Source organism: Juglans microcarpa x Juglans regia, chromosome 2S (assembly GCF_004785595.1).
Source record: "Juglans microcarpa x Juglans regia isolate MS1-56 chromosome 2S, Jm3101_v1.0, whole genome shotgun sequence".
In the NCBI taxonomy this organism is placed as follows: Eukaryota; Viridiplantae; Streptophyta; class Magnoliopsida; order Fagales; family Juglandaceae; genus Juglans; species Juglans microcarpa x Juglans regia.
This window is the reverse complement of record NC_054597.1, coordinates 11,185,128-11,251,048: the sequence shown is the minus strand read 5'-3', so window position 1 is coordinate 11,251,048 and position 65,921 is coordinate 11,185,128. Positions and strand designations below refer to the sequence as shown.

At 35.3% G+C, this 65,921-nt stretch overlaps 5 protein-coding genes across 8 annotated transcripts in view; 4 read left to right on the top strand and 1 right to left on the bottom strand.

Moving 5' to 3' along the window:
• The first annotated feature begins 10,331 nt into the window (after positions 1 to 10,331).
• LOC121252483 (1-aminocyclopropane-1-carboxylate oxidase 3-like) lies at positions 10,332 to 27,932 on the top strand. Of its 2 annotated transcripts, XM_041152156.1 has the most exons (5): positions 10,332 to 10,408; positions 26,414 to 26,537; positions 26,687 to 26,913; positions 27,054 to 27,387; positions 27,620 to 27,932. In XM_041152156.1, the coding sequence occupies exons 2-5, from the start codon at positions 26,433 to 26,435 to the stop codon at positions 27,908 to 27,910; spliced, it is 957 nt and encodes a 318-aa protein (XP_041008090.1). In that variant the 5' UTR covers positions 10,332 to 10,408; positions 26,414 to 26,432; the 3' UTR covers positions 27,911 to 27,932. The 2 variants fall into 2 exon arrangements, with proteins under 2 accessions (XP_041008090.1, XP_041008089.1); XM_041152155.1 differs by lacking the exon at positions 10,332 to 10,408 and having other exon boundaries at positions 26,378 to 26,537.
• On the top strand, positions 10,406 to 28,153 carry LOC121252486 (1-aminocyclopropane-1-carboxylate oxidase 3-like). 2 transcript variants are annotated; one of them, XM_041152161.1, is made up of 5 exons: positions 10,406 to 10,522; positions 10,678 to 10,904; positions 11,082 to 11,415; positions 11,620 to 11,952; positions 28,036 to 28,153. In XM_041152161.1, exons 1-4 carry the CDS (start codon positions 10,418 to 10,420, stop codon positions 11,908 to 11,910), a joined length of 957 nt encoding a protein of 318 aa, XP_041008095.1. In that variant the 5' UTR covers positions 10,406 to 10,417; the 3' UTR covers positions 11,911 to 11,952; positions 28,036 to 28,153. The 2 variants fall into 2 exon arrangements, with proteins under 2 accessions (XP_041008095.1, XP_041008094.1); XM_041152160.1 differs by lacking the exon at positions 28,036 to 28,153 and having other exon boundaries at positions 11,620 to 12,145.
• Positions 28,154 to 29,022: 869 nt separating this feature from the next.
• Positions 29,023 to 31,211, top strand: LOC121253352. Its single transcript, XM_041153377.1, has 4 exons — positions 29,023 to 29,974; positions 30,366 to 30,463; positions 30,612 to 30,717; positions 30,820 to 31,211. The coding sequence occupies exons 1-4, from the start codon at positions 29,023 to 29,025 to the stop codon at positions 31,209 to 31,211; spliced, it is 1,548 nt and encodes a 515-aa protein (XP_041009311.1).
• A 22,189-nt stretch (positions 31,212 to 53,400) lies between these two features.
• Positions 53,401 to 55,269, top strand: LOC121252482 (1-aminocyclopropane-1-carboxylate oxidase 3-like). Its single transcript, XM_041152154.1, has 4 exons — positions 53,401 to 53,595; positions 53,745 to 53,971; positions 54,112 to 54,445; positions 54,821 to 55,269. The coding sequence occupies exons 1-4, from the start codon at positions 53,491 to 53,493 to the stop codon at positions 55,109 to 55,111; spliced, it is 957 nt and encodes a 318-aa protein (XP_041008088.1). The 5' UTR covers positions 53,401 to 53,490; the 3' UTR covers positions 55,112 to 55,269.
• Positions 55,270 to 61,172: 5,903 nt separating this feature from the next.
• The window catches only part of LOC121252789 (tyrosine-protein phosphatase DSP1-like), a 4,870-nt gene continuing 121 nt past the window's right edge, over positions 61,173 to 65,921 (bottom strand). Inside the window, exons 1-7 of one of the 2 annotated variants that reach the window (XM_041152603.1) lie at positions 65,592 to 65,921; positions 65,330 to 65,423; positions 64,537 to 64,584; positions 62,190 to 62,247; positions 62,043 to 62,086; positions 61,647 to 61,956; positions 61,173 to 61,608 (exon numbers count right to left, since the gene is read on the bottom strand). The exon at positions 65,592 to 65,921 is cut by the window's right edge and continues 121 nt beyond it. In XM_041152603.1, coding sequence (XP_041008537.1) covers positions 61,753 to 61,956; positions 62,043 to 62,086; positions 62,190 to 62,247; positions 64,537 to 64,584; positions 65,330 to 65,423; positions 65,592 to 65,896 — 753 coding nt within the window. In that variant the 5' untranslated portion in view covers positions 65,897 to 65,921 and the 3' untranslated portion in view covers positions 61,173 to 61,608; positions 61,647 to 61,752. The remainder of the gene's footprint in view (positions 61,609 to 61,646; positions 61,957 to 62,042; positions 62,087 to 62,189; positions 62,248 to 64,536; positions 64,585 to 65,329; positions 65,424 to 65,591) is intronic. The other variant, XM_041152604.1, reaches the window with a different exon arrangement.

Genomic DNA, 65,921 nt, shown 5'->3' with positions numbered 1-65,921 from the left:
AAATGTTGTTCAGATTCCAATATATATACTATTTTCAAATCTAAAAAATGTGTTCAAACCTCTAAAAAATATTGTTCAGATTTATACTATTTTCTGGCTTAGGTTAAATAAAGTTTGAATCAATATTTTGAACACAAAAAGAACAAGAACAAAAGGTGCAGAACGTCTTTCATTGATAATTTTGTATCATCATGATTTTGATATACTGAAAACATAAAGAAGAACATAATCTATTTTCAACCACATAAATTAATCACAATCAAACCAAATGAACAAATCACAGTCAAACCAGATCACACAATAAAAAACTAAATAAATAAAGTTTGAGTCAGTGTTTTGAACACAAAAAGAACAAGAACAAAATAAAAAATAAATAAAAATGTGTTCCAATATATATACTATTTTCAAATCTAAAAAATGTGTTCAAACCTCAAAAGAACTATGTTCAGATTCCAATATCTATACTGTTTTCAGATCTAAAAATGTGTTCAAACCTCTAAAAATTGTTGTTCAGATTTATACTATTTTCTGACTTGGTTAAATAAAGTTTGAGTCAGTGTTTTGAGCACAAAAAGAACAAGAACAAAAGGTGTAGAACATCTTTCATTGATAATTTTGTAACATCATAGCTTTGATACACTGAAAACATAAAGAAAAACATGATATATTTTCAACCATATGAACTAATCACAGTCAAACTAGATGAACTAATCACAGTCAAACCAAATCAAGTAATCACAGTCAAACCAATTGAAGTAATCACAGTCAAACCAGTAAATCACAACACAACATGCTCAATTTATAAGAGGAGTATGCATAAACCCACAACTCTATAAATTAAATAAATATTTATATAATTCCTAGAGCTGAATAGTGATAAGAAGAAGCAAAACATATCTGAGACTCGGGCTTGTGTTTTTCGACCCTCTGATACATATCCATGGTTGATTCCAGACTTCCCGATTTTTTTAATGAGAGGCCCTAGGCCTACAAAAAACAAACTAATAAGTTTCAAAAAGAAAAAAAAAAACCACAAGGTGAATCACAAAAGATTTCATTTTCTGTTGTCTCTTCACTTATTGTCTAAATTTCGTAATATTATAATGTTAAGATGTTCACATCCTTATAATTGTAATCACAACAAGAACCCTTCATAAGTTCCAAAACAGAACAGTAGGTACACATAGACAGAATTAAATAAATTCTTAAAATATTTGTAGTGATGGAGCACAAAATCATAAGTAACCATAAACAAATCACAAGGTGAATCACGAAAAGTTTCACTTTTTGTTGTCTCTTCACTTATTCTCTAATTTTCTTCAGTTTGTTGGGTACAATGTTAAGATATTCACATCCTTATAATTGAAATCACATCAAGAACCCTTCATAAGCTCTAGAACAGAACAAACATAAAAGGCATACATAGATAGAATTAAATAAATTCTTAAAACTTTTGTAGTGATGGAGCACAAAATCAAAAGTAACAAGAAACAAATCACCACATGAAAAGCTAAAAAACAAATAAAACCTAATTCATTTCGCCATACAATAAGAAGAAGAAAAATATAGCAGAAATAACTAAAAACGCAACCATAAAAACTGAGCCAAAAAAAAAAAAAAAATGAAGCAAGTATTTAGAGAAACCTAATACCCCAACCATATTTTTTAAACAAGAAAAATAGGAGAGATAGAAATTCCACATCATGAAAAATTTCGAGTCCTAAACTCTAGCCACTAGGACCAAGCAGCTAAATAAAATAATGTCAATAATTATAAAAGAAACAACAAAGTGGGTGTTTATACATGAGCACAATTCAAGGAGCTTAGATCGTGACCAGATTGAAGAAAATGGGGAGCTTTCGGTCTGCTGGGCCACTATCTTTCTCTCTCAGAGAATAGAGTTTTTAGAGAGAGAAAGCTTCCTCTTTTTTTTCTTTTAGATAGAGGAAGGGAGAGAGATTCCAGATAAGAAATCTTCACACAAACAAACAGCTTTCGCTGCTTTTGTTACAAATATTAAAATATATCTTCATACGACATTGAGAATTTAGAGTATCATTTTAGTTTAGATCTGTTGGTGTTTGCGAAGAATAAAAAATAACGCTTTTTTCTTCATAGCTAAGAGGTAAAAATTGTAGATCTAAATAATATATACACAAAAGAGGAAAAATATGAAGCGAGTTGAACCAAAGAAAATACTGTATCCTTTATCTTATTAAACAAACGTACATGAGAGAGAGAGAGAGAGAAAGAGATATACCGACGCTTAGTGGAAGCAATCTTCTTAATGTTTGTTTGAAGACAAAGGCATGGTGGTCAAACCAAAAATGGAGATGAACAGAACCATTTTTTTGCATTTTCGACAAAGAGAGGGATAGGGATTGGATTGGATTGTTTGTTTTGGTTCAAGAGAGAGAGCAGGATTTGTGAAGGAGAGGAAGAATAAAAGAGATGCTAGGGTTCAGGATTCTCAGAAAATGGTGAAGGCATTAGGGTTCGTGAAGGAAAAGGGAAGGGAGCAGGGGTGGATCCGAGAGAGGTGAAGAAGGGAGTGAAATGGGAAAGACGTGTGCGACGCCCATTGGGGAGGGAAGGAGATGAAAAAGATAGGGTTTTTACCTTTAATTCAAAATAGCAGCGTTTAGGGAGAAGGGTTGGGTTCTCCTTTGGCACATGGGCTGGGGCCTTCACACACACAGCCTCAGCCTAACAATAATAAAACTTACCCAAACACTATAGACAACCCACAACACAAAAGGCCCAATCCGAAAAGCCAAAATAAAATATAAAAAAACACATTAACACAAAATACACAACAACTTTTGCAATAGTAAAATAAAATAATGAAAACCATTATAATAATAATAAAAATAAATTGAAATTAAAGAGCCAATAATAATATAAAATATTATTTTAAATTAAGGTTTATATAATATATTATTGTGATAAAACAAGAGAAGTGTAAAAAAAATTCTTATGTCCCCATTGGGTTTGGGACTAATGAGAAAGTTTTAAATAAAATACTAGAAACAAGTTTTAAGAACGGTTTAAATTTTTTTTGCATCATTCCAAAATGTTTGCAAAAAACATATTTGAACAATCTTTTTATACTTATTTTAAATAAGTATAAAAAAAATTCGAACCGTGCTTATAATGTTTATTCTTTATTTTTTATTATCTTTGTCATTAATCCCTTTCTCTTTGAGTACATAATAAACGTTTTAACCTTTCAACTTTCCTTATTTCACTACAGTAGTATAATTATGGTTTTTTTTGGCAAAGAATGGTATTTTTGAATTTGTTAATTTCCAACATTATTAAGAAAAAAACAAAATTATATTGCAAAATTAATGTTATATGGGTAATGATTCAATTGTATAATTTGAATTTAACTACTTAAACAAAATTGCGCATTTAATAGAATTTTTTTTTCAGTATGTTTAATATTGTGTTCTTTAATTTATTGTGTTCCTTAATTCTCTTTGCATTTTTTTTTTTTGAATTTAGTATTTGGTTTATTATACTTACTATTTAAAATCTTTGTATGTGAACAACTTTAAAGATGCAGACGGTTTATACATCGATAAAATATATCACTCCAAGTACTTTTTACTACTGATTTGTTGGGTCTTTTGATGATTAATTTTTTAAACATTTTCATATTATATAAATATTGATGATGTTTCGTTCAGTTAGTTCTCTTCCTATAACACATTTAAAAAAATATTATTTTTTTAAAACCCAAAATAATTTAAAATCAAACAAAATTATTATACTTAATTATTCATTACAATTTTTTTTTTTGTAAATTATTTGCTACAATTTTTTTATATTATACAGGAAAATCGATTGCAAGCTACGATGTTTGATAAAGATATTGACTCACGAGATGATACTTTGCACATTTTCCAGTCATATTACATCAGCAATGCGCATGTGAAACCATTGGACCCGAAGTATAGAATTGAAACACATGAATATCAATGGATCTTAAATTCTAAAACCATAATTGAGCAAGTTCCAAAGGATGAAGAACAATTAGAGCCAACAAAATACCAACTCATTCCGTTCAATGAATTAGACGCTTACAATGACTCAATTGCAGAAATAGGTAATTCACTCTTTATTTTAGAATCTTCAATTATCAATGTATTAAAAATTTAAATCTTATTTGTCAGATGTTTTAGCTGTTGCAATCCATATCAAGCCATGTAGAGAGATAACTTCAGCGCATGGACCAACAAAGATTCAAAAAATATATGTTATTGATCAAAGGTAAAAATATTTTTTGGATAGTTCACTCTTTTAGAATTATTTTCAGTCTTTATTTCTTGCATATTCTGTTAATTCCTTTTTTATTCCATTCTTGTAACTTAAACCCCATATGTTTAACTGTGTGGGATCGATTTGTGCAAGATCAATGCAAAACAATCTCGAAAATAATTGGGACAAAGCCAGTTATACTTGGAAGAATGATAAGAGTTGGTTCTTATAATGGTATTTTTAATAATTAACAATCTTATATTTTCTTTTATATTGTATATGCTTGCACTAATCATGATCTCTATTTCCAATGAAGATTTATCTCTTTCATCACGTCTAAAAAGTAAATTTAAGATCAATCATGTTGTTCTTGAGGCAACTTCATTACAAGAGTGGTAATCGTCACGAATAAGTCATTATTTATTTCATGGAATTTGAATATTGAAATCTCCATATTTTTATTTCTTATGTTGCATTTATTTTTATGAATTTTAAGGGTGGTGATTAATGATTCATTACTTGAAAGTATTATTGTAAAATACTTGCATACCCATCTGCATCTCTGTCTTCTGTTGGTATTCTGGAAATAATCAAGAATTGTGATGTTGCTGAGTTGATCAAAAGTCTGCAACCCATGGCGGTAAAATCATATTCTTGGTAACAAATTCAGATATTTATACAATTAATTCATCTAAAAAATTGCTTCTAATGTAATGTAGAAAGTAAAATTTTGGATAAAAACGAAGATAATTGTGGTTGACTTGCACCAGATATTTTTTTACATGTCATGTAATGGCTGTAATAAAGGAACTGGGCATGATTACAATGATAGCTTCCTTTGTGACCATTGCAAACACCAAAGCATTTTCCAACCACGGTATGTATCTTTCAAATTTTTTATTTGATAATTTATGTGATAGATTTAATGTATAGTTTTTTTTTATTCTAATTAAAAATGATATTTTCATCAAATTTATAGTTGTCGAGCATATGTTGAACTTGATGATGGTATAGGAAGACTATTTGCTGCTTTGTTTGGTGAAGTTGTAGAAGAAGCATTTGATTGTTCGGCAGTTGAGCTTATGAATCATACTGACAATGTATGTTTTCTTATTTTCCATTGCCTTTATTGTTGCAAGTAAAAAAGTCAATCTTAAAATTTTTGACATGTTTACTACATTATTTATAAGTACATTGAGGTTTATATTAAAAAAAACTATTAAAAGTAAATTACAAAAAAAAATCATTTAAATTAATATTTATATACTTGTCAGTTATGCATAGTAATTTAATTAAAAACATTACATTCGAATATTTGTGTTAATTTACAAGACATCAATTTCCAGCATATAAGTTCTTTAAATTTTTATTAATCATGCAAGGCTATTAAAAATTTCCTTTACAGGAACATTTGCTATATATAGAAAATCTTGTAGCACAAGTTTCACAAAAATAGTGGATAATTGAACTTTTAGTGGACTCCGATCGACTCAACCAACAGCAGCACATGAATTTCAATGTCGTGTCTATCAATGCTATACAGGATGACACAAAATGATGAATTATAGTAAAAACATCAAATGACTCATATTTTGACTAATGTGTTTGTTGGGCTTGTTGCTAAAATTATCGATGTTATAAATATGTGTTGGACTATATTATATTTTGAACTAATGTTTTTGTTGCGCTTGTATTAAACTTATCGTAAACAACTTTGCTAAAACTATCAATGTTATAAATATGTGTTGGACTATGTTATATTTTGAACTAATGTTTTTATCTTCTAATCTATGCAAGCATGCAATTATTATACTCTACTTAACTATCATTACCCCTAAATATTTGCTAGATTTCACAATTTTTTCCAAATGTCTTAAACTATTTTTTTAAAATAATTATTTCACCAAACTAGGCAAATGTGCTTTGCATGTTGTTCCGACCTAGTGTGTATATATATTCTTATAATACCTGCTTGTTACAGCTTGAATCCTTTTGAAAGGGTGAGATGGCTTCAAGTCATGTTCATGGCATGGTCTTCCATGATTTCCAAGCTGGATTGCAGGAAAAGGAGGCAAAAATAAAAGGCTCAGAGATTTTTTTATGTCAATGATAAGTAAGAAGTGAACATGATAAGGAAACGTAATAGAGTTTCATGAAAGAAGCGCAATTGATTTATAGCCACTAATTCTAGTAAAAACAAATCTCTATACTGAAACAAGAGCTCTTGATATTAAAGAAACATGGTATTATAGAAGTAAATTTTTAGTTCTAGCATCGTTTCCTCACAGTCCTCAAATATTGTTTGATAACCAATTTTCCTCCAAATAGAGTATAAAGATAAATAGGTACACCAAACATACTACTACCATTTTTTTCAAAGGCGAATATGGTGTTGGGAGTATACTGTATGGCATATATTTTGTGTATAGCATATATTTTGTGTTGAGAGTATGTAACTTGGTATTTCATGGAAGTAGCTATATTAGTTTGGTGCTGTTATAGTGCAGGTAATGGTGTTTGTGATGATGTGAGTTGTTTTCTCTCATACAATCATAACATTGGTCTGTGAAAGCTGATTTAATTTTTTACCTGAGTCCAGTTGGGTAAAAATGAAGATTTTTTTTGTTGCAGGGCTACATGACTTGCATGCATGATTCTTGCCTTGCATTAACAAGGGTTCCAACTAGTGAAAATTGGGCTTGATGGAACAACTTAGTGTCGAACCAAATGGAGAGAATTGGCAAGTTGTATCTGCAAATGCATATTGATGACCCTCTTGCCATTCCCACTCGGCAAACATTAATTATGTATTTCCATGGCGTTAATTGCACACCAATCCATGTTGGAATGTTATAACATATTGATATGGAATTATGTTTTATGGCTGTGAGTGTTTATTGCAGTATGTTATATGACAGATTTAATTTGATACCTAGGTAAGTACATAATTTGAGTTTTTGCATAGATTATGGTTGTCTTCAGTGAAAATGCAAAGCTTAATTGCATTGATATAAGAATGCCTATAAAAGTATTCATTAGCTAACAATTTGTGAGAAATGCCACAAATCAAGGCTAATGTTTATGTACGATATTAGTACGAAAAAAATTATTCCCGACGAATGCACGGGTTTGTAGGAAAAAAACTTGTTTAGGCTTATGAAAAACTATTACCTACAAATTGCAATCATGGAAATTACACTCTCAACCTACGAAAGCCTTGGTGGGAAAAAGTGTGGTCAATACTTGTACTGATGATACAAGCTGATGGAGGAAAGTGTTTTGCCCACGACCTAATCTATTGCGTAATATTAATACCCACGACAAGCTCATGTCGTAATAGAACATATTCCCACGAGCATAAATGAAAATGGATGCCCTTTTGTGGCAAACTTCATTAGCTCTTGCCGCGAGAAATGTCTTGGGAAAAGATAGGTATGCATTAGCCACAATTTAAACCTTTCGTGGGCTATAATACATTTTTCCGGTAAGTTTTATCCTAGGAGCTTCCCACGACAAAATCTTGTGGGAATAGGGACATTTTTTCCACAAAAAGTCTGTTTTTTGCCACAAAACCCATTCATGAAAAATTGCAGCTTCTGTTGCAATAGCCATTTATCCAGTAGTACTACATTGATCAGTTTCCACGAATTGATCATGTAAAAATGCCATCTTACTTTTGATCATAGATTAAAATTTATAATATACAAAATTGTTAGAATACAATAGTGATCAGTGAGATGGATGCGAGAGAGAAGCCTAATTAATAAAGTATCGAACTCATGTCTCCCACTAAGATCCAGTCATATGGAAAACCACGCATGAATTCCTTCATTTACATTGAAATTCATCCGGATGCTTGAGAGATTTTCTTGTAGTGATCGATCATGCATGCTTTTCAACACTGCTACAATAAATTTGCATGTGGGACATTAAATTAGGTCATGTTGGGTCGTTTACTGAACAACTTCGTCTGTTTGTTTGTTTTAATAAGAACTTCCCCGTGTCCCATTTGTGACCACCTAGTACTGACAAAATACAAGCGTGCTTAACATGAGTTTTTGGACTTATGACCAACTTATTAATCCTCATACTGACATAAAAAAAGGTGGATAATTGATAGCCATCACCAAGTTGGTAACAGTTACAATATGCATGCCACCGAATATGTATGAAGATGGAAGCAAAGTTTACACTGTAAATAATTTAATTTAGGATAAAATAAAAGAGAAATAATATTTGCCGTCATAAACTAGTGCGTAAGTGCCACATACCCATTTTGAAAAAATTGAGTAAATGTCAGACCCGCATAAAAAAATTAATTTTGTAATGGTGAACTCTATTTTTTGTCAATAGGAATGTATATCATTTGTACAACCTATGATTGTATCAAACAATATTACTCAAAATAAAACAACCTATGAAAAAACAACCACCGACATGAGCATATATTGCACATGAAAAATAATGATCAGGAAACTCCACTAGCTAGTCTAATTTTGACTTTGATTAATGACGTTAATTAATAGTGCAACATTTGCATCTAATTTCTTAAATCATGTTTTTGTCTTTTGAACTTCCAACGTCATGATGCAGAGCATACGGTCAACAACCATGGAAAAGGGAAAAGAAACTAAGTCATGAATAAATTGACAGATGAAGTTTCCAGGCAACAACACACGAAGCTAGCCGGATAGATTCCTTCCAGCTTCTTATACGAAGAAGATGGCATGCATGGTCTGGTCAAAGGAATTGCAAACATTTATTTTGTGATTAGAAAGAAACACGCATGCATCTATACATACAAGTTTATACGGCCACTTGCCTAATTTATAAGGATCAAGTTGGTCAGCTAGTTCTATTTTTAGTCCTTCTTGTTCTGTCCCATCAATGCCTACCAATACCGAAGAAGGACTCGACATTCAGTAATTCACCACGTGATTATTTGATGAATAACATCTACTCCAAAGCTCAAACAAGTCTACACTATGTCATGGTAAAATGTCATTTTTTTTCCCAGAACAATTTTGGTGTGATTAGGTAATTATTTGCCATGAGTTTATATCTTGAAAAAAAAAAATCATGGCAAAAGATCATATTTCTTGTAGTGTCACCAAGGACATTCATGTCCAATGTAGGCCATATAATTGATTAATTAGATGCCGTTGAAAGGTTAAGATTTCTTTTTTTTTAAAAAAAAAAAAATATGATAATTAGTTCAATCAGTGGCCCGTAAGGAAAGGGAAAATGAATGTTCTGTTGAAATACTAGACCCGTATAGCAAGAACGATCATTATTCACTTCTGTAGATTGTTATGAGAAATGTGTCGGAGAACAATGTTTTCTTCACCATAGGTACAGAACTACGTTAACTCCTAAATTTAGTGATAACATGAGCGGGAACAACAGATCAAATTGGCCAAGATTTCATCAATTCCTAAAGAAATGCAAGAGTTCGTGCCATTGTTAAGATAATAATATCAATTTGGAAGGATTACACATAAATTGATGATGTAATTTCATGTGATTTATTAGATCTATTTTATAATAAAAATAACTTTACAATCTAACGTATCATATCAAATCACATCACTTTATATTTATTTTTGTTATCAAATATTTTATATTTAGAGAAAAAAAATTATTTTTATCAGTTACTATTTATCAAATCACATCTTATATCCTATAAAAAATACCCTCATATTATATAAAAAAGTTATAAGTATAAAATGTGAGAGTAAATAATAATTGACGTATAGGAAATCCTTTGTAACAAGCGGTGGCAAGCTATATGGACCTATGGTTTGTGATCGGTCAAAATTGGAGCCACGAAGGTGGGGTCCAACCGCGTTACGTAGGAGACGGTTCAACAAAGTAAAGCGACCTTAGCAGGTTCGTACAATTAATTCCAATGGTAAAATACTACTTGACTTTCCTTCAGTATAACAAGTCACGTTGTCGATTAAAGATGATAAAATATATGGATAGCACCCGAGTTCCAGTTCACAGCTGTTCCTTTTCCTCACGACTCCCTTTGCATTTAACCCCTATAAATACCACCAAACTCTCACAGCACAGCATCGAACACAGGCTTGCTTGCTTAGAGAAAAAAAGAAAACACAGTTTGCTTGCTTTAGGAGGAGAGAGAGAGAAAGAGATGGAGAACTTCCCAGTGATAAACTTGGAGAAGCTAAACGGTAAGGAGAGAGGAGCAACCATGGAGAAGATCAAAGACGCATGCGAAAACTGGGGTTTCTTTGAGGTACCTATCAGTATCAGTGCTCTACTGGAGCTAAGCCTTGCTAAATTTGTTCCTTGCTGCGCATCCATTATTGAGTTGCTCATTAATTTACAATTCCAGTTATGGGTTAAGTACTGTTTTGCGTTCCTTTCTGAAATTTCTACATGTATATGCAGTTGCTTAATCATGGCATATCCCATGAGTTAATGGACACTGTGGAGAGGTTGACAAAGGAGCACTACAAGAAGTGCATGGAGCAAAGGTTCAAGCAACTGATGGCAAGCAAGGGTCTAGAGGGTTTTCAGGCTGAGGTCCATGACATGGATTGGGAGAGCACCTTCCACTTACGCCATCTCCCCTACTCCAATATCTCTGAGATTCCAGACCTCCAAGATGATTACAGGTATGTAAAGAGTGCAATTTGTGCACAAATATCGTGGAAGACATTTTTTTTTAAGAAAGTAATATGAGTTATGTACGCCTGAACTTATATCTGAGATGACTTCCATTCATGTACTCAGAAGTGTTTTGAACATCCAAAATAATATTTAGAACATCTCAAATATGAATAATATTGCAGGAAGATCATGAAGGAATTTGCATTGAAGTTGGAAAAACTGGCAGAGGAACTCCTAGAGCTGTTAGATGAGAATCTTGGACTAGAGAAAGGTTACCTCAAAAAGGCATTGTGCGGATCAAAAGGTCCAAGTTTTGGAACCAAGGTTAGCAACTACCCTCCATGCCCAAAGCCAGAGCTGATCAAGGGTCTCCGTGCCCACACCGATGCTGGTGGCATTATCCTTCTCTTCCAGGATGACAAGGTCAGCGGTCTCCAGCTTCTCAAGGATGGTCACTGGATTGACGTGCCTCCCATGCGCCATTCCATTGTCATCAACCTTGGTGACCAGCTCGAGGTATATATATATAAGAAATTAAGTTTTATAATAATTTATTGTAATAAGAGAAAAAAAAAAAAAAAACAGAGCTTTTTGAGGAACAGATGATCATGCAAGTCTGTTTATCGACACACCCAACACACACCACATTGGCTAGCCTATAATGAGTCCCAGTACAATTAATATGATGACATTAAACTGACCTTGAATGTATATGCATAGGTCATCCCCAATGGGAAGTACAAGAGTGTGCTGCACAGAGTGATAGCGCAAACTGATGGGAACAGAATGTCAATAGCTTCATTCTACAACCCTGGCAGTGATGCTGTAATTTATCCAGCACCCGCACTGGTAGAGAAAAAGGGAGATGATGAGGAGAAGAACCATGTTTACCCAAAATTCGTGTTTGAAGACTACATGAAGCTGTATGCTGGCCTCAAGTTCCAGGCCAAGGAGCCAAGATTTGAAGCCATGAGGGCAACAAGTGGCTTGGGTCCAATTGCAACAGCTTGAGAGAAAATTTTCTAGTTGAAGAGAAAATAAATAATTGTCTTATATTATATATGTGGTGGCTTCCTAAACATTCTTTGAAGTTTATGAATTGATTATTTGTAGAATGTGACTTTGTTAACGTTGTCTTGTGGGAATAACTGGTTCGATGTTTGTTATCTGTCACTCTTTCCATCTTTCTATCTTATAATATTTGTGGTATATGACCAAACAAAATAATATTAAAATTTGATGACAATGTTACCATTTACTATAAATTTTAATTAATTTTATACATCAACAACATATAATATACCATAGTTCTCACCGGAAACAAAGTAATATAAATCTGAGATTTTTTGGGGAGATCGATCTACGTCTCCCCCTCCCCCCCCTCCCGCGGAAACATAATTTTTCATCTTTCCATAAACCACATTCTTCTTTTCCATCTCAAATAATATAAAATCATCTACAAATTTCTTATATATAATTCCCAAATTTGGCATCTGAATTTTAAAATAAGAAAGTTTGGTCAATACCCAATATGCTTTAGGTACTTAGGTTTGACACCTTGTGCAAATTCCTTGTGCAATATCTTTTGTTTAAATTAGCAGTATGTGGTATGAGTTATTTAGAAATAAGACCTCTGTTAATTTTGTTTGTCCATCAATGTTAATAAAAACAACACTTGGCCGAATCACGGGCTTCTAACCACCACTTAGAATTGGCAATCACTATCTAACTAGGGTTTGACAAACCTCTTCTTTTTAATATACCCTAACTTCCTCACCTAGGAATCACTTGCCTCCTCACCCGCAACTGCGCGCCACGTCAGTCCTAGTCTTGTTAACAACCACATCATCCTATTACGTTAGTAGCCTTCCATGTCAACATTATTGACCGTTGTCTTTGACGACAACATTGACCTTTTTTTTTTTTTTTAATCCAGGGTCAATTTTAGCAGCACCTTTTTAAATGGGATAGGCATTGTAATGCCTCTTCCTATAGTCTAGGGGTGTCATGTATTTTTTACAAAATAAACTAGACAAGAGATTTCATATTTCATAAATGAAAATAGAATTTATTTTGTACAAAAATGTCTAATAAAATGTCTTCAAAAAAATATTAAATGAATAAACTGAAATTTATGTCATAAAAATAATTTTATTTTAAAAAGTCTGAAACTAAATTAACTGCTCCTTCTAATCTTGGCATGCCTGCTTGTGGTCATCATCCTCACCTGGATGGTTTAAAAACATGAAAATAACTAAAATGAGTCTAAGACTCAGCAAGAAATCGATCACAACGTAAACATAATAAACATAAGGTTTTCATAAAAGTTTTCATGTTGAGAGTTTAAATTCATGATTGTTCATACTGATGCTTATGCTATGCATGACAGATTTATCTGAATTAACTGATTGATCTGACCGATTTATCTGATTTAACTGATTGATCTGATTGGCCAATACACTTAATCCTGTGTGCGAGATTGTGCACCGGCCCCACGTCCCACGACTACGAGGGGAGCTGCTGATAATATTCTGGCATACTATGGTGGACCACACTTGAGTCTGTGGGTTGCACATTTACCCTGAAACTGAACTGCATTGATACTATGCATCTGAATAGTCATCTGATTAATTAATTTGATCTTATCTTACACTTGAACTTAAGATAGCTTACGTGCGTTATGAACATGAGATGCATGACATAATACATACATAATATAATTTCTGAATTTGAACATGATTCAGAATAACATGATCGTATGTTATGCTGGATGACATGTTTGCATATGGCATGAGTGGTGCATAAATAATGGCTATCAATGATCTGGCTTGAATAATACTTATATATAAGCTGAACTGTGATAATCTTAATTTGTGAGCAAATTACTTACATTGTTGTGCTTCTTCTTGAATCTCACTTCGTAACTCGTCACCTATACGCATTATTAACTATCACTAAATCTATCTAGGATCAATATGTACTAATATCCTACTTAATTAAATTCATAATCTAGAAGATAGTCGAATAAATATTTTGTTTAGCACCATAACAATAAATCCTGATATTTTTAAATTACTTAAATACTTAATAACATATTATAACTTAGTACAATACTTGGGCTATTTTAAATAAGTCATAAAACTTCAATTCTTAAAATATGTTTCCTTTCTTAACATAATTATTCCATCTTATAAGAAACCTAATAAATATTAATATTGTTTAAATATTCTTGACATAATAATTTTATTAAAATTCTAGTAAATAGACAAAGGAATATTATCAAAATAGTAGGCTCAATAGTATATTTTAAAACACATTTCAAATTCTTTAAGCATTTTCTTATAAAAATGAGTTTATGACTAATATATTTATTTAATAAAAATAAACTCAACTAGAAATATTAAGCTCAATAAAAATCACTAAACAATTATTGAAACATAATAAAATCAAGCCCAATTTAAAGTACAAATCTATCCCAATGGTATATGTCTAATTAACCTCAAGCTCAGCCCACAAGGAAATTAACTCGCTAGATTTAAACACCAAACAAAGCCCATATTATCTTTTAAAACACAAGTTTATCAAAATGAGCCCAAATCCCGTTTGTGAATCAAAGGTTCCTTAAGAACTTAAGAAGCCAAAACACACAGACAGAGCAAAGAAAACCCATGCGAGAGAAACAGAGGGCTCACCAAGGGCAGCGGCACAATTCAACATTTCCGGGCAGCCTAAAGTGGTCGACAGCGTGAATGGGTCTTCTGGGCAGAGTGGTGTGACGCCGAGTGAGGGAAAGAGAAGGGTTAGACTGAGAACTGAAATGTACTGGGTGATTGAGATGGTTGGTGGTGGTGCGAAGCCTAGAGAGGGAGAGAGAGAGAGAGAGAGAGAGAGAGAGAGAGAGAATGGCAAAAGGCCGTGGCTTACTGGCATGGGGTGGGTGTGACGAGGCTAAGCTGGTCGGCAATTTCTGTGGTCGAGGAGAGGGTGGTCTGCCACAGTGGCTGCTAGTGTGTTTTGGGCAATGGTGGTTGGCGATGGTGGACAACTTGGAATGAAGGGAGTCCGCAGTGGTTCTAAAGAACAAGGGTCACGGTTGCTATTGGGGAAGTGCTTTCTCTGTTTCTTTTCTGTGTAACTCTGGTTTGAAGTGTGGGGGAAAATTTTGATTTTCATTAGAGGTTCTGGCCGTGGGGTATCGTGGGTTTATATAGAGGGAAAATGAACATTTGCTGATAGGATTTTAACTTTAGAGTTGGTTTCCCATTAGGATGATCAACTAAGAGGTAAGAACGAAGATAGACTAAGATTATAAAATCAAGAGATAGGGATGATGCTTACAGGTTGGGATAGGAAGAAATAAGATTTAAATTCAAACCAAAACTTAGTAGAATGTAAAATCTGATAAGATTTAAAAATAATAATAATAGAAAAATAATTAGAAGATTTACTTATATACCCCAATCTATGTTGCTTTCTTGGCTACGACAAGACTCAGAAGGGCTATCGATGTTATAATCCTACTCATCGCTTCCGCATTTTCCATCATGTTGTGTTATGGAAACATCGCTTGTTTACTGAGGTATCCACCTTTAGTCCCTCTATTTCTCAATCCTTTACCTTATAACTTTTTCCATATGAGCCCTCCAATCATTCTCCATCTGTGTCAATTTTCGATGTTTCATGCATTCCACCTACTCGCTCTTTGGACACTCTTAGGACAAGATCTTCGTCTCTTGAGCTGCCTCCCTCTCCGACTGCAATCCATGTTCCTCCCCAGCCTGCAGATCACAAAGCTGACATTTCCCTTCACCGTTCTTCTCAGGTAAGATCTCTTCCTACTCATCTGCATGATTTCTATTATTACATTGTCCTTACTACTTTACATGAGTCTCACTCCTATCTAATAACCATACATGAGATCTGGTTGATTCGCCTCATGGAAAGTCTATAATTGGTTGTAAGTGGATCTATAAGATCAAGACTTGCTCAGATGGTTCTATTGAGAGGTATAAATCTCGACTTGTTGCCAAATGTTTTTACACAAGAATATGGCATGGACTATGAGAAGACCTTTTCCCAAGTCGCTCGTCTCTCCTCTATTCACACTCTCTTGGCCTCTTGTCAGTGAAATCTCTTTCAGATTGATATAAAAAAATATTTTCGTGAATTGCAGTTTGTATGAAGACGTATATATTTAAAACTATTTAATAATAACTAGAATCAATTGACACCACATTATAAGTTTATAACTAACTCAGCTTGCTATTTCATATTACAAGCCGCCAACATCGGCCAACATGTATGGCTTCTACGCTCTGACGCATTCAGTCTTCTATAATGCTGTTGGAGTTCAGCAACTATATATTGTAGTTCAATCTTTCTACACACCACACCCTACCATTGTTACCACAACCATAATTATGATTACCCCAAAAATTGTTTTAGCGATTATCACTTCATAGCTTCAGACCAAGAAACATCACCGAGCCATTTATCGATTTATGTAATCTTATTTCCTAACTCTGTATTAGTTGTCTTTTAATCAATAAGAAACCGAATCCATTTTGGTGAATTTTTTTTAATGATTCACTAAACCACTTCAATTGATCGATTTAGACCCATTTTAATCGATTTTAAACCGACTTGAATCGATTCAAAATTTTATTTAGCTTTTAAGTTGTCAAACAACTAAGTTTTTCTAAAAAGTAAAAATAAAATAAAAATTCTTGTACAAAAACATTATAGAACTAATAATATATTAACTTTTTCATCATTGTATTCAATACAGGTCGTAGAAAAATTGAAAGATAAAATATGTAGTTCTTTATTTTCTTTACTTGAATAAAAAATTAGGAGTGAATGACTCTTTTGTATTAAATAATTTGTTGTTGTGCATGAAGTATTACATTTTCCATGTACTTATAACTTAATGATCTTTATATTCCTCATATATGAGACAAAAGAAATGTCAACAACGAGGTTAAATACATAAATTACATGTTTATTGACACTATTTAGATTCATATCATATTTTTATTGAGATTAGTCAATGAATTTATATTTAATAGTCTTTTATAATGCTTGAATTGAATTATATATGTTCTTTTAATACTTTTTATTAGTATTTAAATAACTGGTTCAAAATTGTTATAAATCGCTTGATTCATTGAATAAGTCCTTACTCGATTTGATTTTTCGAACCATGATTTGGATTTTTGTTGAGAAACCCTCCCTTGCCATTTGTCCTTAGATATGTTTTTCAAGAAATTAAAAAAAAAAAAAAAAACAAGTCTCTTCTTAATGGCATTATTTTTTCTTTATAATATCAAACACTCAACAAATGTATCATCTCCTCTTTTCTCTCTCTATTTTTTTTTATAGGATAATGATACCCATGCGGTTTATCTACTACCGATTTACTACTTGTCCTACGTGGACTAATTTTTTATTTTCTCAATTGAAGCTAACGCAACTCTCTCCCTTTAGCTCTTCTGAAATTTTTGCCATATGATGTGATGTCTACTTTCTGTCAGAAGAGAAATTTCAAAAATCTGGACTGGCACCCAAAATGAAGACAGAAGCTTCTTGTTCTTCTTTGTGCCCTCTCTCTCTCTCTCAAACTAGATCATATCATTTTTATTGCTTGCCCCACCATTTCTTGTTGCTTGCCCCACCGTTGAACTGCATTAGCCACAGCCCACGAGCCCGGAGAGATTGAGCCCAAACCAAGCTCAGACATTCAGCCCATTCGACCCCATACATGATCAATCCCACTCCGAGCCTTGACACCGAGCCTAGACATTGAGCCCACCTCCACTGTGATGAGGATACTTCTAGCAGTCGGGACTTTTGTCTGTCATGCCTCTACAGTGCACTTCCTGCGATATGAAAAACTTGAAAATTCAGAGACACGGAAGTAAATTTGTATACACGTTCTTCTTGCAATCATACAAGTGAATTTAATTTGTATACTATACACGTCTTGTGTTTGAGCGAAGTTCCTTAATTTAATTTGGTATCATCCTTTCGTGAATTTAATTTGGTATCATGCAGTTGTTTGATTCGAAAAGTAACTTGCTTTCAGGAACTTATTTTCAAGAACTAATTTATATAAATTAGGCTTAATTGTTGCAAGCATAACTTATAATCATCTTGCTTAATTGGTAAAATTAGGCTTAATTGTTTAATTGTTGTAAGCATAACTTATTTGCATTGTTTTAGTTGGAAAAGTAAAAATTGATAAAAATATACATGACATTTGAAATAGTTTTCAAGATAAAGCAACTTAAAAAAAAAAAAAAAAAAATTCAATATAATGATAATGTTTTACCAAATATTGATCTTAAAGTTTCAACTATTTGATATTATGCAAATCTTGAGATGCTGCCACATAAGGGATTTATTTGATAAATATTTGCACATTTTAATTGCTTGTTGGTTTGGTTTGAGGTGGTCTAAATTTGTTCTTTCTGATTGCGAATCTAATTATTAGACAAATATTTTATCCCTCTAATAGTGTCAATCTAATTCTGTGAATGAATTAAACTTATAACATAAGAAATTGTTTTCTTTTTTACCTATAAAAAATGTAAATGTTAAATTTATAACTGAAAATTTGGCTGCTATGAAGTTTAATGATGATATATAAAAAATGCATTGGATGTTTTAATGGCTATGCAGATGGAACCAAATGTCGATGGTAAGAATATTGTTGAGGAGCCAAAAGAGGGAATGTCATTTTCCTCAGTTGAGGAAGTAATGGTATACGATACGAAGTATGCAAAATAAGTTGGTTTCAAAGTGACAAAGTAAAGTTCCAAAATTGGAAATGATGGGAAAATAAGATATTTCACCCTTGCTTGTATCCATCAAGGCACATCTGTGAGCACATCGTCTAATATTCTTAAACCAAGACCGATGGAACACAATGGATGCAAGGCAAAGATCAATGTGATATTGGGTTCTGAAGGTGAATTTTGCTTGACCCATGTTGTCCTTGAGCACACTTTTGCGTTCAGAGTTCTGGAAAAGCAAGATATATTAAATGTCACAAGAGGTTGGATGAGCCGATGAAGAGAAAACTATAATACAATGATATGGATGGCATTCAATTGAGCAAGAACTACAATTCTTGCATCGTTGAAGGCAAGAGGGTATGAGAACTTGACGTTTGGAGAAAGAGATACACGTAATTATATACGTGAGGTCAGTTACTTCGGCTTAGGTTAGGAGGGGCCGAAGCACTACAAAACTACTTCACTCATATGCAGGCGCAAAATAATAGTTTCTATTATGTTATGTATGTTCATTAGATTGCAAAATGTGTTTTGAGCGGATGCTGGTAGTAGAGGTGCGTACGAGTTGTTCAGTGATGTTATAACTTTCGACACTACATACTTGACCAATGCATACAAAATTCCATTTGCGCCTTTTGTGGGCGTTAATCATCATGGTCAATTGATTCTTTTTGGATGCGGCCTGATTTTTGGGGAGGACACAGACACGTTTGTATGGTTATTTGAGTCGTGGCTTAAATGGATGAATGGCTGCACACCAGAAGCCATCATAACATACCAAGATAAAGCTATGCAAAATGCAATTGCTAAGGTGTTTCCAAAATCTTGACACCGGTTTTGCTTGTGGTATATAATGAAAAAAGTTTTTGAGAAATTTGGATCAAGCAGTCAATACGATGGCATCAAAAGTCAGCTACACATATATTTGTTTTCCACAATTATTTCTTGAATGTTGTGTTATCTCCTTCAATTATTATGAGAAATAATTTTTTTTTCTTTGAATTGTGCACACAGGTGTGTTTATGACACATTGACTCATGATGAATTCGAATGTTGTTAGGTGCAACTTCTTGATAGTTTTGATCTACATGATAATTCATGGCTTGAATGGGTATATTATGAGCCTCATCATTTGTGGGTGCTAGTGTACGTGAAGAACAAATTTTGGGCAGAAATGTCAACTACTCAGGGAAACGAGGGTATGAATGCGTTCGTTGATGATTACGTAAATTCAAAGACAACACTAAAATAGTTTGTAAATCAGTAGATAATGCACTAATTCAATTAAAACTTGAAAAATACATTTCACAAGCTCTCAAATACACACACTTCATGATAGGGCTGAAAAACCAACCTATTGGTTCGGTTTTGGGCCCAAACCGAAACTGACCGATAGGCAGTTTTGGAGAGGCCAAACCGGCCGAAACAGACCGATTTTGGGGGGGGGGGGGGGGGAACCGGCCTGTTCACAGTCAGTTTATCGGTTTGATCCACTCTGTTTGGGCCATTTTAAGACACAATTCAACCTCTTTTTGGGCTCAATTTGTTATTCAAGATCATTTACATTTAGACTTTTTTTGCACAATTTTTAAAACTAATTTTATTTATTCAATTTATTTTTAATTTTAATCATGCCATGTATATATTATTAGTAACTAATAACTACTACATATATACTACTTATATTTTATAGTCTTATTATCTTATATACTAAATTACTAATTACTAGATAAATAAAAAAAACTCCTCTAGATGTTTAATACACATTACAAAGAAAACCAAATTGTTTTAAAGAAGTACGCAACAAATAACAATTGTTCTTGAAATAAAACCCAGAAAATCTTCATTCTTCAACTGCAATCTTCTACTCTTCAATCATTAATTGTTGTGATGTATGATGCTCCTAACTCTATAAGAAAAACACCAAATAATCAATATTAATAAATTAGGATAATAAAAAAAATTAAATTAAATTATAAAAATAAATGGATATAGAAATTGAATGAGAAAAACACATTACCAGATTCTACTACAAAGCTCTCAACATTATCCATGGAGCCTCGAATATCAATTACCGTTGATGGATGTCGCAATCAATTCTGAGTACAAATAAGTGCCTCAACAGTTCTCAGAGCCAAGGAACTCTGAAAAGGATCGAGTACACGACCTTCCGTACTAAATGCCGACTCTGATGCAACTGTGGAAACATGCATGGCTAACACGTCTCGTGCAATCATCGCAAGTATAGGACAGTTAGGCTCATTCACTTTCACCAATTCAACAAGTCAAAAGATTTGGCTAAATGCCTCACAACCATCTGATAAATACCGGTCAATCTCTGTTTTCGTAGCTGTAGATCTAGAGGCAGTTGATGCTAGCAACCACTCATAAAAAAGTGCATACTCATGATTATTTTCAGCATCATTTGGAAGTGCAGATGCCGGAGGGGAAATATGTTCTCTGCTACTCGAGGAAGAACTGAACGTAACATTATACTCCGCATACATGTCTGATAATAATTGTCTCATCCTTGACAACAAATTTTCAGTCCAATTCTGATCATAAATTTTTTTCAAGTAAAAAGTAAGAAGCCCCAACTTACTACGCGGATCAAGGACAATTGCAATCAACAACAACAAATTCATCATATCCAATGAACCCCAATACTTATCAAATTTCATTCTCATGCTTATGGTCATGCTCATCAAACAAGTATTCTCACTCTCACACAGTCTAACCAACTCTTTTTGGAGCATACAACTCTCCAAAAAATTTGTGTTTGCCGTGACATGTAAAGAACCAGAAAACCGACAAGTAGCATCATAAAACATCTTCAAAACTTTCACAAAAACTCTCACTGTCTCCCACTAGTCAGCTCTAGGAGGCCCAATGTTTCCATCCTTAAAGTAAGAAAGAAAATTGTAGTCCTCACTCTCCATTCACCTAAAAGTCTTCTCAAATTTCTCAGCAGCTTCCAATATCATGTAAGTTGAATTCCATCGGGTTTGCACATCAAGACACAACATTTTTTTACAATCAATTTTCTCATTTTCTGCACATCTCTTAAACTTTTCTAATCTTGTAGGGGAGGAGTGCACATATCTAACCGCATTTCTAACCATTGTAATGGCATCATCACACTCCTTCAGACCCTCATTCACGACAAGATTCATAATATGAGCACAACATCTCATGTGCATATATTTTCCCTCCAACATATTCTCCATAAAAAAATATCTCAAATATACAATTGCAGTATCATTTGAGCTAGCATTATCAACAGTAACAATAAATATTTTATCAATGCCCCAATGAATGAGGCACAATTCAACATATTTTCTAATGGTATCCCCTCAATGATTAAGGATTAAACAAAAATTAATGATTTTCTTTTGCAATTTCCAATCACTATCAATGAAATGGGCAGTTAGGCACATATAATTCAGATTTTGTACCGATGTCCACGTATCGGTAGTTAATGAAATCCTCATTCCCCCATCTTTAAATAACTTTTTAAGTTTGGCTTTTTCAGATGTAAATAGTTTCATACAATCTCTTGCAACCGTCACTCGACATGACACTTTAAATCTAGGTTCAAGCAACCAAACCATCTTCTTAAATTTTTGCCCTTCAACAATTGTAAATGGTAATTCATCGAGGATTACCATCTCCGCAAGCGCCATCCTCACAGCCTTCTCACTATATTTATGAGTTACAAGATTTCTTAAAGAATTATCACTCTCTCCAAACCCATCCGAGGACACCTCACTTGTCAATGTTGTTTGGTATTTATCTAAAGGCCCACGTTTATAAGGATTTTTGGGACATGAAGGTAGATGGTTTTGCATGGTTGAAGTTCCGTTCCTCTTCGAGTGGCAAGCGTATATCTTGCCACAATAATTACACTTGGTCTTAGGATCATCTACAGAACAACCGTCAACTTTTGTAAAATGGTCCCAGACAATTGACGGATCCTTCCCCTTCCGTTTCTTAGGAAGTGGACAATTACTACTATTAGGGGCACTTGAAGCCGGAGGTTTTGATATTTGACAGTTCGAATCAAGATCAATTGGAGATGACGAAGAATCCATCTAACATGTAAAACCAATAAAGAGCAGAAAAATCAACACAATTGAATTGTCAATTACACGTAACACAACAGCTAGTTTGCAATGTGGCAAACATTACAAATCTAAGATTCTAATCTACATTTTAGATCGCTCATAAATCTCACAAATTATTTTACTTTCAATAAATTATGAACATTTATTGTCAATATACATCATAAATTATTTATAACACATCATAAATTTTACTTTTAATAAACATCACAAATTATTTTACTTTCAACAAAACTGTCAATCAACAAAACTGTCAATAAATTTATTTCAAAAAAATCACTAATAAAAAACCCCAAGAAAATCACTAATGAACCCCAAGAAAATCACTAACCCTAGACCCAAATACCACACGGCAGACGGCACAATCAAGAAAATCACTGATCACTGTAATCAGACTCATCAATCAACAATCATCACTAAATTTAACACTATATTTCAGAATTTCATCCTCATAAATCTCACAAAATCATACCTAAAAAATATACGGGAGGTTGCGCCGTTTGCTGAAGGAACGTGCCGACGTGGAGCAGTGGAGGCTGCGCCGCTGCTGGACAGTGGATCGCTGGGCGTTGGTGAGTGGCTGGAGTCGCTGGACCGCCGGGACTAGTCACTGGAGTGGGCGGCACTGAGGGGGCTCGAAATCAGAAATTGAAGGAGAAAACAAAATTAGAAAAGGGAGGGGGAAATGGGAAATCGGGGTTGCCTGGGACATAATATGCCCTAGAAGTAAGAATGGCGTCGTTTGGCTTACCCTTTATTTATTTTTTTTCTGAACTTAAGATGCAAACGACGTCGTTTCACTTATTTAAGTGAAACATCGTCGTTTAATGAAGGAATATTTTTTTTAAAAAATAATTGTATATTACGTCGGCCGGTTTATTAGTTTTTGAATGATTCAAACCGGAACCGAACCGGCCGACGCCGGTTTTGATAATTTACCACCGACGGTCGACCGGTTCCCTGCCAGTTTCGGCCAATTCTGAGCTCCGGCGGCCAGTCTGAGTCGGTCCTAGTCGGTTGGCCGATTTTTTGTACAGCCCTACTTCATAATAGATAAATTAACAGTACTATTACAATCTGGCAAAAAAATTAACCTATTTTTCATCCATTAGGATCTGATTACACTTGCTAGTCCACCACACTCATACATATCCAATAGGTCATGTCATAAACGATAAATGCACAATCCACTTCATCCCCTTTTCTTTTTTCTTCTTTCGATGAAAAAGTCAATCCGCAGCCCTTGATGATTTAGCATTTTTTCTTCTTCCCAGCCATTTTTTCCTGAGGATTTAGCATTTTTCTAATATCAGGAGCTCAATAAATTATCATGCAACAACTCAAAAACAAAGTTCACATTTGAAGGACGAACTTAGTTGGTAACAGTACTTACAATTTACATGCCACTGAATATGTATGAAGATGCAGGAAGCAAAGCTAATACTGTAGATAATATAATTTAGAATAAAATAAAAGAGAAATGATATTTGCAGTATTCATTTAAAAAAAAAAAGTGAGTAAATATGAAACCTAAATGAAAAAATTAATTTTATAATTATGAACCTTATTCTTTTTCAATAGGAATGTACAACGTTGATAGAACTCATAACTGTATCAAACATTATTTAAAATAAAATAACCAATTTAATAGGGTGGCCACCGTCATGAGCATATATTGCACATGAAAAATAATGATCAGGAAAAGGTCAACAACAATGGAAAAGGGAAAAGAAATTAATAGTGCAACATTTGAATCTAATTTCTTAATTGTTATCGTCTTTTGAACTTCCAACGTCATGACGCAGAGCAAAAGGTCAACAACAATGGAAAAGGGAAAAGAAATTAAGTCATGAATAAATTGACGGATGAAGTTTCCAGGCAACAACACATGAAGCTAGCTAGTCGGATAGTTCCCTTCCAGCTTCTTATACGAAGAAGATCATGGCATGCATGGATCTGGACAAAGGAATTGCAAACATTTATTTTGTGATTAGAAAGAAACACGCATGCATCTATACATACAAAAGTTTATACGGTGGCCAGGATCAAGCTGGTCAGCTAGTTCTATTTTTGGTCCTTCTTGGTCTGTCTCCATCAATACCTACCAATATCGAAGAAGGACTCCATTCAGTAATTCACCATGTGATTATTTCAATAGCATCTGCTCCAGAGCTCAAACTGGTGAAAAATTACCTCTTAATGTGCCTATAACAGAGGGCGACTTAGGTAATTGGGCCCCACAAAAGTATAAAATAGATATTACGTCATTATTAGTTTTAAAAATATCTCACATAATAATTATTTCAATTACTCTCATAAGAATACATTTCTCTTTTGTCATTATTAGTTTAATATATAATGTAAAAATTATAAATAGCAAAATCTAATTTTCGAGTGTTCATAAATTTTTTTTGTATGATTCTTTGAAAAGGTAAGGGCCTACTTTTTTTCCAAATGTGTAGGTTATTTATAGAATTTTATAGACAATAATGATTATAATTACTTCTAAGGTTCGTTTAGATACTAGCTAAGAATATCTCATAATATCTTTGAATAATCGTAAAATAGTTTGAATTAAGATATTTTATTGAGTTTTGAAAAATGAGAGAGAAAAATCTGAATTTGAGAATATCTGAAAATACCTAAAAACAGTTGTATTCCCAAATAACCACAAGGTGTCTCAAACACGTCTTGTAAAACTAGATTTGATATAATCCTCTCTCGATCGAAAGTTTTCTAATAAGGATTAAATCGGTTATTAGTTGAAAATGTAGTATAAAATCTTAATGGATAATTTTGTTTTGCAAAACAATTGGAATTATTTTTAAATAAAAATTAAAATGTAAAAATTAAAATTAAAATAAATTTATTTAATTTTACGTTATTTAACAGTACTACTCATTTTATGCATGCATACATACTATTTTACCACCCTAACGACACACTGCATCATGAGGAGCTATGCGATTGGTTGATCATCATCACCAATATTTCCTATTCTTGTGTGGTAAACGTAAAAGACATATAGCATTAATTTACACGTGTAAATTAAGGATGATGGATGCAGAGTAGAAATACAAGATGTAAATGAGTACTATTTTAAGACTCAGGATAATTTACTCTTATCAATGTATTTTATAATAAAATAATTTTATAATCTGGCATATCAAATTACGTTATTTTGTCGATTTGTTTTTATGTAATTTTTTTTTTTTTTATCAAATATTTCATATTTACAAGAAGTGGTGGCAAGCTATGGACCTATGTAGCGATCGGTCAAAAATGGAGCCACGAAGGTGGGGTCCAACCGCATTACGAAGGAGACGGTTCAACAAAGCAAAGCGACCTCAGCAGGTTCCTACAATTAATTCCAATGGTAAAATACTACTTGAGTTTGCTTTAGAATAACAAATCACGTCCTCGATTTAAAGATGATAAAATATATGTTCCTTTTCCTCACGACTCCCTTTGCATTTAACCCCTATAAATACCACCAAACTCTCACAGCACAGCATCGAACACAGCTTGCTTGCTTGGAGAAGCTTGGAGAAAAAAAAAAAAAAAAAAAAAAAAAACACAGCTTGCTTGCTTTTGGAGGAGAGAGAGCGAGAGAGAGATGGAGAACTTCCCAGTGATAAACTTGGAGAAGCTAAACGGTGAGGAGAGAGGAGCAACCATGGAGAAGATCAAAGATGCATGCGAAAACTGGGGTTTCTTTGAGGTACCTATCAGTATCAGTACTCTGCTGGAGCTAAGCCTTGCTAATCATCCATTACTGCGTTGCTCATTAATTTACAATTCCAGTTATGGGTTTATAAGTACTGTTTTGCATGCGTTCCTTTCTGAAATTTCTGGTTGTATATCATGCAGTTGCTTAATCATGGCATATCCCATGAGTTAATGGACGCTGTGGAGAGGTTGACAAAGGAGCACTACAAGAAGTGCATGGAGCAAAGGTTCAAGCAACTGATGGCAAGCAAGGGTCTAGAGGGTGTTCAGGCTGAGGTTCATGACATGGATTGGGAGAGCACCTTCCACTTACGCCATCTCCCCTACTCCAATATCTCTGAGATTCCAGACCTCCAAGATGATTACAGGTATTTTTTTTAAGAAAGAAAGTAATATGAGATATGCACCCCTGAACTTATATCTGAGATGACTTCCATTCATGTATTCAGAAGTGTTTTGAACATCCAAAATAATATTTAGAACATCTCAAATATGAATAATATTGCAGGAAGATCATGAAGGAATTTGCAGTGAAGTTGGAAAAACTGGCAGAGGAACTCCTAGAGCTGTTAGATGAGAATCTTGGACTAGAGAAAGGTTACATCAAAAAGGCATTGTGTGGATCAAAAGGTCCAAGTTTTGGAACCAAGGTTAGCAACTACCCTCCATGCCCAAAGCCAGAGCTGATCAAGGGTCTCCGTGCCCACACCGATGCTGGTGGCATTATCCTTCTCTTCCAGGATGACAAGGTCAGCGGTCTCCAGCTTCTCAAAGATGGTCACTGGATTGACGTGCCTCCTATGCGCCATTCCATTGTCATCAACCTTGGTGACCAGCTCGAGGTATATATATAAGAAATTAAGTTTTATAATAACTTAGTGTAATAAGAGAAACAAAAAAAGAAACAGAACTTTTTGAGGAACAGATGATTAACAATCAACAAGTTATCTTACCAGGATCTCATGCAAGTCTGTTTATCGACACACCCAACACACACCACATTGGCTAGCCTATAATGAGTCCCAGTACAATAAATATGATGACATTAAACTGATCTTGAATGTATATGCATAGGTCATCACCAATGGGAAGTACAAGAGTGTGCTGCACAGAGTAATAGCCCGGACTGATAGGAACAGAATGTCAATAGCTTCATTCTACAACCCCGGCAGTGATGCTGTAATTTATCCAGCACCAGCACTGGTAGAGAGAGAGGGAGATGATGAGGAGAAGAACCATGTTTACCCAAAATTCGTGTTTGAGGACTACATGAATCTGTATGCTGGCCTCAAGTTCCAGCCCAAGGAGCCAAGATTTGAAGCCATAAGGGCAACAGGTGGCTTGGGTCCAATTGCAACAGCTTGAGAGCAAATTTTCTAGTTGCAGATCCGGAAATGAATTATTTTCTTATATTATATACGTGGTGGCTTCCTAAACATACTTTGAAGTTTATGAATTGATTATTTGTCGAATGCGACTTTGTTAACATTGTCTTGTGGGAACAACTGGTTCGATGTTTGTTATCTGTCACTCTTTCCATCTTTCTATCTTATAATATTTGTGGTATATGACCCGACAAAATATTATTAAAATTAGATAACAATGTAACCATTTACCATAAATTTTGTCATCCTCAATCACAGTTCTTATTGATCATGTGGTACATTTTAATTAATTTTATACGTCAACAACGTATAATATACCACAGTTCTCACATTTTTCATCTTTCCATAAACCACATTATGCTTAGGTACTTAGGTTTGACACCTTGTGCAATATCTTTTGTTTAAATTAGCAGTATGTGGTATGAGTTATTTAGAAATAAGACCTCTGTTAATTTTGTTTGTCCATCAATGTTAATAAAAACAACACTTGGCCGAATCACAGACTTCTAACCACCACTTGGAATTGGCAATCACTATCTAACAAGGGTTTGACAAACCTCTTCTTTTTAATATACCCTAACTTCCTCACCTAGGAATCACTTGCCTCCTCACCCGAGACTGCCACGTCAGTCATAGTCTTGTCAACAACCACGTCATCCTATTACATCAGTAGCCTTCCATGTCAACATTATTGATCATTGACTTTGACCACAACATTGACCTTTTTTCATCCAGGGATAATTTCAGTAGCACCTTCTCAAATAGGATAGGCATAATCACCAGATCCTTACTTAGATGCTCAACACCTTCATTCCGACTATCTCCATCCTACTTGGTAGCTTTGATGATGCTCTATCTGCTTGGACTATGTTAGCCAGGCATGATGCTACCCCTCGTGGGTTTAGAGAGTACCAGCTTATGGTCAAGTTGTATCTGCTCAAACAGTTGCCTGGCCAATCCATCAATGAATTCTCTGATCACCTTCATCACATTTGGAATCAGATTGATCTTTCTGACCCACTTTGAAAGGATGCCACTGATGCTGACATGTATGTCATTCGTCGTGATCAGCATCGTCTTTATTAGTTTCTCATGGCCCTACAGAATGACTTTGAGTCGATTCGTCATCAACTGCTTAATCACACTCCGACTTTTTCCCTAGATATTGCTGTCAATGAGTTGATCCATGAGAAAACTCATCTGCAAACATTACAGACTCAAAACAAGCTCAATGTCTTGGCTACCACTCTATCAGTTTCCTCCTCTGACCAACGTCAACAGTCTGGTTCTAGAAAGCATTGTCCTAGCAACCATCGCTCCAATAGGCTATTTTGTCATTATTGTAAACGTCATGGCCATGTCATCCAGACCTGTTACTGTTGTAACAAGAAAGGACCTCCAACTACTATTGCTTCTAGTTCAGACACTCCTCAGGTCTCTGAAACCATCAGAGATGCAACTCGGTCTTCTGGATCCACCACCACTCTCTCCACAACTCACTTGGAGAATCTCCTAAATCGGGTCGTAAGTCGACCTGATAATGCATCGTCCTCATCTGCTCTTTATGTTCTCTCTTGGGTTATGGATTCTGCCTATAATAATCATATGACACCCTCCTCATTCTTGTTCACTAAAATGTATTTTGCATATCCACCACTTGCTATACACACTGCCAATGGATCCATTATGCTTGCTCTTAGTATAGGCTCTATCTCTACATCCAATATTTCAATTTTTAAGGTGCTTCATGTTCCTAAACTCTCTTATAACTTGGTGTTTGTGGGGTCATTGGCTCAACTTGGCTACCATGTTATTTTTTACTACTCTGGTTGTACTCCGCAGGATCCACAGACGAGAGAGGCACTTGGGATAGGCCCTAGAATGGAGCGTATGTTTCCAATGAGCACTTTGCATCTTCCATCAGTTCCTCCAAGTCCACCCGTTGGTGTTTCTGCTGTCACATATGTTTCTCCTTCCTTCGCCCTTTGGCACTTTCAACTTGGTAATACATCCTCTTATCGGATACAACAGTTAGTTTCTCAAGGTTTTAGATTTTGTGTCCCAAGATACTTTTGATTGTATTTCTTGTCAATTAGGAAAATAACTTGCTTTGTCTTTTCATAGTATTGAGTTATTGTCTACTAGTATTTTTGATTTGTTACACTGATATTTGGGGACCTGCCCCATAACTCGTATCAATGGATTTCGTAACTTTGTTATATTCAATGATAATTTCACTCGTTACAGTTAGATTTATCTTATGCACTCTCGTTCTAAACTATTTCATATTTACTACAAATTTGCAAAAATGATTGAAACTCAATTTTCTAAACGTATCAAAATTTCTTGATCTGACAATACACTTGAATACAAACAATCTGTTTTTCAAAGTATATTGCAATCATATGACACTATCCATCAAACCTCTTGTCTAGGCACCAGCAGAATGGATGAGTCAAACGAAAACTTCGACATATCCTTGACACAGTTCGGACACTTCTCCTCTATGCTAAATTGCCTCTCACATTCTGGGGTAAAGCTACCCTTACTACAATTCATACCATTAACTACTTTGCAAGTCTGGTCATCTCAAATCAATCTCTATATAGTGTCTATTTGGATCTTCCCCTGAGTCTCAACATCTTTGATCCTTTGGTTCTGCTTGCTTTGTCATTCTTCAGTCTCGTGAACATACAAAGTTGGAGCCACGTTCTCGCCTTTGTTGCTTTCTTGGATACGACGAGACTCAGAAGGGCTATCGGTGTTATAATCCTACTCATCGCTTCCGTATTTTTCATCTTGTTGTGTTATGGGAACATTGCTTGTTTACTAAGGTATCCACCTTTAGTCCCTTTATTTCTCAATCATTTACCTTACAACTTTTTCCAGATGAGCCCTCCAATCATTCTTCGCCTGTGTCCATATTAGATGTTCCATGCATTCTACCTACTCACTTTTTGGACACTCGTAGACCAGGATCTTCATCTCTTGAGCTACCTCTCTCTTCGACTGCAATCCCTATTCTTGCCCTACCTGCGGATCACACAACCGACATTTCCCTTCACTGTTCTTCTCGGGTAAGATCTCTTCCTACTCATCTCCATGATTTCTATTATTACATTGCCCTTATTACTTTACATGAGCTTCACTCCTATCATGAGGCCTCTACTAATTCCTTATGGCAAGATGCAATGACTGAGGAATTTGATGCATTATCTAATAACTATACATGGGATCTAGTTGATTTGTCTCCTGAAAAGTCTATGACTAGTTGTAAGTAGATCTATAAGATCAAGACTCGCTCAGATAGTTCTATTCAGAGGTATAAATCTCGACTTGTTGCCAAAATTTATTACACAAGAAAATGACATTGACTATGAGGGGACTTTTTCCCAAGTTGCTTGTCTCTCCTTTATTTGCACTCTTCTGGCCTCTCGTCCGTGAAATCTCTTTCAGATGGATGTTAAAAATGTTTTCTTGAATGAAAATTTGTATGAAGAGGTATATATTTAAACTAATTAATAATAACTGGAATATATTGACACCACATTATAAGTTTATAACTAAGTTAGCTTACTATTTCAGATTACAAGCCACCAACACCAACCAACATGTGTGGCTGCTACGCTCTGACGTGTTTAGTTTTCTATAACGCGTGGTTGGAGTTCAACAACAACTATATATTGTAGTTCAATCTTTCTACACACCGCACCGTACTAGTGTTACCACAACCCTAATTATGATTACCCCCAAAATTGTTTTAGCGATTATCTCTTCTTAGCCTCAGACCAAAAAAATCATTGAACCATTTATCGATTTATGTAATCCTATTTCCTAACTTTGTATTAGCTGTATTTTAATCAATAAGAAATCAAATCTATTTTGGTGAATTTTTTTAATCATTCACTAAACCACTTCAATCTATAGATTTAGGCCGATTTAGACCCATTTTAATCGAATTTAAATCGACTTGAATAGATTCAAAATTTTATTGAGCTTTCAAGTTGTCTAACAACTAAGTTTTTTTTTAAAAAAAACATATTGTACAAAAACATGATAGAACTAAATATATATTAACTTTTTCATCATTGTATTCAATACAAATCGTAGAAAAATTGAAAGATAAAATACGTAGTTCTTTATTTTCTTTAGTTGAATAAAAAATTAGGAGTGAATGACTCTTTTGTAGTAAATACTTTTTGTTGTGCATGAAGTATTATATTTTCCATGCACTTTAACTTAATGTTCTTTATATTCTTCATATATGAGACCAAAAGAAAATTGTCAACAATGAGGTTAAATACATAAATTACATGTTTATTGAAACTATTTAGATTTGTATAATATTTTTATTGAGATTAGTCAATGAATTTATATTTAATACTCTTTTATAATGCTTGAATTGAATTATATATGTTCTTTTAATACTTTTTATTTGTATTTAAATAACTGGTTCAAAATTCTTATAAATCGATCGATCCATTGAATAAGTCCTTACTCGATTTGATTTTTTAAACCATGATTTGGATGTTTGTTGAGAACCCCTCCCTTGCCATTTGTCCTTAGATCTATTTTTCAAGAAATAATAAATAAAAAAAAGTCTCTTTATTAATGGCATTATCTTTTCTTTATAATATCAAACACTCAACAAAGGTATCCTTTCCTCTTTTTTCTCTCTCTCTCTCTCTTTTTTTTTTATATATAGCGTAATGATACCCTTGCGGTTTATCTACTTCCGATTTACTAATTGTCCTACGTGGACTAATTTTTTATTTTCTCAACTAAAGCTAACGCAACTCTCTCCCTTTATCTCTTCTGAAATTCCTGCCTTATGATATGATGTCTACTTTCTGTTCGAAGATAAATTTCAGAAATTTGGACAGTGCCCAAATTTCAAGATAAAGATACTTATAAAAAAAAAACAAGTTTTCAAGATAAAGATAATCTTTTACCAAATAATAATCTTAAAGTTTCAACTATTTGATATTATGCAAATCTCGAGATGCTGCTACACAAGGAATTTATTTTATAAATATTTGCACATTTTAATTGTTTGTTGGTTTGGTTTGAGGTGGTCTAAATTTGTCCTTTCTGATTGTGAATCTAATTATTAGACAAATCTTTTATTCCTTTAATATTGTCAATCTAATTCTAAGAATGAATTAAACTTATAATATAAGAGATTGTATTCTTTTTGACATGTAAAAAAAATGCAAATGGTAAATTTATAACTGAAAATTTGGCTGCTATGAAGTTTAATGATGATATATAAGAAAATGAATTAGATGTCTTAATGGCTATGTAGATGGAACCAAATATCAGTGGTAAGGATATTGTTAAGGAGCCAAAAAAGGGAATGTCATTTTCCTCAGTTGAGGAAGTAAGGCCATACTATATGAAGTATGCAAAACAAGTTGGTTTGAGAGTGACAAAGTGAAGTTCCAAAGTCGAAGAGGATGGAAAAATAAATATTTCACCCTTGCTTGTGTCCACCAAGGCATGTCTGCGAGCACATCGTCGAATATTCTTAAACCGAGACAGATGGAATACAACGGATGCAAGACAAAGATCAATGTGATATTGGGTTCTGAAGGTGAATTTTGCTTGACCCATGTTGTCCTTGAACACATTCATGTGCTTAGTCCTGGAAAAACAAGATATATTAGATATCATAAGAGGTTTGATGCGCCGATGAAGAGAAGACTAGAATACAATGATATGGATAGCAGTCAATTGAGCAAGAACTACAATTCTTGCATCGTTGAGGTTGGAGGGTATGAGAACTTGACGCTTGGAGAAAGAGATGCATGTAATTACTTAGGCTTGGGTTAGGAGGGGCCAAAGCACTACAAAACTACTTCACTCGTATGCATGCGCAAAATAATAGTTTGTACGTTGATTAGATTGCGAAATGTGTTTTGGGCGGATGCCGGTAGTAGAGCTACATACGAGTCGCTCGATGAAGTTATAACTTTTGACACAACATACTTGACCAATGCATACAAAATTCCATTTGCTTCTTTTGTAGGCATTAATCATCATGATCAATCGATTCTTTTTGGATGTGGCTTGATCTTCGGGGAGGACACAGACACATTTGTATGGTTATTTGAGTCGTGGCTTAAGTACATGAATGGCTGCACACCAAAAGCTATCATAACATACCAAGATAAAGCTATGCAAAATGCAATTGCTAAGATGTTTCCAAAATCTTGACACTGGTTTTGCTTGGGGCATATAATGACAAAAGTTCTTAAGAGATTTGGGTCACGCAGTCAATACGATGGCATCAAAAGTCAGCTACACATGTATTTGTTTTTCACGATTATTTCTTGAATGTTGTGTTATCTCCTTCAATTATTATGAGAAATAATTTTTTTTTTCTTTGGATTGTGCACACAGGTGTGTTTATGACACATTGACTCATGATGAATTCGAGTGTTGTTGAGTGTAATTTCTTGATAGTTTTGATCTATATAATAATTCATGGCTTGAATGGCTATATTATGAGCCTCATTTGTGGGTGCTAGTGTACATAAGGAACAAATTTTGGGTAGGAATGTCAACTACTAAGAGAAGCGAGGGTTTGAATGTTCGTTGATGATTATGTAAATTCAAAGACAACACTAAAGCAGTTTGTAGATTAGTAGATAATCCACTTAAGCGCAAGATTGAGAATGAGCTTGTAGGTAACTTCAGTTCCTTTCACACAAATTCCGTACATAACTTTTTATGGCATTGAGCGGCAGTTTCAAATAGCTTATACAAATGCAAAATTTAAAGAAGTTCAAGAAAAGTTAAGAAGGTTCATTTATTGTTGCGCATCAATGGTTCGGAGTGAATGAGGGATTTTTACATATCATGTGGCCGATCAGGTCCAAGTTATGGATGGGTTTAGAAAAAGTACAAAATATCTTGTTGAGTTTAACGAGGAAGAGTGCAAAGCGAGCTGCATATGTCAATTATTTGCTTTTAAGGGCATTTTGTGTAAACATGTCATTTGTGTGTTAACACTCCATGACAAGGAATAGTTGCCTGAAAAATACTTCCTTGAAAGGTGGAGGAAGGACCTGAAACGAGATTACACGCTTGTCTAAAGTAGCCGCGATGATTTGAGTTGTAGTTCTAAATGCAGACCGAATTAATAAATTGAACAAAGCATTTCACGAGATTTCTTCAATTGCTAGCACCTCAGATGAAGGTTGTGCCAAATTAATGACTCAATTAAGTAAGTTAAAGCTGGAGTGGGTTGGCATCCAACCAATGTGTGATAATCGTTCAACTGAGTCGTTAGGGGTGACAAAATGGTCTAAAAAATTAAAGTCTTGCAGCAGCACATTGTAAAGGTAGGCCAGTCTCTAAGAGGAAACAGTCCATGGCTGAGAAGGCAGTGAATAGGTTTAAAGCAAGGAAGACTCAACAGACTCAAGTAAGTCAGGTAGTTTAAGTATTATGTATTTTAAAATTAGTTTTATAACCTATTGACATTAACTATAGTCTTGAAATTTTGAACAAAAGAATAGGCCACGCCTAGATAGAACAGCTGTGGCAAAGTTTGGCTCACCTAGCTTGGCCGAGCGTGACTTTCCTATAGCCTCTACTACTCAATCAATTGTGATATTGTTTGCAAGTATTATTTATATTTCTATGATTCTTTAACGATATTAATTGTGGGTTTCTTCTCTATTCTTGGTAGGTACAACCGTATTTTCAACTTTTGGACGAGAATATCTCTTGTTGTACTCCTACATATCAAGATGTAGATGTCAATATCCGTACGTATTATCTTGTAACACTTATTTATGATGAATTTAAATATTACTCAAAATAATACAGTCATTCACTACAAGAATATTGGTTTTTTGCGACCAATTAATTTCCGTCCCTATATAAATCGACGCTAAAACTTTTTTTTGTGTCTAATTTTGTTTGGTCAATAGTTTCCGACACTAAAAGTGATTTTGGGAACAATAAACTGTTGTGAATATTTTGCGACGATATGTTTTATTTTTTGCGACTATTTAGTTCGATGCAATATGATTATAGTTTTTTGTGACCATTTTATTTTCGTCCATAAGCAAGTGACTCTAATACATAATATTTTTGCGTCCAAGTTAAAGTTATCACAAATTTCCATCGCAAAAGTTAGATCCAGGAAAACGAACCGTTTCACTTTTTTTTCGTCCAAATTTGGTCCTTTTGCATAAATCAACTGGACGCAAAAAGTTTGCAGCGTGATTTTATCCCCTCGTTGTCCAGAAAAGCTCCTCTTTTATAGTTTATATACCCTCGTTGGCAGCAAATCCCCCAAATTTTTTTCCAAATTTTTTCTTTGCCACAAATCTGATGAACCAAACAAGCGTCTATCATACTAAATTTTTAGTGAAGTCATTTCAATAAATTTTGTGGAAGATCTTCACATGCATCATTCCAATATTTTCCCCAAGTCATTCCATCTTTGGTTTTTATTTTGAGAAGAAGGATCACAGACAATGGTTCAGAAGATTATTGATCACAAACATATTGAAGCGTTGATTACAGGTAGGCCCATGCAATCGATTTCAGTTCTTTTATCGTTTTAGTGAAGAAAGGAAATACGTACAAGTGCTCAAAAGGTGTTTGCTGAAATGCTTCTTAGAGATATATTTATTTCACTCACATATCTGTATGGTATCTATTTGCCGAAATGCTTCTTAGAGAAATTGTGAGCCTTAATACTTTTGGTTACTAGAACTGATTTCCCTTGTTTTATCTACACTCTCTGATTAAATCATAATTTTTATTTTACAGTTGACTACCATTATTTTCTAGGTTTGAAACTGATTTCCTAGCATCCAAGTTTATATTTGTGTCAGAATAATCTGCGAGTATTTGATCTATTCCAGAGTCGATGTGTGCGAATTGAGGAATTTTGTCCGTGTATCTTCTTGACTAAATCTTGAACGTTACAATCTAAGCCTTTTCAACTGTCCAAGCCTCCTTAATGATCAAGAAATATGGTACAGAGTCGAAATTAGTGTGATGGATTTTGTTTAGAAGTTAATACTAGATGACATTCCAATTTCTGATCACGTCTAATTTTTTACAGATGGACAAAAGTTGGATGAATGTCACCGATAGGTATAGGTCAAGGGAATATGCCAAAGGGGTTAGACAGTTTCTGAGAATGGCTTGAGCTCATGCTCATGGAAACAATCGTGTCAAGTGTCCATGTCGTAGATGTCGTAATATGGTGTTCGTACCTATAAGTGAGGTTGAACGACATCTATTTATTACTGGGATAGATCAAATTTACACACATTGGATATTTCATGGGGAGCCAGAACCCCTGAACATTAATAGTGATGATGATAATGATAATGATAATGTTGACGATTCTTACATCGAAGACATAGACGATATGTTAGGTGACATTCATGCTGCTACCACTGTAGGTGTTGATGAAGACATGGCTGCACATATAGTGGGTCCCTCCTCCATTGAACCCTAACCAACCAGTTTTGAGAAACTGTTGGAAGATGCTCGTCGTCCACTTTACGATGGCTGCACAACATTTTCTAAACTATCATTCATTGTGAAGTTGCTCCACATCAAAAAAATTGGTGGGTGGAGTATAAAGTCCTTCGACAAGTTACTTAAACTATTGAAAACTGCTTTTCCCCCCATCACTCTTGCCAGACTCTTTCGATAAGGCATAGTCATTGAAGGGAGGCCTCGGATTTAGATACATAAAAATACATGCATGTCCAAATGATTGCATATTATATTTGAAGGAAAATTCCAACAAGCAAGAGTGCCTTAAGTGCAAGGCATCTAGGTGGTTGTCTACCACCCCTAAGCAATGACCAGTACCCCAAAAGTTTATGTGTTATTTCCCACTTAAGCCAAGGTTGCAAAGATTATTTATGTCCAAGAAAACTACAGTATCCATGAGATGGCATCAATCACAAATGGTGGGGGATGAAAACACTTTGAGGCATCCCACAAACTCCGAGGTGTGGACCACATTTGATAGAGAGCATCATTGGTTTGCTGAAGATGCCCATAATGTTCGACTCAGTCTTGCTAGTGATGGATTCAACCCATTCAATAATATGAGTAAATCATACAGCACATGGCTAGTGATTCTGGTTCCATATAACTTGCCTCCATGGTTATGTATGAAAGACCCATTCTTCATGTTGTCTACATTAATTCCTGGGCCTAAAGCACCTGGGAATGAAATTTATGTTTACTTACGCCCTTTAGTTGACGAACTAAATGATTTGTGAAAAAATGGAGTAGATACATATGATGCGATAGTTGGCCAATGATTTCGATTGTATGCAGCTTTACTGTGGACCATTAATGATTTTCCCGCATATGGTAATCTTTCTAGGTGTAGCACTAAGGGAAAGTTGGCATGTCCTTGTTGCAACCTAGATACAAATACCATGTGGTTGAGACATGGTCGGAAGTATTGTTACATGGGTCATCGTTGCTTCCTACCTTCAGGTCACAGATGGAGAACAAAGAAGACAATTTTTAATGGCAAAGATCACTGGATGCCACCTAGATAGTTGTTTGGAGAAGATATAATGCATCAGTTAAATAACATGGCTCAAGTGCATTTTGGCAAAAGTTCTAAAAGGAGAAAATGCACCCTTGAGGAGTTAAATTGGACAAAACATAGTATCTTCTTTAAACTGCCATATTGGGCATCTCTAAAACTTAGGCATAATCTCGACGTGATACACATTAAAAAGAACATTTTTGACAATAAACATTGATATTGGTGTTCAAACAGTCAAAGTAGCTTCCTTCTCATTTTTTTCACAGAAAGTACGCCCATTGGGGACTTCAATTCCTACACAACTAGAGAAAAAATTATTTAAGACTGCCAAATGGTACGTCCTCAATAATTGCACAGAAATTGAGCAATACTTGGAGTAAGAACCTTCAGCCATACTCATTAATTTGTTATGTCTTATGGAAGATTGTGCTTAAATGGCTTTTAACAAAATCATTTTATTATTATTTTTCCTGTAGGGAGCACTACAACATTCTGAAGGACCAGAGCGTAACTAACATAGAAAGGAGGCATGAAACCGAATTTCCTTCGTGGTTCAAAAAACGTATAAGATGATATTATATCTACCCAAAATTAATTTTTAATATCTGTCTCATACTTATTGGCATATTTTCATCTCATCTTTTGGTTAATATTTTAGATTCAAGCACTTCGTGCTAGGGACCCTAACCAAGTATCTGATGATCTTTATGCAATAGCTTCTGGTCCTGACCCTTGGGTGGCATCATATGCTGGTTGTATAATGAACGGTATAAAGTTTCATACAAAGCATCGTGAAATAAACCGTAGAACACAAAATAGTGGTGTGCTAGTTACAAATGAACACCAATCAACTATGGTAGATTTCTATGGTGCCATTGCGGTACATGGGATGGCGACGTGTCTAGTTGTTTAGTTGCGATTGGTTTGATGTTAGTGATACCATTCGAGGGATACATGTTAGTGAGCATGTTACAAGTGTCAATATGTCCTGAACTTGGTATAAGGACGATCCCTTTGTACTGGCTTGCCAAGCATCACAAGTTTTTTACCTCAAAGACAAAAACTTACGTGGGTTTTGCACATTGTACAGAAGATCACATATAGGAATGTCTATGACATTCCCCAGTTGGAGATAGATGATGACGGAAATGATTCTAGCAAGGGTGATGTATATCAGGAAGAACAGTCTTCTGACATTTATAGAGATGTCGAGTTTGATGAAAATGGCCTTCAGTCCTCATTGCTAAAGCCAGATGTTCTCTGACAAACTGTTCCTGCTGCTGAATTAACCGTAGGAAATAATGACATTCTTGACGACCGGGAATTTATCAACGACATCTTGGAGGATTCTACAGATGACAGCTCTGATACCATGTACATTGCTTCCACTAATGATGAAGACTCACTTGGAGACACTGAGGTAGAGGCCGAGGATGTTTAATGTATTGATACACTTTTTATTTATAATATAGCTTCAGGTTGATTATGCATCCAGGTTGTACACCACACTCTTGAAATATCCCAAGTATTTTAGCCTATATTATGCATACTTGAGCACGTGCCTCTTATTAGACGTTTGAATTTATAACATTGTGGTTATGAGATATTTTCAAAGGTGACATTTGACTGAAACCTCGAGTATGTTTTCCTTTTCTTTCCAAAAAATCCAATACCTTTACTTCCATATTCAGTATAATGAATGATGTTCCCACTGCACAATATCTTTAGTTCCATTTCCTATTGTTCACCTAGCTTGCCAGTTATATTATCAAATGAATTTCTTTTGTGAGCAGATTCTTGAGTAATTTATTTCTAATCTATGAAATTTTCATGTAGCATGATACACCCTTTTATCATGTTAGGAAACTTAACAAAGAAATTAAAGGGAGTGGTTTATCCAATTATCCTGCTTTTGAAGATGAAAAGAAGAAATGAGACTAATCAATTAAATTTCTTTACAGGATGTCTCATACTATTGTGCCCTACAACAATGGTGGATTCTGCATTATACTGGTAGACGTTTGCCATTTTCTTTTGTTGATTACAAATGGCCAGCCTAAGACACTTTGAGGTAAACTGAGTCATGGAGTGGTAGGTTGTGAGGGAATGTAATCAATTCCATGGAAGTTTTTGATCTATTGAATGCTGACCTTGTGTGATGCTATCATACAGTCCAAGCTATGTATTTTAACTATAACATTTCCAAATTTTGGTTTGAAGGGTTTATACCGGCAGCATTTTATACTTGGTATGATGTATTGCTTGTATTTCAAAGATCTATATTTTGTATTGAAGGTTTTACTACTGAGAGATGGAATATTGTAATTTATATGTTCTACTAGTGGTATTTTAGAGGATTGTATTTACATTGCTGCACCATATCTATTGTGTGAATTACTGGAAATTGTTGCGGTTAATATGGAACATTATAGCATTTTCACACAAAAGCCATTCCCATGGTGTTATGTCAGTGGTTGAATATAGGTACTACTTCTTTAGAAATCATAAACGGTTTTCAAATATTTAAATGGATCTGAAAAAACAGAGGTTCTACCCAACACAACACCTAGAGGGGGATGAATAGGTGTTGTTCAATTTTCCTAGTCTAATAAAAAATATTGACAAACAAGCAATTAAACAATGAAACAAATCACACAAATATTCAACACAGAATGATGTGCTCACGAAGTGGAAACTCATTTGAATAACCGAACCAAAATCTAAAACCACTCCGGTTGTAAGACACCACCTCAAATCCACAATATAAACTTTAATTGTTACAATCAAGAAAGAGGCACTTAAACATAGGGAAAAATTAGGTTTTCAGAACACTGGCTTGAGCGAAGTCGAGCAAACTTTCTGACTTGAAATTCGCTCGAGTGCCATGTTGAGCGAACTCTCTGACTTGAATGTAGCTCGAGCGAACTGTCGAGCCATGTTGAGCGAAGTCTCTGACTTGATTGTAGCTCGAGCGAACTGTCGAGCCATGTTGAGCGAAGTCTCGGACTTGATTGTAGCTCGAGTGAACTGTCGAGCCATGTCGAACGAAGTCTCTGACTTGAATTTCACTCGAGCGAAATGTCGAGCCATGTCGAGCGAACCTCTGTTTGTGTTATGCTCAAGCCGTTTTGACCCCATTTTCACTTTACACACTTTAACACTTGTTACAACACAATTTTATAAAGGTTTTCACAAGAATATGCCAACAAACTTATTTTAACATTAACAATCTCCCCCTTTGGCATTTCTGTGACAAAACCTCTAACCTATACATTTGGACCTAATCCTGACACACTCGACTCAGGATTACCAAATACATATGTAATCAATATAGTTAAAAGCAAAAATTCAAGTATACACATGGCAAGCACAATTTTCATAAAAAATTCTTCATTAAGAAAATATGACATTAGTTTCAATGAGTAGCATGCAATACAATTAGTAGGTAAAAAAAATTACATGGGTTTCACAAAGCAAATTTTCTTTCACTAGTGCTCGTCCTAAAGCATATCATCACTCCCCCTACATATGTGCTCCACTGTGCTCCCTCCCCTACAAAACACTCCCCATTTTTGTCACTAAATGCAAGGGGCTCAATCACCACCATCTAACTGGCTGCTATCATCCTCGTTACGGAGGAGCTCCTCAATGTCATTGAAGCGTTTTATGACAGTTTGTTGGAAGCCATCAAGATGAGCATCAAGGTGGACCAAATAGTCCAACACCATCTGTAGAGTGGGCTCGGTTGATGGGGTTGCGCCTGGAGATGCCGAGGTGGATGGTGCGGAGCTCGAAGGCCGAGAGCTCGACGGCTGAAATGCTGGTGCCGGTGTCGGAGGATGCTCAATATCTAAAGGTTGAGGGGTAAGGTGAGCACGGCTGAGCTAAATGGTCTTACGACCAATAGGAGCTTGAGTGAAATCCTAGGCTCATGAGGAAGAAGTGAAACAGAGTGAGCCAAGGCAATCCGAGTGATGAGACAAGGAAATGGTAGGCCAATTCGGACTTTGTTGGACCGGAATGTCTCAACTATGACCCGGCAAAGATGACTCTCCAAATCAATGGAGACGTCATTGATCAGGGCATAAAGAAGAAGTGTCCGATCATACCCGAGATCAGAATGATGTGTCGTCGGGTAGAGATTAGTCAGGACAATCCGACTAAGAAGAAGGTGGTTAAGTGGAAACATAACCGTATACAAGGGTATCCTACCATTCCAGTTACTTGGCCTCCAAGTCAAGCATTCAGCGATGATTGGCATGCGAGGAGCAGGAGTGGTAAGATACAGATAGACCGGGTCGGATACCTGAGGGGCATTTAACAAGTCCGCCACCATTGCAGGGGTTACCCGAAAATGGATGGTCTGGAGACTTACCTCAAATGAGCCATCATCTGAAATGTCATGGATATTTGAGTAAAACTCCCTCACCAAATCCAAATAAGGAGTGGGAAGACCAATGGTCAAGCCAAGCCACTAGCGAGATTCAAAAATGCGGGGCACAATGGTCTCATTTAGCTCACCTAAGGAGACCTCACGCTCAACAATAAGGTTGCATTTACTGAGATTCTCATCATAAAGATCCCGAGCAGTAGTATTGTGGAAGTGTGCTCGGGCTGGGGCAGGGGATCTTGGGCTGGGGTGGGGTATCCTTACGAGGACGCACACGACGAGACATGATTTTAGTCTGTAGATAGAACAATGACCATTAGGATCTAAAATATCCAATGCACGTGCATGCCATGTAAAAACCATGTAAATGCAACTAAATTGTCCAATGCATGAGGAAAAAACCATGTAAATGCAACTAAATGGATAATTCAGACTTTTCATCGCGCACTGTGCTGCCATGTGTGATTATAGTGCATGCACAACTTCAAAATTATTTGGGCATGAAAATGTATGACTAATGTGCTCAATGCAATACACTAGGAGCAACATGCCCAATGCGAGTGCTATAACTCTAGTAAGCAACAAAGTGTGCCATTTGGGTTTAAGGACTCATGTGGAGTGCATGCTACGCAAAACATCACTCAATTGTGAGTGGTGTTCTTCCCACACACTACAACTATTACCAATAGGCATTTACAACCATACCAACCAAGCAATCCCCATTGTTGCACAATGAACATGTATGCATGTTTAAGCTATGGAGAAATGCAATTCAATGTAAATGCAATAAGATGACCCACTTAGGCATTTTATCAAGCACTTGATGTGCTTGTTTTGTTACACTAATAGCAGGACCCATGCATAACTCCCAAAATTCCTAAATACAATGGTGAGAGAAACATTCTCTACTCCCAATTCACAAACCAACAAAATGCCCAACAGAAAATCCCCATTTCAAAAACCTAAAAACTATTCTCCCATGTAGAAATCGTAGCCCCCATGAAATGGTATGAAAATCAAAATGAGAATAAAATGGAAATGGTAGAACAAGGGGCTTACCCTGAGTGAGTGAAGTTCAAATGGTCGAGATTAATTGGAGACCACACGAAGAAGAAGGAAGAAGAGAGAAAATCGCACGGAGAAGGGGAGAGAAAACAGCGCAGGAAGAGAAAACGGGTTTGAGGGGAAAAGAAAATGACGCAGGGTTTTTGATCTTTTTAAAACGTTTCTGCTCGAGCTGAACTTAAGTTTAGCTCGAGCGAAATCCCAAACTTTTGAAATAATTAGGTTTAATATTTCATTATGTGATCCATGCATCAATGAAGTCTATTACCTAGTCTAGAAATCACATCAAACGTAAAAGAGTTTCCTCAATTTTACACATTTCACACAGGTAGTTTGTTCCCTAAATTAAAACAAGAGTTGACAATGTCATTCATTTTTGCATAATCCATCATTCTGAGTTCTTCAAAGTTGGAAGTCAACATTTGAAGCTTAGAGTTCTTCAAACTGTAACAGGTTGTTTCCATCCTCTTACCATAGAAACCCACAATGGTTCATTTATGGATTTCAGGAAAGTTTTCATTATTCGAACTTTTCAATAGGCATAATCGCTACCATAAAAATATGGTGGTGATGTGAGTGATTGAGACCTATCCATTTTAACCACTATAGCAGGATCACACTTAGGAACTAAATCCTAGCGGAGTGAACCTGCTCTGATACCAATTGAAAAAGTAATTGTTCTACTCAACACAACACCTAGAGGGGGTGAATCGGTGTAGTTCGATTTTTCTGGTATAATAAAACACAGTTCAATATTCAAGCAATTAAACAATAAAACAAATCACACAAATAATCAATACAGAGATTTGGTCACAAAGTGGAAACTCATTTAAAGAACCGAATCAAAATCTAAAACCACTCCGGGTGTAAGACACCATCTCAAACCCACTATAGAAACTTTAATTGTTACAAGATAATTTTGACACTCACAAAACCTTTGTAGTTCCTAAACTTGGCTTGCAACACCACGAGTGCCCCACTCAATCTCTACACGCATGTATAAGTGTCGGAACTCCGACCTTTTTATAGCATCCCAGGAGAACCTCTCGATCTCTGCAGCAACAGCAGCTCCGGAAACCTTCCGTCCACTCCAATGGACTCAACAGTATTTTATCTTGAGTGTGATATAGTGGAGGTATCATTTCCAATAGATATTCAACTTTGAATGTGGGGAGAAGTTTCTCTCAAATGCTCTTGGAAATGGGTTCTATTTTTGCTCTGATTTTCCACCCGAAGGGAAGAATGAAAAGTTCCCTTTTATAGTAACTCAAGAAAGAGTCGCTTAAAAACCTAAGGAAAAATTAGGTTTTCAGAACACTAGCTCGAGCGAGGTATCGAGTGACATCGAGTGAACTTTCTGACTTGGAACTCGCTCGAGCAACTTGTCGAGCCGAATCAAGCGAACTCTCTGACTAGAATTTAGCTCGAGCGAAGTCTCTGACTTGAATGTAGCTCGAGCGAATTTTCGAGCCATGTTGAGCGAACTCTCTGACTTGATTGTAGCTTGAGCGAACTGTCGAGCCATGTGGAGCGAAGTCTCTAACTTGAATGTAGCTCGAGCGAACTTTCGAGCCGTGTCGAGTGAAGTCCCTGACTTGAATTTCGCTCGAGCGAAATGTCGAGCCATGTCGAGCGAACCTCTGTTTGTGTTCTGCTCAAGCCGTTTTGACCCCATTTTCACTTTACACACTTTAACACTTGTTACAACACAATTTCACCTTAATATCTAATAATTTTTTTTTCAATTAAAAAACTTTCACCATATTAAAAAAGTTTTGACCATATTAAAAATTTTCAATTATTTTTATGTCATCAAACTTTAATTTTTAATTCTTATGTGTTGAATTGTGCACATGCAAAGTAACAATAGACATAATATTAATGAGAATGAATATTAGGCTATATTAATGAGACTGAATATAACAACACTGAAGAAGCCGGCCCTAGTTTTTGAGACAAACTTCTCTTTCTCTTTAGAAACCCCCTCATCTCTCCTTCGGTGCAGGGGAGGAGTTTCGGCTCCTCCCTCCTTCCTCCCTCCCTCATCTCTCCTTCCTTTCATCTCTATTTTTTTTCTACACTTTTTTCATTTTTGGGTGTTTTTTCAGTCACAGGTATGGAGGAAGGTCGATCTATTGCTCTTCGGCTCTAGTGACCATCACGAGCCCCACAACAGGCTTCTCAAAGTGTCGATCCTTCAGATGGGCTCTGAGTTTCGCTGAATGGAGCGGCGCGTGGGCCACGTACATGCGCCACCACTCAGGGTCCATAATATAAGATTTTAGATTTTAGATCTATAGAGGTTTGCGGCATTGGACTATTTATTGGGAAGTTATTAATGTTGTAGTTGTCTTGTAATGTATGTTTCAGGTCTAGTTTGTAATGTCTATTATTAATTAATGCAATGCTTTTTCTCAACAAAAAAAAAAATATATATATATATAGTATTGAATTGTTTCATTTTCACAATTGGAAAAATAAGTACTGCAAAAGCACAAAAAAAAAATTCATCAAATTTAACATTTACCTTAATTTACTTCTTAATATTTTCACTACTTGATAAATAATTTGTGCATTGCATACATTATGGTAGATAAATGAACAGTTCGTGCATGCATGTATGGTAAAATTATTTGTAGCAAATAAGATTAATAACTAATTTGCTCAATTAAAAAATTAAAAAACGTGTCAAGCTTAAATTACAAAGTCCATGCATGCTTGACAAACGTGTCAAGAAATTCTACACTACAAAGTCATTTTGTGTTCCCATTCATTAAATATTCAAGAGCTTTAATAAAATCTATACTTTGACTAGTAGTGTATATAATAAAAGGCATGCTTTGGTGACATTTTTGTGGAGGGAAAATAGCAGGACCAGAGGCGGGAAAACATTTTCGCGTGGAGGGAAAACAATTGGACTAGCTAGGGGCTGCAGTGACATTTTCCCTCTCCCTACCGACCCATATTAGATAAAATTTACTTTACTGCACCTTCCATCTTAGCTTGCTCGTGTCTTGAAGAAATACACTGATCACGTCCTCTGCTTACAGGAAGGGATTTAGCAAGCTAGCTTCAGGTTCAAAGCGTGGTGCGGCTAGCGGACTTCACGATCGACAACGAAAAATACTGTATTTTTTGGGTTGACTTATGTTTCTTTCACGTTATATATCCTTCGCTATCCAATACGATTTCGGTAGTAGTTTTTTATAATTACTACATGCCGACTAGATGCATGTGAGGGATTTTTCCAACACAAGGAAAACCATGTGGGTTGCTTTACTAGGACATGAAAACCATGAAGTCAACAGTATATTGATTGTTTGTTGTTGGAGATGTCTTGATAAGGGGGAGGCTTTAGGGGCTCTATGCACAGGGGCCGGGTTATAGAAGATGAGCAATCACCACCAACACATGGACCTAGACTAAGAGACAACAGCCCTTCCTTGTCGGAAGACTCTACCCAACCACCAGACGTGGTATTTGAAACCGAGTTTCCGGATTGGATGGAATGTACAGGTAGATTGGCATGTCCTTTAATTCTGCATGACAGCAAATCTTATAAAACATCTGCGATTATATTTTGTGTACATATCCAACATGCTACATGGTTAGTTTTTTGTCTATGGCCGCCATATATAGAATTGACATGATTTTTCCTGAAATGAGAATATACGTATGATGCGAATAAGACAAACGACTATGGAGATTATTTTTTTCCTTTGATGACAAGGAGCTACATGGTTAGTTTTTTGTCTGTGGCTGCCACATATAGTATTGACATGAATTTTTCTGAAATGAGAATTTTAGAATCTGCAAGTAAGACAAAGGGTCGTGGACAGGCAAAGGGGGCCAAGTTTGACATGTTGCGGAAGCTTGGACCGATTAGTGTGATGATCAAGGATGGGGACACTAAGGTATCATGCGAGAATGCAAGTATATTTAGTGGAAGAGTGACATGTATAGTGAAACAGTATACTGACATGAGTTACGAACATTGGAATGATGTGCCTGAAGTGGAAAAAGAGGAGCTATGTAGTCGCATCTGCGTAAGGAACAAATTAATCATGCAGTCCAAGGTTTTAATGTGTTTTCATGTAGAAAGTAGTTTCGCTAATTGATGTATATTTTTGTTGTGTTTAGGCCGATTTTGTCATACAATGGGATAAAAAAAACCATCGGAAGGTGGTTACCGACCAACTACGGAGGAGATTTAACTCTTTCCACTACAAGTTGCATAAAATATACAAAAGTTATGGAAGTCATAAAATGGCATTAGCAAGAGGAACCGAGTTGGTGGATGAAGCGGTTTGGAGGAAATTATGCATTAAATGGGGGAGTAAAGAGTTCAAGGTAAAGTCAGCTTGTCTTATTTAGAATTTTTAGTTTTCAATGCCTTTCTAAATACAATTAATGAAATTCACTATATATTGTAGGTTGTCATTTGAATAAACTTTGCCACTTTGGTTTAACCATGTGCTATTAATGATATTTTGGACCAGGCATTGTCATTGAAAAATAAGTTGAATAGGGAACAACTACGTACTAACCATACAGCAGGAAGGAAGTCCTTCGTTCGATTACTAGAAGAGAAGGTATTAATTGTGTGCATATTCCAATTAATTAATGAAATTAACTTCTAATAATTACATATTCAGAAATTTATTAGTTGTTCCTTTGGCTTTTTTTGTTATTGGTTGTTGTAGCAGGAGAGTGTGACAAATCTGGTTGATTTTTATAAAGAGAGCCGATAGAAGAATGGAAAGTTCGTAACAAATGTGACTGAAGATATCTATGTGAGTAACATTAACAAACTGCCTCCAGCGTCGTTATATTGGATTCTAATTAACTGAGTCAGCCCAGATTTGTACTGGTTTTGTATAATGAATTGTGATTAATACATTATCTTTGATTATTGTGAAAGAACCAAATGGTGGAGAAGCTGAATGCAATGGAACCAGAAGCTCGAACTAAGGAGGCAGTGACAGTTGTCTTCAAGGAGGTGATGGGCAAATCACCTGGATATGCCCGTGATTTGGGTGGGACAGTTGTGTCAGAAACATCAGGAACAACGGGAAATAGTGAAAGTGCAAGTGCATTGTCACAGGACGCTCAGTTTTATAAGGACCAACTTGAAGCGCTAAAAGCAAATGTTCAAGAAATTCTGTTAAAACAAGCCGAGTTCGAAAAATTCATGAGGTATTCAATGTCACAGCAGCAATTGCAAGGAGAGTCTCCAAGGGAGACTCAATTTGCTACCTAACTTTGGTTATGTTCCAATTTTTGGGTTTTTTGAATTTTGGGAGACAACATATGGCAATATTTTGGTGGTCAGGTAGATAAAGAATGTTAGTGGCTTTGTTTTGGTCATTGATGGGTTTGTCTCAAGATTTTGAAAGATGAGTGGTGGATTGTCAAAATTTTATGATTTAAAATGTGAAGACAGACAAATGTGGTTGCAATGGGCAGTTTTTGAATGTCATTGTACTAGCCATGGAGCATAGCTAAGTTGACAGCATTTGGCATACTAGTTGGGCAGCTACATGCCTTTTGAAAGTTGTGAGGCCACTCAAGATAAACAGGTACCTATTCAAATCTAATGAGTTCGTTCGAAATATAATATTTTGGGCTTGTTGGAATTAAAAATAGTGTTATGTACTATTGGCTGTTTATTATTGAATACTATTTTAAGTACTAACTACTCTTTCTAAATATATGTATTGCTGGTTGTTTATTATAACATAAGTTGAAGATTTAGAGTAGTTTAAACATTTGCTCTTGTGATGGTACAAAAAAGTTACCTTCGATCCCTTTAATTGCTTTTTTAACATGAGCCAATTCCATCATAGCTAAGCAAATTTCATGCATGCATCTACTTCAGCATGTGTTGTAATCAAGCTTGAAGCTGTAGATCCGATCCACCACCGATGAAGCCCCTCCATCCCCATTTTCTATTTGGGTGTTTTGGCCTTCAACCGCCGCTCACGGCGCCCCCACGGCCAACCACCACCACTAGTAGCTTCACCAATACCCTAAGTCCTTTCCTAGTCATCCCAAGTCTTCGCTTGTCTCCGTTCAAAAGTTGGGTTTTTGAGACCCACGACCCTTATCCATTTTGCATTGTTGCGTTGCTGTGCCGCCACTTCTAGCACCTCCTTGATCTTTCGAAAATTATATTGTAGCACTGTAAATATATTTCCAAAGAACTTTTGAGATTTAAATGTATTTTTGCACTAACTCATATTTACTGTGACCAAATAAAATTGTTTGCATCGACATCATTTGCGACCAAATAAGAGATTGTTTGCATCGACATATTATGACACAAATGATATCTTTTAGCGACGTTAATTACAATCAACGCTAAAGTGCTTTTGAGAGCGAGTATTATCGTCTCCCTTGCGTCGATGAAGAATGGATGGAAATACTTATTTGCGTCACTATTTTCGCCATTTTGCGTCAAGAGTATGTGACGCTAAAAGTCAAATTTCTTGTAGTACTGATTGGTTTAACCATATAATCAATGCAGGTTTGAGATTGTAGATCAATTCTTTAGCTATATTGGCCAGACCTTAATGTGGCAGACTAAGTATAAGATGCAAGGTATATATATTAAGACGTTTGATAGCATAAATTTGCTGAATATGTGCTCATTGTTGGGGCTGGCTATGAAAACGGTTTCTACATTTTAAAAATATTCTTTCATCTAATGTTTTTGTATCCAGCCTATTCTATCACCTTACATGTTAGTTCTTCTTTATGTTAAATAAGAGTTGTTTGATATTGCCGAGGAGAAGGTTCCTTGGTTGCTTGCATGGTTTTGCTTTTTTAATATTTTTTGGCAAGTTTCTGTGAAGAAGGTTAATAAGAACTATGTTCAACTAATGGTTTGGTCGAATTTTGTTATGCAGCTTGGGCGATCGAGCAATTTTTGTTGCTGGGTTGATCTAGAAATATATAAATATGGTATGACTATAGGAGAATGACTGCGGGAGTTAAATGAACTATTGGATGCAGAAGCTACGTGGATTCAATCTGTCAAAACTGTTAACCGATATAGTTGCATAATTTCAATCTGTCAAGAACGGCACATCACAAATTCAATTAAAACATGACAAATATATTTCACAAGCTCTCAAATACACACACTTCATGACAGGTAAATTAACACTATTACAATCTGACAAAAAAATTAACCTATTTTTCATCCATTACGATCTGATTACCAGCTTGCTAGTCCACCACACTCATATATATCCAATAGGTCATGTCGTAAATGATAAATGCACAATCCACTTCGAAAATTAATTTTGTAATTATGGACCTTATTCTTTTTCAATAGGAATGTACAGCGTTTGTAGAACCATGACTGCATCAAACATTACTTAAAATAAAATAACCAATTTAATAGGGTGGCCACCGTCATGAGCATATATTGCACACGAAAAATAATGATCAGGAAAAGGTCAACAACAATGGAAAAGGGAAAAGAAATTAATAGTGCAACATTTGAATCTAATTTCTAAATTGTTGTCGTCTTTTGAACTTCCAACGTCATGACGCAGAGCGAAAGGTCAACAACAATGGAAAAGGGAAAAGAAATTAAGTCATGAATAAATTGACGGATGAAGTTTCCAGGCAACAACACATGAAGCTAGCTAGTCGGATAGTTCCCTTCCAGCTTCTTATACGAAGAAGATCATGGCATGCATGGATCTGGACAAAGGAATTGCAAACATTTATTTTGTGATTAGAAAGAAACACGCATGCATCTATATATACATACAAAAGTTTATACGGCGGCCAGGATCAAGCTGGTCAGCTAGTTCTATTTTTGGTCCTTCTTGGTCTGTCTCCATCAATACCTACCAATATCGAAGGACTCCATTCAGTAATTCACCATTCGATTATTTCAATAACATCTACTCCAGAGCTCAAACTGGTGAAAAATTACCTCTTAATGTGTGCCTATAACATAGGCCGACTCTTCCATTTGACGACTTCGGTAATTGTCTAAAGCCCCCACAAAAAACAAAGTCTAAATTAGAATTTTTTAAAAAGAAAAAAAAAACAATTAAAATTATTAATTAACTTAATAAGAGAACATCAAAATATCAAATAGATATTACGTCATTATTAGTTTTAAAAATATCTCACATAATCATTATTTTAATTATTCTCATAAGAATACACTTCTCTTTTATCATTATTAGTTTAATATATAATGTGAAAATTATAAATAGTAAAATCTAATTTTCGAGTGTTCATAAAAATTTTTTGTATGATTATTTGAAAAGGTAAGGGGCCACTTTTTTTCTAAATGTGTAGGTTATTTATAGAATTTTATTGACAATAATGATTATAATTGCCTCTAGGGTTCGTTTAAATACTAAGAATATCTCATAATATCTTTGAATAGTAGTAAAATAGTTTGAGTTAAGATGTTTTATTGAGCTTTGAGAAATGAGAGAAAAATCTGAATTTGAGAATATCTGAAAATACCTTAGAATAGTTGTATTTCCAAATAGCCACAAAGAGTCTCAAGCACGTCTTGTAAAACTAGATTTGATAAAATCCTCTCTCAATCGAAAGTTTTCTAATAAAGATTAAATCGGTTATTAGTTGAAAATGTAGTATAAAATCTTAATCAATAATTTTATTTTGCAAAACAATTGGAATTATTTTTAAATAAAAATGAAATGTAAAAATTAATATTAAAATAATTTTATTTAATTTTACTTTATTACAAAGAAAAAACCTCAATCAAAATTTTAGTCTTAGAATCCCGAACCTATTGAGCCGCCCTGGTTTAACAGTACTACTCATTTTATGCATGCATACATACTATTTTACCACGCTAACGACACACTACATCATGAGGAGCTATGCGATTGGTTGATCATCATCACCAATATTTCCCATTCTTGTGTGGTAAACGTAAAAGACATACATAGCATTAGGATGATGGATGCAGAGTAGAAATACTAGATGTAAATGAGTACTATTTTAAGAATTAGGACAAACTCACATTTTAATTTATTCTATAAATGTTTTAATTTATTATTACTAATGTTGTATAATAAAATAACTTCACAACCTAATATATCATATCAAGTCACGTTATTTTATACATTAGTTTTTATGTAATCTTTTTTTTTTTTTTTATCAAATATTTCATATTTAGAAGAAGTGGTGGCAAGCTATGGACCTATGGTTGGTGTCATAGTGATCGGTCAAAAATGGAGCCACGAAGGTGGGGTCCAACCGCATTACGAAGGAGACGGTTCAACAAAGCAAAGCGACCTCAGCAGGTTCCTACAATTAATTCCAATGGTAAAATACTACTTGAGTTTGCTTTAGAATAACAAATCACGTCCTCGATTTAAAGATGATAAAATATATGTTCCTTTTCCTCACGACTCCCTTTGCATTTAACCCCTATAAATACCACCAAACTCTCACAGCACAGCATCGAACACAGCTTGCTTGCTTGGAGAAAAAAAAAAAAAAAAAAACACAGCTTGCTTGCTTTTGGAGGAGAGAGAGCGAGAGAGAGATGGAGAACTTCCCAGTGATAAACTTGGAGAAGCTAAACGGTGAGGAGAGAGGAGCAACCATGGAGAAGATCAAAGATGCATGCGAAAACTGGGGTTTCTTTGAGGTACCTATCAGTATCAGTACTCTGCTGGAGCTAAGCCTTGCTAATCATCCATTACTGCGTTGCTCATTAATTTACAATTCCAGTTATGGGTTTATAAGTACTGTTTTGCATGCGTTCCTTTCTGAAATTTCTGGTTGTATATCATGCAGTTGCTTAATCATGGCATATCCCATGAGTTAATGGACGCTGTGGAGAGGTTGACAAAGGAGCACTACAAGAAGTGCATGGAGCAAAGGTTCAAGCAACTGATGGCAAGCAAGGGTCTAGAGGGTGTTCAGGCTGAGGTTCATGACATGGATTGGGAGAGCACCTTCCACTTACGCCATCTCCCCTACTCCAATATCTCTGAGATTCCAGACCTCCAAGATGATTACAGGTATTTTTTTTAAGAAAGAAAGTAATATGAGATATGCACCCCTGAACTTATATCTGAGATGACTTCCATTCATGTATTCAGAAGTGTTTTGAACATCCAAAATAATATTTAGAACATCTCAAATATGAATAATATTGCAGGAAGATCATGAAGGAATTTGCAGTGAAGTTGGAAAAACTGGCAGAGGAACTCCTAGAGCTGTTAGATGAGAATCTTGGACTAGAGAAAGGTTACCTCAAAAAGGCATTGTGTGGATCTAAAGGTCCAAGTTTTGGAACCAAGGTTAGCAACTACCCTCCATGCCCAAAGCCAGAGCTGATCAAGGGTCTCCGTGCCCACACCGATGCTGGTGGCATTATCCTTCTCTTCCAGGATGACAAGGTCAGCGGTCTCCAGCTTCTCAAAGATGGTCACTGGATTGACGTGCCTCCTATGCGCCATTCCATTGTCATCAACCTTGGTGACCAGCTCGAGGTATATATATAAGAAATTAAGTTTTATAATAATTTATTGTAATAAGAGAAAAAATAAAAAATAAATAAATAAAATAAAAACTTTTTAATGAACAGATGATCAACAATCAAGAAGTTATCTTACCAGGATCTCATGCAAGTCTGTTTATCGACACACCCAACACACACCACATTGGCTATCCTATAATGAGTTTCACACTACAAGAAAAACGGATTTTTGTGACTAATTTATTATAATTAAAAGACTATTCGTAACTAATTTTAGTTGCAAATAGTCATTTTATTGAAATTAATTGGTCACAAATAAATAGTTTTCTTATAATGCCAGTATAATTAATATGATGACATTAAACTGATCTTGACTGTATATGCATAGGTCATCACCAATGGGAAGTACAAGAGTGTGCTGCACAGAGTGATAGCCCAAACTGATGGGAACAGAATGTCAATAGCTTCATTCTACAACCCTGGCAATGATGCTGTAATTTATCCGGCACCAGCACTGGTAGAGAAAGAGGTAGATGATGAGGAGAAGACCCATGTTTACCCAAAATTCGTTTTTGACGACTACATGAAGCTGTATGCTGGCCTCAAGTTCCAGGCCAAGGAGCCAAGATTTGAAGCCATGAGGGCAACAAGTGGCTTGGGTCCAATTGCAACAGCTTGAGAGAAAATTTTCTAGTTGAGGAGAAAATGAATAATTGTCTTATATTATATATGTGGTGGCTTCCTAAACATACTTTGAAGTTTATGAATTGATTATTTGTAGAATGTGACTTTGTTAACATTGTCTTGTGGGAACAACTGGTTCGATGTTTGTTATCTGTCACTTTTTCCATCTTTCTATCTTATAATATTTGTGGCATATGACCAAACAAAATAATATTAAAATTTGATGACAATGTTACCATTTACTATAAATTTTAATTAATTTTATACATCAACAACATATAATATACCACAGTTCTCACCGGAAACAAAGTAATATAAATCTGAGATTTTTTGGGGAGAAAGATCTAGCGATTTTTTGGGGAGAAAGATCTAGCGTCCTCCCCCCCCCCCCCGGGAAACATAATTTTTCATCTTTCCATAAACCACATTCTTCTTTTCCATCACAAATAATATAAAATCATCTACAAATTTCTTATATATAATTCCCAAATTTGGCATCTGAATTTTAAAATAAGAAAGTTTGGTCAATACCCAATATGCTTTAGGTACTTAGGTTTGACACCTTGTGCAATATATTTTGTTTAAATTAGCAGTACGTGGTATGAGTTATTTAGAAATAAGACCTCTGTTATTTTTTTTTTTTTTTTTTGGTCCACCAATGTTAATAAAAACAACACTTGGCCGAATCACATGCTTCTAACCACCACTTGGAATTGGCAATCACTGTCTAACCAAGGATTGAAAAATTAGAGAGTACCAGCTTATGGTCAAGTTGTATCAACTCAGACAGGAGCCTGGTCAATCCATCAATGAATTATTTCATCGCCTTCATCACATTTGGAATCAAATTGATCTTTCTGACCCACTCTGGAAGGATGTCACTGATGCTAACATGTATGCCATTTGTCGTGATTAGTATCGTCTTTCTCAGTTTCTCATGGCCCTATAGGATGACTTTGAGTCAATTCGTAGTCAACTGCTTAATCACACTCCGACTCCTTCCCTAGATATTGTTGTTAATGAGTTGATCCAGGAGAAAAATTGTCTACAGACATTACAAACTCATAACAAGCTCAGTGTCTTGGCCACCACTCCATCAGTTTCCTCCTCTGACCAACCTCAACAGTTTGTTTCTAGAAAGCATGGTCCTAGCAACCGTTACTCGAATAAGCTATTTTGTCATTATTTTTAACGTCATGGCCATGTCATCCAAACCTGTTACCATCGTAACAAGAAAAGACCTCCTACTACAGTTGTTTCTAGCTCAAACACTCCTCAGGTCTCTAAAACCGTTAGAGATGTATCTCAGTCTTCTGGATCCACCATCACTCTCTCCACAGCTGACTTGGAGAATCTCCTCAATCAGATCATAATTCGGTCTTGCAATGCATCATCCTCCTCTGCTCTTTATGTTCTCTTTTGGCTTTTGGATTTTGCCTGTCACAATCATATGACACCATCCTCATTTTTGTTCACCAAAATGTATTTTGCATATCCACCACTTGCTATATACACTGCCAATGGATTCATTATGCTTGTTCCTAGTATAGGCTCTATCTCTACATCCAATATTTCAATTTTTTGAGGTGCTTCATGTTCCTAAACTCTCTTATAACTTTGTCTTTGTGGGGTCATTGGCTCAACTTGGTTACCATGTTATTTTTTACTACTCTTGTTGTAGTGTGCAGGATCCACAGACGAGAGAGGCACCTGGGAAAGGCCCTAGAATGGAGCATATGTTTTCAATGAGCACTTTGCATCTTCCATCAACTCCTCCAGGTCCACCCGTTGATGTTTCTGCTGTCACATCTGTTTCTCCTTCCTTCACCCTCTGGCACTCTCGATTTGGTAATGCATCCTCTTCCCGAATACAACAATTAATTTCTTGAGATTTTAGGTTTTGTGTCCCAAGATACCTTTGATTGTATTTCTTGTCAGTTAGGAAAACAACCTGCTTTGTCTTTTCATAGTAGTGAGTCATTGTCAACTAGTATTTTTTATTTGTTACACTCTGATATTTGAGGACCTACCCCATAACTAGTATTGGTGGATTTCGTTATTTTGTTATATTCATTGATGATTTCACTCGTTACAGTTGGATTTATCTTATGCAGTCTTGTTCTGAACTATTGCATATTTACTACTACTTTGCAAAAATGATTGAAACTCAATTTTTTAAACGTATCAAAATTTCTCGATCTGACAATGCACTTGAATACAAACAATCTATTTTTCAAAGTATCTTGCAAATATATGGCACTATCCATCAAACATCTTGTCTAGGCACCTCTCTGCATAATGAACAAGTCAAACGAAAGTTTCGTCATATCCTTGACACAGTTTGGACTCTTCTCCTCTCTGCTAAAGTCTATATCTCATTCTGGGTAAAGCTGCCCTTACTACAGTTCATACCATTAACCACCTTCCAAGTCTGGTCATCTCAAATCAATCTCCATATAGTGTCTATTTTCATCTTCTCCTAACTATCAACATCTTCGTTCCTTTGGTTCTGCTTGTTTTATCCTTCTTTAGTCTCATGAACATACAATGTTGGAGCCACATTCTCGCCTTTGTTGCTTTCTTGGCTACGGCGAGACTCAGAAGGGCTATCGGTGTTATAATCCTACTCATCGCTTCCGCATTTTCCGTCATGTTGTGTTATGGGAACATCGCTGGTTTACTGAGGTATCCACCTTTAGTCCCTATATTTCCCAATCCTTCACCTTATAATTTTTTCCAAATGAGCCCTCCAATCATTCTCCGCCTATGTCCATATTTGATATTCCATGCATTCCACCTACTCACTCTTTGGACACTCCTAGGCCAAGATCTCTATCTCTTGAGCTGCCTTCCTCTCCGACTGTAATCCATGTTCCTGCCCTGCTTGCGGATCACACAGCAAACATTTCCCTTCATCTTCTCAAGTATGATCTCTTTCTACTCATTTGCATGATTTCCATTATTACATTGCCCTTACTACTTTGCACGAGCCTCACTCCTATTGTGAGGCCTCCATTAATCCCTTATGGCAAGATGCAATGAATGAGAAACTTGATGCATTATCTAATAACCATACATGGGATCTGGTTTATTTTCTTCCTGGAAAGTCTATGATTGGTTGTAAGTGGATCTATAAGATCAAGACTCGCTCAGATGGTTCTATTGAGAGGTATAAAGCTCGACTTGTTGCCAATTATTTTTACAAAAGAATATGGCATTGACTATGAGGAGACTTTTGCCCAAGTTGCTCGTCTCTCCTCTTTTTGCACCGTCTTGGCCTCTTGTCAGTGGAAGCTCTTTCAGATGGATGTAACAAATATTTTCTTGAATGACAGTTTGTGTGAAGAGGTATATATTTTAATTCTAATTATGAGCAATACTATGCTTTATCTTAGATTTGTTAGTCATATCAATTAACATTTGCACATTTTAAGTAAATTTATAAAGTGAATTTATAAGCAAATCACTTGAATGAAAAATCATTTAAAACTAATTCATAATAACTGGAATCATTTTGGAAAAGATTGACACCACATTATAAGTTTATAACTAAATAAATAAATAAAAGAGACATATACACAAGGAGAACACCTTTCGCACATGAAAACATCTCTCTGTGTTTCTCTTGCGTTCCCTCACCAAAATCCACACCCGGCCCTCACCTTTCTCCTCCTGATCTCCCTCTCTTGATCCCAACCATCCCATCTCCTTTCTCCTCCCTTCTTCCTTCTCATCTATTTGTTTTCCTCTTAATTCTCCTTAGTTTGTTCTCATTTCTCCAAGATATTGAACATTAGATCTAGAGCTTTGTGTCAATCCACTATTCAAATACTGTTTACGGTATCATTGATATAGTCACCATCCTTCAACCCATGTTGGCAGTCATCCATTCCATCTCGCCACATACAGCTATTTCAGTCGCTCATTTGCAGCAAATTCGAATTCCTTTTTAACTCCAATTAAGCTCATTTTTTTGTCAATGGTTTGTCTACTGACCTTACTTTTGCATGTTTTTTTTTTTTTTTTGGATCTTAAGTATGCACCTAGTCACTGCCCATCACCACCCATCCGTCATGTCAAAAGCTCCCTGGTGCTCGACTTCACCAACTCCACTTGCTATTTCATATTACAAACCGCCAGCACCAGCCAACATGTGTGGCTGCTACGCTCTGTCGTGTTCAGTCTTCTATAACATGCGGTTGGAGTTCAACAACAATTATATATTGTAGTTCAATCTCTCTACACACTGCACCTTACCAGTGTTACCACAGCCCTAATTGTGATTACCCTCAAAATTGTTTTAGCGATTATCTCTTTTTGGCTTCCGACCAAGAAACATCATCGAGCCATTTATCGATTTGTGTAATCTTATTTCCTATATTAGCTGTATTTTAATCAATAAGAAACCGAATTCATTTTTATGAATTTTTTTAATCATTCACTAAATCATTTCAATCGATTGATTTACGCTAATTTAGACCCATTTTAACCGATTTGAATTGATTCAAAATTATATTTAGCTTTTAAGTTGTCTAACAACTAAGTTTTTTTAAAAATAAAATCTTGTACAAAAACATGATAGAAACTAAATATATATTAACTTTTTCATTATTGTATTTAATAAAAATCACAGAAAATTTGAAGATAAAATACATAGTTCTTTATTTTCTTTAGTTGAATAAAAAATTAGGAGTGAATGACTCTTTTGTATGAAATAATTTGTTGTCGTGCATGAAGTATTACATTTTTCATGTACGTATAACTTAATGATCTTTATCTTCTTCATATATGAGACAAAAAAAATGTCAACAATGAGGTTAAATACATAAATTACATGCTTATTGAAACTATTTAGATTTATATCATTTTTTTATTGAAATTAGTCAATGAATTTATATTTAATACTCTTTTATAATGCTTGAATTGAATTATATATGTTTTTTTATTACTTTTTATTGGCATTTAAATAACTGGGTCAAAATTGTTATAAATCGCTTGATTCATTGAATCAGTCCTTACCTAATTTCGATGCTTAGAACCTTGATTTGAATGTTTGTTTAGAACCCCTCCCTTGCCATTTGTCCTTAGATCAGTTTTTCAAGAAATTAAAAAAAAAAAATGAAAAAGAGTCTCTTTATTAATGGCATTATCTTTTCTTTATAATATCAAACACTGAATAAATGTATCCTTTCCTCTTTTTTCTTCTTTTATATATATATATATATATATATATATATATATATATATATATATCATGACAATATATATCATTGTCATGCATGTAAAGGTTTTTGAGGATAGAAGAGAAGAAGTAGGGAGTGAGAATCGTGGGACACGCCTAACATCAAGATCTCTCAAAGAAATCGATAATGTCCTAAAGTAATAATAATTCGTCCCAGAATAAAGAGTTTGGAGTGGGTTCTTTTCCGGGCTCAAAAGGGCAAGGGAAAAGGACGGTATGAAGAATGGGCCTTCCCAAATGGGTAAAAATATGGCATGATAGTACTCTCCTGAATAAAGGTCATTATAAATCGATTATTGTTACCTTCACAGAATAATTACACAAAATAATCTCATAAATTAATATAATTTTATCAAATTTATTATATCTACTTTATAATAAAAATAATTTTACAATCTGACGGATCATATCAAACCGCATCAATTTATAAGATTATTTTTATACAGTCACTTTGTGGCTAAATTATTTTCCTTATAAATTTAAAGAGATTTTGCTTACTTTTGGGGATTGCCATGCATGGCCCATGGGTTTGATGAACTACAATTTTCCACACATTGGCATTAGTAGACTACATTGGCCCTTTCTATCTCTTCAACTTACCATCGAACCCCATATACTATGACACTTTTAGATGAATTCAAGACATGCTCTTCATTTTTATTTATTTTTTATATTTTTGGCTCGTCATTTTCTTCCGAGTAACGTTCAATGGAAATATTGCATCTATGGTAATTCTCTCAGCAAGCTATCCACCCAGACATGGTTAGCTAGCCATCACAGAACATCATAATATTCAGCATCATCACATCAGCAATTTGAGTTAAATGCTAGGACTCCATTTCCCATTGTATCGCATTTAGCATGTTTGTCAAATTACCTCGTACAGATCCAAGCTAACTATTCTATAACTAAATTTTATTTATCCTTCCAACTACCCGACCAAGAATCATGGGTAGACGGTCTTCCTAGCTGCCAGCTTGTCTTCAATTAAAATCGACGACAGAAGCAGCTGGAGTGGATCAGGAGCTGTTATGAACCTTTAAACCAAGCTAGCTAAGAATTTGAAGAGGACTCCGGACACATCTACAGCCATAGTTGGTGCATGTACAGCATCAAACGTAAAGAGACTGCCTAGTGCCTGGCAACTAAATCAAGGAAAAGAAAAGAAAGAGGAACGAATGTGGTGAGGAGGGAGGGTGGGGGCAGTGTGGTAAGGGGAGGGTTTCTAAGACTCCAAACAGGGCATGCTACTTTTATATTCTATTTATTCTCAAGGAAAAAAGAAGAATTATTCCTTTGCCGCTGAAATGCATTCTAGGAACTCATCACCTTTCCCTATTGATTCTGAAGTAGGGCCTATAGGATTCTCTTCCGATAAAGAAAGGATAATCCAATCAATAGGCACGGTCGTTACCTCCTCGAACATGAGAATTACAGTGGCAGAGATGCTTCAAACTAGACACATCAAACAACTCCATAAACCTCTGATCTGAAACTCTAGCTTTAGCAGCTGCAAACCGCTGGTACTCGTCAAAGACAGATGTCAGGCACCAGCTTTGGAATTTTCTCAAGCATCCCACAAGACAACCAGTTCGATGCTGGATATATAAAGAATCAACAGTTATAAATCTTATGAAATTAAAATCACGTAAGGAGAGAATATGACATCCAAAAATGAGCATACCTTCCCACGTTTACAATGAATTAAAACCGGGTGATTCCTTACATCTGCATTGTATACAGGTAAAAGTGAATACAAGCAATTACTTAAAGCAATAACACCACAATCGAACCAGAAATAAAACCATAAGATATTTGAATCTCGCAGTACCAAGAACAACTTTTAATGCTTCACGAATCATATCGTCCGGGATGTTCACGAAAGGCTCCTGAATGCATAAAATTTGAAAATATTTCTTGTTAAATCAGATATCATTCCAGATGATAGAACTTCAAGTACAGTCATATTTTTATCTATTGGAGCACCATTATAATCAGAGTGCCAATGAAATATCATTTACAAGTTCTTAACACCAAAAGATTTACTCCCCAGTTTACTACTTTATTGTTCATTTTGGAGAAAGCAACATGCAATTTTGGCTCTGAAGGGTCATAATTCCTGGTTAGGCTAGTCAATACACAATAATTGCATCAATAGTGTCACGGTATCACCATCTAATTACCATTCACATGATGGTCAGCATATTAGCAAAGACTTGTTGGTATTTAAAATCAGCCGCCAAATCCAAGCCTCGTATTGAGATGAATACCAGTGCAAGCATTCACCATCTTCAACCATCTAGTGTCTACTGTCTAATACTCCTTTATTCAGAAGCTCATACAATTACTTTATAAAAGTGCTTTTGACTCCCTTGCGTGGTTTAGTTATACACCCCCATCTCATTCCAATCACACGTGTTAATATGACATTCCCCACTAACAATTAGATCAGTTTTCTCTTGTTTTAAAATAATAAAGTAGAGGGTTGATAGGTAGCGATGCATCAACAAGGTGAGATAGGAGTGGGATGAAGGTGCAGTAAATAGCTCCAAAAAAGTATGAGCATTTGTGATATCCCACTAAGTCCCACATTGGGTAAGAGAAATAAGATAAGAGGTCAATGAGTATGATAAAGGTGTATTTAATCAAGTCTCACACTAGTTCCTTATTAAGTTAAACTGAGCTTTGTAATGATTCCAATGAGTTCCAATTGTGACATTAACTACTCATTTTGGAGTATATGTCCATATGTGACATGGTTTTTCCTTGGGTCGTTAGAAATAATATCAAAGCCAAACTAATATAACATGTGGCACTGGACACTCAATGTGACGTGGGCCCTAACAAGGACATCAGGGATTTGAGTCAAGGAGATTGTAATGTCTCACTAGTCCCATATTGGGTGGGAGGAGTACGATAGAGCTGAATGAGTATGATAAAGGTGCAGTGATCTCAAGTCCCACATTGATTCCTTACCAAGTGGAACTAGGATATATAACAGTTCTAAGGAACTCTATTTGTAACATTAACTAGGCCTCTTGATGTATAACCCTAGATGTGATCTTGGTTTTTCCTTGGGTCATTACAATGTCACTTTTTCCCATAAAAGCCTGTTTTACAAGTATGTTTTGGATATTTATGTACACTGACCATCTTTCGGAGTGAAATACCATGCTAGGATGAATTTCAATCTTAAGAAAACATTACTCAAATAAGCTTGGCATGACATGTGAGCATGTTCTCATACAATAATGCTTGTTCTCTAATATTATTATTTCACTATCATGTGCATGTTGCTTGGTAATTGTAGCTATAACAATTCTCCATAGTATCCAAACCACCATCATGGATGGTCCTGAATAACAGTTTCAATTACAGATCCCTATAAAACCTGTTCTAAGTAAATTCAAACAGCAAAACACACATGCATGGATATAATAAGAAAATGAATATGTGAAGAGGAAAAGGAGGACAAGGACAATGGTGGCAACAGGAAAATCAAATTAGGAAGATCGGCCAAAACAGTCTAGATGGGATGTCAACAACGTTTATAAAGAGTTAGAACAAAAATCTTGTTCTTATCTTCTAAGATTACACCAGGCCTAAGCACTAAACCATCAATAACCCAAAGTACAGAAACATGGCCAATAATGAAATATTTACATCAGAATTTCAGAAAATTGCATATCAGATAAAAAATAGCAGATATTAAGAAATGTAAAGGAATCTGCAGATACATAAGAGAACCAGAAACCAAACTACATCTCTATACCTTATAAAAAGAAATAAATGAAACCCTGAGCAAATTTGAAGAGGTTCAGTTCAGATGAAAAACCACGGAAATTGAGGAAATGTATTGTAGAGAAATAAGAGGGACAAAAAATGACCCCTTTTCTAAGTTACTTTTTTTCTCCATGAAGGAATTGGAATTTAAATTATAAATTCAGAGCATTTTACATGCTATTATTACTGTAACAAGAAGAGAAAAGAACAGAAGATTGTCTTAATCTGGAAATCATTCTAATCTAACTAGAACTATCAGAATATTTTTAGAGTATTAATCATCATGTTCTCGAATCTATTCATTCGAATAACTGTTTGAAATTCTATTTGAAAGGGATCTTCACAAGATGTGTAGTGGATAGATAGGTACCATGATTTCATTCATCCTAACTTACCAGCATAATGTAAAAGTTTTGACTCCCGAGTATATGATCTGAAAAGGGCTAGCAAAGGAAAAGAAGGAAAAAATTAAATGAAATTAAGGCCTACGCAAAAATTAAAAAAAAAAAAAAAAAAGATGTATGTGTCAATAAAATGAAAATGCGGCTCATTAAAAAAAATTACAAAACGAAGTAAATCTCACTAACATAATCATTATCACATATAAATTATAGGTTTTATGACGCTAGCTATGAGCCTAAGAAAACCAAAGCTTAAAAAAATTCTTCCTTGCAATTTCAACTCTGTAAACACCCAGGTTACAGAATCCCAATTTAGCTACTGAATAACATTTATAAGTAAACTCTGAAAGGATTTGTTTCTTGTTTGATGTTTTTAGTGCAATAGTCCCTCTTGGATACTCAACATTAGACATGCATGTATAAAAAAAGAAAAAGATCACACATCAAGCTTGAAGGGAACGCGAGATTTTTAATATCATCTTTCGCCTATAAAAATGCATGTCATGCACTTTGGGCCAATGACTATTTTAATAATATATTATGTATCTTGAATTCTGTTTATTGTACTTTTGTATACTCTGCAGAAAAATACCTCATATTAGTTTTAATTAAATAAAAAAGTAATTATCATGGTAATAATTTGACCGCAGAAAAAGCAAATCCCGGCTCCTGCCACTGCGAACATTATCCATATATAGATAGAAACCTTTTCTTCAAGTATGGTGAAAAGTAAGTTTATAATAACAATCACCAATGAGAGAATTAGGCTGCATATACAAACATATACCTTGTAACCTTCAATCCCGAATTGAAAAAGCTTGATCCCGTTGGACTTGAGAAACTCCATGTTCGCCTCCGGATACGGTTCGGGACACAGATATCTAAATCCACAACAGAATACAAAGGAACCTACATTCATAAATCCATTTGTGTGTACACACACACACGCAAACATATATGCCAATATGTCTATACTTCTGTATCTGTAGGTGTGTGTGCAGAGATGAAAGAGCAAATGAGAGGGGAACGGTTGTTAGAATGGTGGTTACATGATGGAGCGGAGGCCTAGAGTTTGGAGGAAGGAGAAGTTGGCGGAGTCAGGGAAGCCGGAGCGGAAAATGCCGTTATCGACCATGGCAAAGTTTACAGGCGGTATGAAGGGGTCGTCCTCGGCGTGGCAGTCACCGTCCGCATCGTCTTTTGCGACGGAGGCAGGCGACGCGAAGTCGAAGTCGCAGTCGCAGTCGCACTGTTTAGCGGCGAAGGTGGAGGAGAATACCTCGATTGTCCGGCACATCTCGTCTCCTCCTTCCTGGCGCTCTTCCGCTTCTAGTTTCATTGAATTTAGAGTCATATATATTTATTGCACTTTTATAAAA

Excerpts from the sequence above, each read along its gene's own strand:
- LOC121252486 (XM_041152161.1), top strand. The coding sequence starts at position 10,418 with ATGGAGAACTTCCCAGTGATAAACTTGGAGAAGCTAAACGGTAAGGAG. Across the intron at positions 10,523-10,677 it reads AAAACTGGGGTTTCTTTGAG|TTGCTTAATCATGGCATATC; the intron begins GTACCTATCAGT and ends ATGTATATGCAG. Across the intron at positions 11,416-11,619 it reads ACCTTGGTGACCAGCTCGAG|GTCATCCCCAATGGGAAGTA; the intron begins GTATATATATAT and ends GTATATGCATAG.
- LOC121252483 (XM_041152156.1), top strand. The coding sequence starts at position 26,433 with ATGGAGAACTTCCCAGTGATAAACTTGGAGAAGCTAAACGGTGAGGAG. Across the intron at positions 26,914-27,053 it reads GACCTCCAAGATGATTACAG|GAAGATCATGAAGGAATTTG; the intron begins GTATTTTTTTTA and ends ATAATATTGCAG. Across the intron at positions 27,388-27,619 it reads ACCTTGGTGACCAGCTCGAG|GTCATCACCAATGGGAAGTA; the intron begins GTATATATATAA and ends GTATATGCATAG.
- LOC121253352 (XM_041153377.1), top strand. The coding sequence starts at position 29,023 with ATGGCCCTACAGAATGACTTTGAGTCGATTCGTCATCAACTGCTTAAT. Across the intron at positions 29,975-30,365 it reads ACAACAGTTAGTTTCTCAAG|GCACCAGCAGAATGGATGAG; the intron begins GTTTTAGATTTT and ends CCTCTTGTCTAG. Across the intron at positions 30,464-30,611 it reads ATTGCCTCTCACATTCTGGG|TCTCGTGAACATACAAAGTT; the intron begins GTAAAGCTACCC and ends GTCATTCTTCAG.
- LOC121252482 (XM_041152154.1), top strand. The coding sequence starts at position 53,491 with ATGGAGAACTTCCCAGTGATAAACTTGGAGAAGCTAAACGGTGAGGAG. Across the intron at positions 53,596-53,744 it reads AAAACTGGGGTTTCTTTGAG|TTGCTTAATCATGGCATATC; the intron begins GTACCTATCAGT and ends TATATCATGCAG. Across the intron at positions 53,972-54,111 it reads GACCTCCAAGATGATTACAG|GAAGATCATGAAGGAATTTG; the intron begins GTATTTTTTTTA and ends ATAATATTGCAG.